The sequence below is a fragment of the Oncorhynchus gorbuscha genome, linkage group LG07 (genome assembly GCF_021184085.1).
Source record: "Oncorhynchus gorbuscha isolate QuinsamMale2020 ecotype Even-year linkage group LG07, OgorEven_v1.0, whole genome shotgun sequence".
In the NCBI taxonomy this organism is placed as follows: Eukaryota; Metazoa; Chordata; class Actinopteri; order Salmoniformes; family Salmonidae; genus Oncorhynchus; species Oncorhynchus gorbuscha.
Window position 1 is genome coordinate 26,473,909 of NC_060179.1, and position 72,089 is coordinate 26,545,997.

At 41.0% G+C, this 72,089-nt stretch overlaps 4 protein-coding genes across 8 annotated transcripts in view; all 4 read right to left on the minus strand.

The window, feature by feature from the left end:
* The window catches only part of zgc:174877 (uncharacterized protein LOC570025 homolog), a 4,930-nt gene extending 3,457 nt beyond the window's left edge, over positions 1 to 1,473 (minus strand). The window contains exons 1-2 of one of the 4 annotated variants that reach the window (XM_046355067.1): positions 1,306 to 1,473; positions 420 to 639 (exon numbers count right to left, since the gene is read on the minus strand). In XM_046355067.1, the coding sequence (XP_046211023.1) occupies positions 420 to 627 (208 nt within the window). In that variant the 5' untranslated portion in view covers positions 628 to 639; positions 1,306 to 1,473. Of the gene's footprint in view, positions 1 to 419; positions 640 to 1,260 lie in introns of all 4 variants that reach the window. The other 3 variants (XM_046355065.1, XM_046355066.1, XM_046355064.1) reach the window with 3 other exon arrangements.
* A 2,729-nt stretch (positions 1,474 to 4,202) lies between these two features.
* On the minus strand, positions 4,203 to 11,380 carry LOC124039713 (annexin A13-like). Of its 2 annotated transcripts, none has more exons than XM_046355977.1 (11): positions 10,917 to 11,380; positions 9,553 to 9,628; positions 9,264 to 9,358; positions 8,943 to 9,116; positions 8,821 to 8,854; positions 6,999 to 7,078; positions 6,647 to 6,715; positions 6,465 to 6,566; positions 6,256 to 6,331; positions 6,000 to 6,112; positions 4,203 to 5,669 (listed from the first exon to the last, which is right to left on the minus strand). In XM_046355977.1, the coding sequence occupies exons 1-11, from the start codon at positions 11,016 to 11,018 to the stop codon at positions 5,550 to 5,552; spliced, it is 1,041 nt and encodes a 346-aa protein (XP_046211933.1). In that variant the 5' UTR covers positions 11,019 to 11,380; the 3' UTR covers positions 4,203 to 5,549. The 2 variants fall into 2 exon arrangements, with proteins under 2 accessions (XP_046211933.1, XP_046211934.1); XM_046355978.1 differs by having other exon boundaries at positions 8,943 to 9,113; positions 10,917 to 11,372.
* A 1,446-nt stretch (positions 11,381 to 12,826) lies between these two features.
* LOC124039714 lies at positions 12,827 to 33,553 on the minus strand. Its single transcript, XM_046355979.1, has 23 exons — positions 33,457 to 33,553; positions 32,751 to 32,908; positions 31,566 to 31,654; positions 31,384 to 31,451; positions 31,239 to 31,284; positions 30,935 to 30,987; positions 30,388 to 30,442; positions 29,881 to 30,015; positions 29,550 to 29,644; positions 29,420 to 29,468; positions 29,218 to 29,318; positions 28,606 to 28,707; positions 28,235 to 28,354; positions 21,232 to 21,307; positions 20,976 to 21,070; positions 20,188 to 20,358; positions 20,035 to 20,068; positions 18,670 to 18,749; positions 18,221 to 18,289; positions 18,040 to 18,141; positions 17,754 to 17,829; positions 17,374 to 17,486; positions 12,827 to 14,494 (listed from the first exon to the last, which is right to left on the minus strand). The coding sequence occupies exons 1-23, from the start codon at positions 33,517 to 33,519 to the stop codon at positions 14,375 to 14,377; spliced, it is 2,070 nt and encodes a 689-aa protein (XP_046211935.1). The 5' UTR covers positions 33,520 to 33,553; the 3' UTR covers positions 12,827 to 14,374.
* A 36,107-nt stretch (positions 33,554 to 69,660) lies between these two features.
* The window catches only part of gpr158a (G protein-coupled receptor 158a), a 112,771-nt gene continuing 110,342 nt past the window's right edge, over positions 69,661 to 72,089 (minus strand). The window contains exon 11 of the mRNA XM_046355982.1: positions 69,661 to 72,089. This exon is cut by the window's right edge and continues 2,588 nt beyond it. The gene's annotated coding sequence lies outside the window, so the exon portion shown is untranslated.

Sequence of the window (72,089 nt, forward strand, 5' to 3'; positions counted from 1 at the left end):
CGACAACATTTTAAAAAACATTTTGCCAAGGCAAAGATGAGTGGCCGACACGAAGATGCGCAACGACAGCAGTGGACGCATACATTCTGGCCTAATGACGCCTGCCTTTTGGTGTTCTGTGTAACAGATATGATTTCATATGGATTCTATATGTAATTCTATGATTAGGCCCATAAAACATTTTTGTTATGTCTACTTTCACCCCTGGGAACATGATACATTAGCAGTGAGAAATAGAAGCTAGCTGCACACTGACGCCATACATGTATTATTAATGAACCAAAGTATTATTATACAGTAGTAATACAGTAGTATTATTGGACATATCAGCCACCAGTGTGTGAATACACACAACCCACTGGAAGATCTAGGACAATACATGGATTATGGGTAATAAAGTCATCTTAAGGCATTCTTACTGGATACAGCACTGCTGGGTGTGTTGTCCTGCTCCACATCGCTAGTTGCCCCAGAGGTCATGCTCTCCCACTTGACAACTTCCAGGTCATGCTCCTGCTTTAGCCAGTGCTGTGAGGAACCCACCCGGGCCTTCCTCCTCACGGTGCTGGAATCGATCTCTACACTGGGGGAGTACACTATCGGCTCCTGTTGCCACACAGAGGACATCGCTAGTCTCTACTTGGGAGGGAGATAGGGAAGAAGAAGGCATGGCCAGTGTTGCAATGCATTGTTTGGTATAACTTTCTAAAATAACACATAAAATGCCCTCTGAGTAATAACTTTAAACCTCCACTAACCTTGACCCCAGGCATGTGTCTGGTGCACACGCACACACACACACACGCGCTTGAGGTTTCCATGGAGATGCCTACCCATACACCTACCTAGAGATTTGTCAAATTTACTCAGATGCTCAAATTCATAAAAGTAGTAAAACCAGTAAAAATATAGGCTTTTACATTACAGTCAGTGAGTCATTATTATTAACTATTCATTAGTTACACAGTTAATTATTACAACTGAAAGTTGCGTACAAAGGACAATGCATTTGATCTTTCAGTAATAATTTACTTACTATAGCAGTATATTCATTACGTAGGCGTGTTTAATATAAACAAATCTGTAAAATTACTATGTTTTAGCACAAAGATATGACTTTAAACCGTTGGTTGTATTGTGTCAACGCATTATAATATGCTACCATTTCTTTATGCGCGATAATTAACCTTTCAAGATGGATGCAAATGACTGCAAACTAGGCAGCAATATAGAGCCACTAATGAGCCTTTGTGACCTTACCGTCTTGAAAAACCTTTTACTTCTAGATATTTTAACACTACAAACCGAGGTTTGGCAGTTTGCAGGTTACTTCTTTCCAAAATAGTAGTTTCGTCATGCAGGTGTCCAATGCATGCGTCTCAGCAGATAAGAGCATCCTTCGTAGTAGCCTAGCCTGAATAGCCGCTTGTGGTCGCTATATAACCGTTTTTTTAACGGATACACTATTGGAGGTGACGCGGGCTGCTGTCTCTTTGTGGTGGTGTCAGAGACAAGGAAAGGGGTATAGTGCTATCCAAGATCCTTGGAGCGTCCCTACCCTGACCTTAATCCCTACCCTTAACCTAACTCTAACCTTAATCATAACCCTTACTTTAACCATTTCAAATGTCCATTTTAATGGGGTTATGGCAGAAAAATGCTATTTGACCTGTGACAATGACAAACATGAGCACCTAGGGAGTTTGAGTGTAAAATTGCCAAGTCTACACTAATGATATGCGTGCTTTTACACCTGCATTGTTTGCTGTTTGGGGTTTTAGGCTGGGTTTCTGTACAGCACTTTGAGATATCAGCTGATGTACGAAGGGCTATATAAATAAATTTGATTTGATTTGATTTGATATACACAGTACCAGTCAAATGTTTGGACACACCTACTAATTCCAGGGGTTTTCTTTATTTGTACTATTTTCTACATTGTAAAATAAGACTATGAAATAACACATATGGAATCATGTAGTAACCAAAAAAGTGTTCATCAAATCAAAATATATTTTATATTTGAGAATCTTTAAAGTAGCCATCCTTTTGCCTTGATGACATCGTTGCATATCAATTGACAGATGCGCCTTGTTAAAAGTTCATTTATGGAATTTCTTTCCTTCTTAATGCGTTTGAACCAATCAGTTGTGTTGTGACAAGGTAGGGGTGGTATACAGAAGATAGATTTATTGTCACGCCCTGACCTTAGAGATCCTTATTTATTCTCTGTTTGGTTAGGTCAGGGTGTGACTCGGGTGGGAAAACCTTTGTTGTTTTTGCCGAGTGTATCGCCATCCAATGGAGCAGATGGAGGCAGCGAAGGCGGAACGGTGACGATACGAAAAGTTACCTCAACAGAAGTGCATCGCCGTCCAAGGGAGCAGATGGAGGCAGCGAGAGTGCAACGGCAACTATACGAAGTTAGCTCAACGACGGAAGCACGGGGAGATTGGCGGAGTTAGGGTTTAGACCTGAGCCAACTCCCCATGCTTATCGTGGGGAGTGTGTGACTGGTCAGGCACCGTGTTTTGCGGTGATGCGCACGGTGTCTCCAGTGAGCGTTTAAAGGCTGTTGCGCTCTGTGCCAGCGCCCCGCATTTGCCGGGTGGAAGTGGGCATCCAGCCAGGACGGGTTGTGCCAGCTCTACGCTCGAGACCTACAGTGCGCCTCCACGGCCCAGTGTTTCTGGTGCCTTCTCCACGCACCAGACTTCTAGTGCATCTCCCCAGTCCAGTGAGAGCTGTTCCGGTACCACGTACCAGGCCTCCAGTATGTCTCACCAGCGTGGTAAGCCCTGTGGCAGCTCCACGAACCAGGCTTCCAGTGCGTCTCCTCAGTCCGGTGAGACCTGTTCCGGCTCCACGTACGAAGACTCTAGCGATGATCCATGTTCCGGAGCCTGTAGTGATGATCGATGGCTCGGGGCCTCCAATGATAATCCATGGCCCGGAACCTCCGGTGATGATCCATGGCCCGGAGCCTGCAGTGAAAATCCAGGGCACGGAGCCTCCAGCGACGGTCCCCAGTCCGGAGCCTCCAGCAACGGTCCCCAGTCAAGAGCTTGCAGCGACGATCTACGGTCCGGAGGTCCCGGCGACGATCCCTGCACCGGAGGCGCCACCGAAGTGGGTACTGTCACGCCCTGACCTTAGAGAGCCTTATTTATTCTCGATGTTTGGTTAGGTCAGGTTGTGACTCGGGTGGGAATATTTGTTTTCTATTTCTTTGTTGTTTTTGCCGAGTGTGATTCCCAATCAGAGGCAGCTGTCTATCATTGTCTCTGATTGGGGATCATATATAAGTTGTGATTTTCCGTTTGGGTTTTGTGGGGTTATTTTCTGTTTAGTGTCTGTGCCCGATGGAACTGTTCGCATTCGTTTTTTGAATTTGTTATTTTTGTTTGAGTGTTTCTTGAAAATAAATATCACAAACACTTTCCACGCTGCGCTTTGGTCCACTCTTCCTTCCAACCGCCGTGTCTTTGTGAGACGCAGAGTAGGTGAACAGATGAGCTCCGCATGTGTGGTTCCCACCGTGAAGCATGAAAGAGGTGTGATGGTACTTTGCTGGTGACATTGTGATTTATTTTGAATTCATAGCACACAACCAGCATGTCTAACACAGCATTCTGTAGCAATACGCCATCCCATCTGGTTTGCACTAAGTAGGACTATCATTTGGCTTTCAGCTGGACAATGATCAAGAAACACACCTCCAGGCTGCATAAGGGCTACTTGACCAAGAAGGACAGTGATGGAGTGATGTGTCAGATGACCTGGCCTCCATAATCACCCGACCTCAACCCAATTGAGATGGTTTGGGATGAGTTGGACCGCAGAGTGAAGAAAAAGCAGCCGACAGGTGCTCAGCATATGGGAACTCCTTCAAGAGTTCATGAAGCTGGTTGAGAGAATGCCAACAATGCGCAAAGCTGTCAAGACAAAGGGTGCCAAGTTTGAAGAATCTAAAATGTTTTATTTGTAACACTTTTTTGGTTACAAATGATTCCATATGTGTTATTTCTGAGTTTTGATGTATTTGCTATTATTCTACAATGTAGAAAATAGTTTTTTTTTTAAATAAAGAAAAACCCTTGAATGAGTAGATGTGTCCAAACTTTTGACTGGTACTATATAAAAAAATTGAAAATGTGATTATATTAGGCTTATGTTCAAAGACAAACACACACACAGAAAAATGTTAATAAACATACATTTTATTCTGTAATTGTCATGTGGTTATTTGTTACCAAACACATTATTTGGCTGATACAAAGGCAAATATTGGTCCCTATTCCATATCTTTCCATAAGGGCAGGTGTGCATGGCCTAAACCTTGTTAACATTTCCTCTCTTGAATTAAATTCACATCAGTAGTCAGCATTATAAATTGCTATAAATACAGGTATCTGAAGTTATTCAGCTGAGATTACAGGACTTTCTAATATGACCAAAAGCCTAATATGTTAATACAGCCGCTGTTACGCAACACACAATTGACAATTCATATTGACAACACATACCTTCTGACATTGCCTCAAATACCTTCCCCAACACCTTTTTTGTGGCTATATCTGTAAACACATTTATTGAATATATGATATTGTCGTCTAAATAAATAAAAAGGTAATATTTTAATACCCTAGCTAACAGTTTATAGACACTCGTTAATACTGGAGATGGAGAGTGGGGTGGAAGTTACTGGCACTGGATCGATCAAATCTATATAGCGTCTCATTAAACATGGACCAAATTTCTTGCTGCCCATTTAAAATGCAAGGGTAAAAATATGAACCATTACATATTTGTACACAAGTTACCAGGTGGGTCAAAAAGATTTGTTTATGACTGCTCTAGGGCAATGGAGTTTAATCAGCAATGAATGTCATGTTGAAATAGAAATTATTTATAAACTGCCACATATCTGTGCACTACAGATCCTATCAAATGTACATGCTGCATTGGACATAGGTCTGATAAGTTCAATTACAATGCTCTACTGTAATCTTCCAGCAACACCCTGTCCCAGTTCCTACAAATGCCTTTTTGTGTGCAGACTGATCTTCCTACCAAGCACTGAACCACCTGATCCTACTGAACTTCACTTAACCAGTTTCACTGCAGCAAAGAGAATGTTGGGAAATTTGATATCTAGAGATAACGTCAAGGACTAGAGCCACTATATGTTCCAATGGTAAAATGCATTGTTGGTCTAAAGTATAGTATGTTAAGTCTCTATACTAGTCCTAGCACCCCTCTAGATCAAAACGAATCATGTCACATGCACACAACTGACTTTAGTATACTCAGGGAACCTAGACATCAATGCAAAAATAAGGAGAACAGAACCAGCTGGATTTGAGCTATCTCCAGTTCCACCCCCTGCCCTATCTGAGAATGTCACATGATTGGGGACAGTAGGACTGATTGTAAGTAGCGTTAGTTTGTCCACGAGTGAGCAGCAGCACCCTCGGCCCCTTTTAGGCACTCTGATCTCTCCTCCCTCTCTATATCTCTCCCTCCCTCCCTCTCACTCCCTCCCTCCCTCAATGGCAGACAGCCAGCAGGAGACGTTTGAAGTCTCCACCACACTCAGATTTAATGGCATCCTTCAGGGACATGTCATACTTCTCCAGGTACATGTCTTTAATGGTCTCCAGGTCGTACTGTTGAACAGAAAACACATCTCAGCTGACCTCTGTCTGCTTTTAGATTAAATCAACCGAGTCCGGTAGTCTAAAAGGGGCATTTTCTTAATGATTTCCCTGAGCCATGTATAATGCATTTGCAATTGCTGCCGAGGTAGTCGGCAAAATTAGCATAGCCTCTTTGGATGACATAGCCCCATTATTTGCATGGTTTACAAATGTGACCATAAAGTAAAGTATTTAATATACATTTTATGAATGTAGTCAGTAGTCACAAACGTTTTTGGTGTCTTTGATAGAACAAAACACGATCCTAAGACTCTGTCAGAGTGCATGTCCATACATTACCTCAGAGCGGCATACAAGGATGCGGATGAGGGTGTCCTCATCAGTGCCTGCTCCTTTCATGGCTTCATTCAGTCGCCGGGCGAAATAAAGCTGAGGGTTCTTAGCAACCCTCACTGAAAATAGAAAATTCCTTAAAACACACTGATTTTCCTCAACCAAAATAAAGATAGCTATTTGTAAGGCACCTGACACATCGTATTCAAGTGAGTAACTTTTTAATCTAGTTGAATGTACTGCTTTTAAGTTGTGTACACACCAAGTGTGATGTAGCAGCCCTTCAGTGTCCCAGAGACCTCATTCTCAATGGCATCCAGGATTTCCGTTCCAGAGAGCTGGTACAAACGAAACAAGGTTAGCATAACACTAAGCATACACAGCAGTACAGAGGATAGATCACATGGAGCCTTCTGTGCGTACAAAAGAAGGAGACTGATAACAGATACAGGCTGCTAACAGTGGACCCACCTGCTCATACACCTTGAAGGTGGCCTGAAGTTGCAGATAGTTTCTTTTGGCCAGGATAAAGTTGAACGTGGATTCATCCGTCCCAAAACATCCCTCACCAGCCTAAATAGTAAATATGATTGAAATAAAACAGGTAAATCTACTTTTTGATATTATGGTTTCTTGAATGCACTTCTCCATACCTCAAACAGGGCGGTGGCATCTGCTTCAGCCAGACCCTCATCCACATCGTAAGTCTCATCTCTGGTGCCCTAGAACAGAAAGCTTTCACTGACTTCTGTGGTGAGATGAAATGTAGCCTTTCTGTCTGGCTCAGGATATTGTATCTGGCCTCCATTTGACTAATGAAAGGACATTGGAAATGCAGGCAGGCAGACAGCCAACGTGTGTGAGAGAGTGAGAGAGTGAGAGAGTGAGAGAGGCATAGGGTTAAGAGAGGAGGCCAGGCAGAGGGAGTTTGATTTCAGTCCAAAGAAGGGAAGGGAATTGTGTTACATGTCAAGAGTCCAAGAGTGAAACCATGGGGCCACTTACCTGTAAAAGAGCAGTGAGCAGGTTTCTCACATCTCCACTAGTGTCCCCATCGATATCTGATTCCAGGTCCCTTTCATGCACTAGAGAAGTCAGAGAAACAAAGAGAGAGAGAACGCCACAGAAAAATTGGGAATATATTGTTAAAGGCTGATGTAACATTGAGAGGCACAGAGGAATAGGTGTTCCCTTGTTGTCATGACAACTCATTATTATTCTATCTAAGCCAAAGGGGAATAGGCATGGTGGAAAACCCACCCATAACAACAAGATATACCTTTTAATCACAATCTCAAATCAGAATAGAAATCAGCAGTGCAGAAAACAACAGGATGAGCAGAATAAGGTGACCAGTGTGGTTAGGATGGCAAGCCTATGGACTTTACGGGTCATGCAAACTATGAACTCTTGCCCTAAACTAGCCAAATGAGTTAGGTTCACTTCATGGCTTCTTCCTGTTAGCCCTTGTCAACTTTAGTAAATATCATATAATGAATAATCATGCAAAAAGACACTTGAAAAAAATAAAATATATATATATATATTCAACACAACCTCTAAGGCAGACAGAGAGAGTTGCCGTAACTGCAGGAAACAGAGATTAGAGAGTGTGTGGCGGATTATGGAGTGTGTTGCCATCTGTTACAGATGTAGGGTTTTAAGTTGGTCACTCTTTTGTTGCAGAGACTTTTCCTGCTCAGCAGGAAATGCTAACGTGTAGTGTATTCAAGGTTTTAAAAGGCTTCAAGTTTTTAATTTCCATTTTAAAATGTCAGACCATGACAAAACAAATGCCATGAATTATAATCCAGGTAATAATTCACATTTCCTGTTGCTGCAGGATTATTTATCCGTTGTATTATACTGGTTCAAATGAAGATCCTACATCTGTAGTTATCAGTCAAACTACTGAAAACTGAAACTAAACTTGAGGGTTAAGTTTAGGCATGAATTCCAAGTGGGTAAGGTTAGGGTTAAGGTGTTGGTCAGGGTTAGAATAAAATTACAATTCAAAAATGAGTGCTTAGCACAGGGATTAAACCCGGAGCTGTATCTTACGGTTTAGCCCATCCTCAACACCCTAGCTTGACGCGAGCCAACTCGATGTTAAGACACTGGCGTTGCCCCTAGTAGACGGTTGGAAATTGACATGGAAATAAAACGACTAGCCATCACGTAACCTCACCATTCTAGTAATGGCTTGACCGGGCGTGTAATCCACTGGAATTTGGGCAGCTCATAATTCATCATCTCCAGCACCACCCCAACATCAACACATGTGAAAACAGTGAGTTTCTCTGTTTTTGCAGTGAAAAAGATGCACACCAGATTTCCACGTCATCTGGTGTGCATCATGTGATTTTAGCCATCTATGAGCGGGAAAAGGTTAATAAAGTAACCTTTGCCTACTCATAGTTGGTTAAAATCACGACATACACCAGATGATGTCAGTGTTTGCGTCTGATGTCATCAGAAACACTTGTCTTTTCACATATGTCGATGTTGGGGGGTGGTGCTGGAGATTATGAATATGAGGTCGTCCCCTCAAAGATGTCATGCCCGGTAGGGGGAAACTGTGCCACTGGCCACCCAACTACAGTTGTTATTGTTTTTGTTCCGGAGCAGCGGAGCATGACTCTTGGTAAAACAAAATGCGCAGTACATATTGTGCTCTTCTATCACACGTGCAATGATGTCCGAAATTTAAAAAATGTGTTATTTGCAGTCATTTCTTTGTTGATGTCATATCTAAATTGGATGTGGCTGTTTCACCATTAAGGATGCCAGCTTTAAGGTGCAGTGTGAGGGCGAAATTGATACTTACCCTGAAAGTAGCATTCTTTTAACATGTCAATATCCTGTTGGGGAAAAAAAAAAGAGAATGAGGGGAAATAAATACGTATTAAGAAGACCGTTTTTCTTCTAATCTTGAAACTGAAACCGTACAGAGTTTGTGGCAGTGCACAGAATCTCCACCAGAGTATCCTCATCAGTGCCTGCTCCCTTCATGGCCCTCCTGAGCTCCTTCACTGCATAGACGACTGGAGGGTCCAGCATGGCCACGACGGCATTCTCAAAGTTCCCCCCCAGCTCACTCTTCAGCACATCCACCAACTCCTTCTCCAGAGAAAGAGAAAGAGATGGGTGTGGTTGGCTGGTTTCCTCAAATTAGCCACACATTTCGGTTATGCAAAACGACATATTTCTTGGTGCGGTATAAGATGTACATTTTTCATTTACTATTAAATTAATTAGTTTAATACTCACATTCTTATACTTGTCAAAATATGCCTGTTTAATTTCCATCCGCTGGGCTGCACAGCGGTTAGTAAGTATGTCAATGATGACCTGTTCATCAGTGCCTGTACAACAAAATACAATCATAAAAAAAAAAATACCACCCGTAGGCCCTATTTGGACTATGGCACAATGTTGTGCCATTAAAATAGCTTGGGCACAGCTATTTGTTCATTGTAAGTAAACACACTCAACTCTCACTCATTGAGCAGAAACATCCCTGGAATGCTATAAATTAACAAAAAATATTGCAACTTACCCAAGCCTTTGCAGGCTTTGCTTAAGGCCGTTATGTCAGCCGCAACATCAAAGTCCTCGCATGGCATGATTGTGGGCTATATTAACAAAGATATTCGTTATGGCATCCTCTACATATGAGCTAATAGCCACATAAAAAAAAACTTAATACAAACGTTTTAGGAGCAGTTTGATGCATGATTTCCCTTATATAGTAGCCTGGTCTAGTGTACCCTCCCTTCCAATCCTAGTAAGAAATAAACTATTTAACATCACATTAGTTTAAAAACATTGAAATCAGTAGGCCTTTTCAGGTATGTATTATGTAATAACACTGTAGCATTAGAAACAACGTAAAATGACATGGGGGAGGGGAGAATATATTGAACTGAAATGGCAAGAAACACACTGGCTCGGGAATTTGGCGGCGGATGTGTGTTAATCAAACAGTAGATGGGCGCAGCGCCACATAGCCGAAACTGAGACATGACGATGGAAACACCCCATAGAAAAATACAGAGGACTCTAGATGGACATAACCGTTTTTAGCACGGACAGTGCCATTGAGGGCTTTCACCATTTTATAATAGTCAACTGGGTGGGGATTCCTATGGGTTGGGAGTGATCAGCCAATGATCACAACATTGCATTATTCTTCAAATTTAGTTGCCTATGGTTAGTAAATGGCTTAAAGCTACCGGTATATCACTGCCACCTAGTGGCAACAACTAAACGCATCAGACTTGGTTCAATCCCCAATATTAGTTTTATGCTTCTTTCAAACACAAAATAAGAATATTGACTACTTTAAAATAGAGTCTCAATGGCGTTGCCCATGTCGCGGACTCCATATTAGCAAAGATAAGTCCTCTATCCATCTCTATGAAACACCCTCATGCTCTGCTCCCACCATAGCCTCCCACCCGTACCCTTCCTCTCTGATTCACTCGTTCATTATTTAGGTTAATCTAAACCGGATTGTGAGGAATTCCGCAGAGGAGTGGCTGCTTCCTCTGCATTTCTCCAGGCCTGTCACATGCGCTGGTTTGTCATTTGTAGGGCACTTGGATTTAATAAATCACGGTGACAGATTTGACACAATGTGTCAATCTGTATAAAAATGGCATAATCTATTATAATTCTACATTCAGTTGTGGTACAAGTGTGGAATGTCGGAAACAAACTCAAAATAGTTCTGATGGCGTTATAACATTATAATCCACTTTACAATGATAATTGACCAACAAATAAAAAACATATTGGCCTACATAGTAGCCTAGATAATATTCACAAATGCATATCATTTCCAATCGACCTGCCCCAGTTTTACTTCATTGTATCACATCTTTGTAAAATTATAAAACAATGGTAAGTTTCGGTACTTACCTGGCAGTTTCCCATTTTTACAGATATTTGTCCCGCTGCGTTGAGATCACTGAGGTATATAGTTGAGATATCCTCGTATTTACCAGATGTGGTAGCGGACATTCATGTAAACTCGCGAGATCAACTACGATTTAGCAAGGCTAAAATCAAAGATGGTGGACAAATAAAGACAGTTCACTCAGGCCGTTTACAATTGAAATAAATGTGTCAGATCCGGTCTACTTAACTGGGTGTGTCTCCCATAGACACCAATGAAATAGCAGCTGGGTCTGGTTTACTTAGTTCAGGGATGTGCAACATTGATGGGGGCTGCAGTGGCTCACAGGTCTACCTACCCACACATGTAGACAGAGCTAGCCATAGCCTTTTGGGGGCCCTAAGTGAAATATGATTTAGTTAATTGACTTTCATTGAACCAGAAAAAACAGCGTGTGGGCTGTCTCACTTCCTCTTCTGTCTCTGGCTAAAACCACATATTTTCTAAACTTATCTTTGGTAAAACTATAAGCCACATGTGTCAAAACTAATTCCACAGAAGGCTGAATGTCTCCTGGTTTTTGATCCTCCCGTGTACTTGATTGATAAATGAAGGTCACTAATTAGTAAGGAACTCCCCCCACCTGATTGTCTAGATCTTAATTGAAAGGAAAAAAGGCAACCCAGCAGACACTAGGCCCTCCATGGAATTAGTTTGACACCCCTGCTCTAAACCCAGACAGAGGAAGAGGCGAAGCATGAGCGTTTACTCCGCCCAAAATCTGTCCACGTTAAGCAGATCATTAATTATAAAGCAAGTGAAACGTTTTGTATGGGGGGGAAACGAGCGAGTGTCAAATTTAGTCAAGATAAAAATGAATTGCTATTTTGATACGTGAGGCTCATTTGATCTAATAGAAGTTTCTTAATGTCGTTTCGAATTTACTGATATAAGTGTGATGCACGTGACTACGCAACATTGAGAAAAAACACTTTATATTAGAGTTGTCCCTGTTGAAATTCGAGACGGCCTATGCATATTCATGAGTATAGCATAGCATCTCACTCTTCATTGAGTACAGGTGGTTGACGTCAACACACATAGAATATTCAAAAAAGTATTCAAATAGATGAGTAGGCAGGAGCTTGACAAGCCCGCCGTTCCGCTCTGTGGACAACGAATCCCATTGTTAGGGCGGAGACATAGATATCTCGTCATTATATCTGGTCCAGGACTTTCATGGTAATTGCACCCAGGGGAGAGCGACTGCCCCCTCTCATTGATGAAGCCCCGGAAGATCAAGGCCGACCGCGATACTCCAGGCACTGTTAGCCGAAAACAGGATCCCCATTATAGTGAATGGAAAAATGGCAATCTTTGTGGTCAGTCTTCGCATACATAAATACAAAGTTGAAGAAAATCATGGTAACAATAATTACTTCTAATACACAAGATGTATGTCCTTGAACCGATTATATTAAAATCGCACCCAGAAGAATAGATATGCATAATGTAGTTGCAAATTGCAGTCTGCAGTACCCAATTCAGCCTTCAATTTGAGTTACTCAATGAGGGGGCAGCACTGAGCTTGCCTGCAACGTCACTTCCTAGAATATCTTAAACTGAGCATTTTATGTCTCCATGAAACACAGAACGGTCGATGGGGTGGCATGTAACCATTGGTTGATGCATGTAACATCTAAGGAGGGGAACACGACCAAAGACTCATCACAGAGAGCATGAAACAAACTGTATTCGAAGGACAGGTTGAATATTAAGGTCGTCTTCCCTGTACAGTCTATAAATCACATCATTTCCCCTTTTACACTGATATTTATGTATCCCTATATCTAGGCCAATAAACATTGAATAGGTACAGTAAAATATGATTCCATAAACAGACCCATGTTCACAAAAAAAAAAAACACTAAAATAATTTTAGATCAATTTTATTCTGTAATTTGCATGTAATATTTTGCTGATACAGAGGCAAATATTGGTCCCTATTCCATATATTTTCATAAGGGCAGGTGTGCACGGTCTGAAACCTGTTGACATTATCCTCTCTTGCATGGAATTCATAGTAGCCTAGCCAGCATTATAAAATGTTACAAATATCTCAAGTTATTCAGCTGAGATTACTTTCTAATATGACCTAATTCCTAATATAGGAATATGTTAAAAATACTGCTGCCATTATGGGACACAGAAGTGACAGTGGTCGTAACATTTTAGACCATGCTATTCAAAGAGTTTAGATACTTCATAGGTACAAGTCTAAATCTTTTCTCAAATACCTTCCAAGACCTTTTCAAATACCTTCTTGTGTATACAGTAAATCTTTAAACACATTTGAATGATATATAATACTGCAGTCTTAATGTAGTTAATAGTTTTAGTCTTGCAATACAAACATTTTATGAGGTGTTTGAAGATTTGTCACAGCAGTTTCCCTTGCAACATATTGAAGCATGAAGTCAATACATAGTTATTTAATTTAAACTAACTGTTTTTGACTGACACGTGAAGATTAATCAGACAGTAGAATTACAATGTACTTATCTTTGGAGTGGTAGTGTTGATTATTTTAAAATAATATCAATATTATATATGCATTGATTCATGTCATATAAAATACAATTGCTTCATAAGGACACTTTCATTTCTCCTTCATTTAAGTTATAACTTCAAGGTAGATGGACAGATTGCACATAACTAGCTAGCTAACAGTTTATAAACACTTGTTAATACTGAAGATGGAGTTTGGGGTGGAAGGTACTGGCACTGGATAGATCAAATCCAAATTGGTGTCTCACTAAGCATGGACGAAATGTTTGCTGATCATTTTAAATGCAAGCTCAAAAATATGATCACTGCTCAATGGAATAGGTCTCATCTGTATAAGACAGATACATCCAATACAATGCATAACCATAATCTTCCAGCAACACCCTGTCCCAGTTCCTACAAATGCCCTTGTGTGCAGACTGACCTTCCTACCAAGCACTGAACCACCTGATCCTACTGAACTTCAATTTAACTGCAGAAAAGAGAATTTAGGAATTTGAGATCTTGTGACACAACTGTACATAGTAAACAGAATTTCAAGGACTAGGGCTACTAAGTTTCACTGGTAATGTGGAGCGCTGGTCTAAGGTAAGTCTCTAGTCCTAGCACTCCTCTCGATCAAAACCAATCACACCACACGGTATGTTCTGAGCATCCAACTGCCTTTAGATAAGTAGATCAAATATAGTAGCCACATATTGATAACACTTTCGTAGGGAACCAAGACAACAATGCCAAATCAGGAGAACAGAACCAGCTGGATTTGAGCTATCTCCAGTTCCACCCCCTGCCCTATCCGAGAATGTTGCATGTTTGAGGACAGTAGGACCGATTGTAAGTAGTGTTAGTTTGTCCAGGAGTGAGCAGCAGCACCCTCGGTCCCTTTCAGGCACTCTGCTCTCTCGCCGCTCTCTCAATGGCAGATAGCCAGCAGGAGACGTTTGAAGTCTCCACCACACTCAGATTTGATGGCTTCCTTCAGGGACATGTCATACTTCTCCAGGTACATGTCTTTAATGGTCTCCAGGTCGTACTGTTGAACAGAAAACACATACCTCTTTAGCTGACATTTGTCTGCTTTTAGATACCAAGTCAAGTAGTCTAAAAGGGGCATTTTCTTATATGATTACACAATTCCCTGAGCCGTGTAAACTCAGCAAAAAAATAAAACGTCCCTTTTTCAGGACGCTGTCTTTCAAAGACAATTCGTAAAAATCGAAATAACTTCACAGATCTTCATTTTAAAGAGTTTAAACACTTTCCCATGCTTGTTCAATGAAAAACAATTAATGAACATGCATCTGTGGAACGGTCGTTAAGACACTAACAGCTTACAGACGGTAGACAATTAAGGTCACAGTTATGAAAACTTACGACACTAAAGAAGCCTTTCTACTGACTCTGAAAAACACCAAAAGAAAGATGCCCAGGGTCCCTGCTCATCTGGGTGAACGTGCCTTAGGCATGCTGCAAGGAGGCATGAGGACTGCAGATGTGGCCATGGCAATACATTGCAATGTCCGTAGTGTGAGACGCCTAAGACAGCGCTACAGGGAGACAGAACGGACAGCTGATCATCCTTGCAGTGGCAGACCATGTGTAACAACACCTGCACAGGATCAGTACATTCGAACATCACACCTGCGGGACAGGTACAGGATGGTAACAACAACTACCTGAGTTACACCAGGAATGCACAATCCCTCCATCAGTGCTCAGACTGTCCGCAATAGGCTGAGAGAGGCTAGACTGAGGGCTTGTATGCCTGTTGTAAGGCAGGTCCTCACCAGACAACACCGGCATCAGCGTCGCCTATGGGCACAAACCCACCGTCGTCGGACCAGACAGGCCTGGCAAAAAGTGCTCTTCTCTAACGAGTCACGGTTGTGTCTCACCTAGTGTGATGGTCGGATTTGCGTTTATCGTCAAAGGAATGAGCGTTACACAGAGGCCTGTACTCTGGAGCGGGATCGATTTGGAGGTGGAGAGTCCGTCATGGTCTGGGGTGGTGTGTCACATCATCGGACTGAGCTTGTTGTCATTGCAGGCAAACTCAATGCTGTGCGTTACAGGGATGACATCCTCCTTCCGATTGTGGTGGCCTTCCTGCAGGCTCATCCTGACATGACCCTCCAGCATGACAATGCCACCAGCCATACTGCTCGTGCTGTGCGGGATTTCCTGCAAGACAGGAATGTCAGTGTTCTGCCATGGCCAGCGAAGAGCCCGGATCTCAATCCCATTGAGCATGTCTGGGACCTGTTGGATCAGAGGGTAAGGGCTAGGGCCATTCCCCCCAGAAATGTCTGGGAACTTGCAGGTGCCTTAGTGGAAGAGTGGGGTAACATCTCACAGCAAGAAGTGGCAAATCTGGTGGTCCATGAGGAGGAGAGGCACTGCTGTACTTAACCTCTTCAACCTACGGGGGCGCTATTTCATTATTGGATTAAAAAACGTGCCCATTTTAAGCGCAATATTTTGTCACGAAAAGATGCTCGACTATGCATAGAATTGACAGCTTTGGAAAGAAAACTCTGACGTTTCCAAAACTACAAAGATATTATCTGTGAGTGCCCCAGAACTGATGCTACAGGCAAAACCAAGATGAAACTTCAAACAGGAAATGAGCAGGATTTTTGAGGCTCTGTTTTTCATTGTCTCCTTATATGGCTGTGAAAGCGCCAGGAATGAGCCTGCCCTTTCTATCGTTTCTCCAAGTTGTCTGCCGCATTGTGACGTATTTGTAGGCATATCATTGGAAGATTGGCCATAAGAGACTACATTTACCAGGTGTCCGCCCGGTGTCCTTTGTTGAAATTGCTGCGTAATCTCCAAGCTGCTCGCATTCATCCATGTGATTGAGACAGAGGAGAATTCCAGGAACGATATATCATGAAGAGATATGTGAAAAACACCTTGAGGATTGATTCTAAACAACGTTTACCATGTTTCAGTCAATATTATGGAGTTAATGTGGAAAAAAGTTTGCCGTTTTGATGAATGAATTTGTTTTTTTTTGGTAGCCAAACATGACGCAGAAAACGGACCGATTTCTCCTGCACAAATAATCTTTCAGGAAAAACTGAACATTTGCCATCTAACTGAGTCTCCTCATTGAAAACATCAGAAGTTCTTCAAAGGTAAATGATTTTATTTGAATGGTTTTCTGGTTTTTGTGAAAATGTTGCCTGCTGAATGCTAATGCTAAATGCTAACGCTAGCTATCAATACTGTTACACAAATGCTTGTTTTGCTATGGTTGAGAAGCATATTTTTGAAAATCTGAGATGACAGTGTTGTTAACAAAAGGCTAAGCTTGAGAGCTAGCATATTTATTTCATTTAATTTGCGATTTTCATGAATAGTTAACGTTGCGTTATGGTAATGAGCTTGAGGCTGTATTCACGATCCCGGATCCAGGATGGCTCGACGCAAGAAGTTAATGCAGCTGGTGGCCACACCAAATACTGACTGTTACTTTTGATTTTGACCCCCCTCCTCTGTTCAGGGACCCATTTCTGTTAGTCACATGTCTGTGGAACTTGTTCAGTTTGTGTCTCAGTTGTTGAATCTTGTTATGTTCATACAAATATTTACACATGTTAGTTTGCAGAAAATAAACGCAGTTGACAGTGAGAGGACGTTTCTTTTTTTGCTGAGTTTATAATGCCTTCAAGTGTTGCCATGGTAGTCCACAAAGTTAGTAATGCCTTGCTTGATAGCATAGCCTCCCCCGGTTTTATAAATGTGCTATGGAGAAATGATCGCGTGTCCATAACAGAAACTATTCAAAAATCACTTAAATGCATGCAATCACAATGCAGTCAGTGGTCACAAATCATTTGGTGTCTGATAGACCCAAGAACCATGCTAAGGTTCTGTCAGAGAGTTTGGATCCATAGGTTACCGTACCTCAGAGCGGCATACAAGGATGCGGATGAGGGTGTCCTCATCAGTGCCTGCTCCTTTCATGGCTTCATTCAGTCGCCGGGCGAAATACAGCTGAGGGTTTTTAGCAACCCTCACTGAAAATAGAAAATCAAAAAGGCATTCAAATATAGTGTCAGTTACTTCTAATTCGTTACTGGTTTATAGGCCTGTATTGTAAAACACCATTTGACATTTTGAACAAACGCCGGCTAGCTAGAGGAAATTCTGAACAGCCACCCACACAACCAACTAAATACTGAGTAATACCCACTTTACTCAAGTCACATGCATCCCTTCGGTGTCTCTGGCCTCAGATCTCTGCACCCACACACAAACACACATACGCCAACTTGTATACATACCAAGTGTGATGTAACAGTCCTTCAGTGTCCCAGAGACCTCATTATCAATGGCATCCAGAATTTCTGTTCCAGAGAGCTGGGGAAAGCCGGGAGGGAACGAATATAAGCATAAACACTGGTACAGAGGATAGCTACAGCAAAAGGAGCCCGATGTGCTTCCAATTAAATAGACTTACCACAGGTTCTAAATAAAATACATTGAAGTATAACCATTTATATCTATAAATATTCAAGGCACTCGTTTCAGCTTGTGTGAATATACATAGGCTGCTAATAGCAGACCCACCTGCTCATACACCTTGAAGGTGGCCTGTAGCTGAAGGTAGTTTCGGTTGGCCAGGACGAAGCTGAAAGTGGATTCATCCGTCCCAAAACATCCCTCACCAGCCTAAATAGTAAATATGATTTAAAGAAACAGGTAAATCCACTTCTTGATATTGTGGTTTCTTGAATGCACTTCTCCATACCTCAAACAGGGCGGTGGCATCTGCTTCAGCCAGACCCTCATCCACATCGTAAGTCTCATCTCTGGTGCCCTAGAACAGAAAGCTTTCACTGACTTCTGTGGTGAGATGAAATGTAGCCTTTCTGTCTGGCTCAGGATATTGTATCTGGCCTCCATTTTACTAATGAAAGGACATTGGAAAAGCAGGCAGGCAGCCAATGTGTGTGTGTGTGTGTGTGTGTGTGTGTGTGTGTGTGTGTGTGTGTGTGTGTGTGTGTGTGTGTGTGTGTGTGTGTGTGTGTGTGTGTGTGTGTGTGTGTGTGTGTGTGTGTGAAAGAGCGAGAGAGAGACCGAGGGAGAGAGACTTAGGGTTAAGAGAGAGGTCAGGCAGAGGGAGCTCGATTTCAGTCCAAAGAAATCTAATTGTGTTACATGGAAAGAATCCAAGAGTGAAACCATGGAGCCACTTACCTGTAAAAGAGCAGTGAGCAGGTTTCTCACATCTCCACTAGTGTCCCCGTCGACATCTGATTCCAGGTCCCTTTCATGCACTAGAGAAGTCACAGACAGAGATAATATGAGATTAAGGGCAGAGGAATGAGAGTTCCCTTGTTATTTATATAACTGCTGATGCCATTCTATTTGAGTCATTGTGGAAAGTGGGTGTCATTCTGTTAAGATTCTTCCCAACCTGTTGTGGTTTTCTGTACTGCTGATTAACTTCTGATTCAGGATTGTGGGTGTTATTTTTTTTATAAGGTGTGTATAAGGTCTTATTTATTTATATATATATATATATTTTTTTTTTAAATCACAACCCTAATCAAAAGTGAATCAGCAGCACAGAAAACAACAGGATGGGCAGGATGGAAGCAGAATGGCCCTGATTCAGTTAGAACGTATCCAAACCCAAAAACCTGGCTAGATGGCAGAGTTTGCAAATGCTGTTTATGGACTACGGCTCAGCCTCCAACACCATAGTGCCCTCAAAGCTCATCACTAAGCTTGGTACCCTGGGACTGAAACTCTCCCTGTGCAACTAGGTTCTGGACTTCCTGATGGGCCGACCCAAAGTGGTTAAGGTAAGCAACAACACCTCTGCCACGCTGATCCTCAACACGGGGACCCCACACGGGTTCGTGCTCAGCCCACTCCTGTACTCCCATGACTGTGTGGCTACGCACGTCTCCAACTCAATCATCAAAATTTGCTGACAACACAACAGTGGTAGGCCTGATTACCAACAATGAAGAGACTGCCTACAAGGAGGTGGGGAGAGTCCTAACCGGAGTGGTGCCAGGACAATGACTTCTCCCTCAACGTCAACAAAAACAAAGGAGCTGCTCGTGGACTACTGGAGACAAAAGTGAGAGCACGCCCCCATCCACGTAGACGTGGCCACAGTAGAGGTTCAAAAGCTTCAAGTTCCTCGGTGTGCACGCCACTGGCAACCTAAAAGGGTCCATTCACACGGACAGCTTGGCCTCACAAACGTCTACAGACGCAGCATTGAGAGCACCCTGTCAGGCTGTATCACCGCCTAGTACAGCAGGTACCGCCTGCTTTAGAACTTTAGTCACTGTTCTAGATTTTGATCATGTGACCTGTATGCTACAAAGCTTTACGGGTCTCTCAGGTTATGCCAACTATTAACTGGAGCCCAATGAGTGTCCTCCTGCGTTCACAACCCTGGTAAGTATTCTGTTAGAAATAATTACGTAAAAAGACAACTTGATTGAGTGAGGGGTAGCATTGGTACTTGCTGGATGTGGCTGTTTCACCATTAATAAGGATGCCAGCTTTAAGGTGCAGCGTGAGGATGAAATTGATACTTACCCTGAAAGTAGCATTCTTTGAACATGTGAATATCCTGTTGGAAAAGAGCGAAAAATCAATCTTAAGCAGACCGTTATGTTTTTAAATCTTGAACAGCATTTTCTATTTCCCATGACTTATAGGATTCTATTCAGAATGAAACTGAAACCGTACAGCGTTTGTGGCAGTGCACAGAATCTCCACCAGAGTATCCTCATCAGTGCCTGCTCCCTTCATGGCCCTCCTGAGCTCCTTCACTGCATAGACGACTGGAGGGTCCAGCATGGCTAGGACGGCATTCTCAAAGTTCCCCCCCAGCTCACTCTTCAGCACATCCACCAACTCCTTCTCCAGAGAAAGAGAGAAAACAAAAGAGAGATTGTAGAACACATTGGGAGGGGGGTGGGGGTCTCTGACCATTCTTTCATACAGAATCTTTCCAGATCCTTAATATCCTTCATCTGTGTTCATGGACTGCCCTCTTCAATTCAAACCACACGTTTTCAGTGGGGTTCAAGACCAAGTCCAAGATTTTGTGATCAATTAACAATTTCTTTGTGGATTTTGATGCGTGTTTGGGGTGGTTGTCTTGCTGGAAGATCCACTTGCAGCAAAGTTTCAGCCTCCTGGTAGAGGCGACCAGGTTTTGGGCTAAAATGTCCTTGTACTTAAAAATGTCTTTGACCTTAACATAAGTGCATCAGCACAAGTGGAAGCAAAGTAGCCTCATAACATCAGAGATCCACCACCATATTTTACAGTAGGTATGAGACTCTTTTCTGCACATGCATCGCTTTTTCAACACCAAACTCACGACTGGTATGTGTGACCAAAGACCTCTATTTTCATGTCATCTGACCATTGCACCGCCTGGAGTTTGCTAAACGGCATTGGCACTTGGATTGGAACCGGTGCAATGCTCAGATTCTTCTACTTTTAATAAAAATGTGTTTGATACTCACATCGTCATATTTATCAAAATAGGCCTGTTTAATTTCCATCCGCTGGGCTGCACAGCGGTTAGCCAGTATGTCAATGATGGCTTGTTCATCAGTGCCTGCACAACAGGACACAATCAATCAATAAAACTGGTGCCACACTGTACCTTTCAAAAAGCATTTGCACAGATATGTTACTTATAAGTAATCTCTCACTCACGGAGTAGAAGCATCCCTGGAATGTCATAATTATAAATTAACTAAAAAGATCACAACTTACCCAAGCCTTTACAGGCTTTGCGTATGGCCTTTATATCAGCCATAACATCAAACTCCTCATATGGCACGATAGTGGGCTGAAATTAACCATTTGTTTTTGTTATGACATAAACAAGACAATAACATGCTAATATCAACACAACCGTCACCATTGTATCTCAATGTTGTGTTGTTTTAAACACACACTTAGTAGGCCTAATCTATTGTCATTTCTGCTTTCCCTTAGCCTAGTTCTTCATATGAGTCATCATGTCTGCCACCCCTCAAATCAACAAAAGATTGGACATCCGAATAGCTTTAGAAAAATTTTGAATCAATTGTTCACATATGTAATAAAATTGCCGTAAACCTATTAGAATGTAACATGACATGGGAGGAGGAGAACGCAATGGCAAGAAATGCACTGGCTCAGGAATTTGGCCGCTGCCGTGTTTTAACCAAACAAAGTGGAAGGGCGTAGCGCCCCATAGGCGAAATTGAGAGGACAATGGAAACACACTCACCGCCCTAATCCCACCCATAGCCTTCCACTCGGATTCACTCATTGTTTAGGCCTACATTAATGTAACGGGATTGTGACGAATTCCGCAGTGGCGATTTCCTCTGCGTTTCCCCTGCCTCACTGTCACATGAGTCGCATGTGTGACATGTCAAGGGCTATGTGGATTGTTTAAACATTTTAAATCAACCTCAGAAAGTGATCCATAACCCCGCATTCAATTGTGGTAGTGTGTAAATCTCCCGTGGCCACATTCTGCAAGCAGTTGACCAAATTACGCGAGATTTGTATTTGAGATTAGTGTGGAATGTCGTTTGGATAATCGTTTTGATGAAGATGTCCACATCCCTTACAATTAAACATTTACACAGCAATGGTAAAAATGTATTCAACGTATTTTTAGGCCTATACTTTTCAATAGATATGCGTTATTTTACTAGGTTTTTTCTCCACATCTTCGAGATGTTTTTTTTCTGACCATAGAGTAGGGCCTTAATTTTAACATTTCATTCGCATTTCTAGCCGCAATTTCAGTATGCGCATAGGCCTACGTTTGGTGCGTAAAAAAACAAGCATGGTACTCACTTGACAGTTGCCCATTTTCGAAAGGTTTGTCTCGCTGTTGTGAGTCTTGGGCTGCTGACGAGAGTCGGATTCTTTACCGAAGTTGTGGAAGGACTGGCGAGTTAAACGAATGTGCAACGTCATCGCGCAGAAATATAACGGAATTGAAAGCACCTCCTTCAGTTAACCATTTACTTACGTCGGAGATAGCGACTCGAAAGGCGAACATCTAAGATCGTCATCCTTAAATTGTAAATGTTATGAACACAAAACTACATTTACGATTACTATGGGGATATTATTAAACAGATTATTATTCTCCAAACTATCTTATACTCAAAGATGATTCCAAGAGACTACATTGATACATATGCTACTCAGAATAATAAAGATATTAACTTTGTGCTCAAATTGTCTATACTAGTAAATATGGATTTATCAATAATTACTAAAAATATACCCAAGTAAATCAAGTAGCCTAAGAGCTATGAACGCAAATCGAATTGGCGCTAGACCTGCTAAAAAAACATTCCAAAGAAAATGCCGATCGAATCAAATTCAACCAGCTGACATTATTGTTGTCTGTGCGTGCCCACTGTCCACCCACATTACCGAAAAGAACAGTAAGATCCGGATTTATGTCCAGGATATCACAGTGACAACTAGACACCTTTTCAGGCAGGCTGCTGTTCATTGAAATTACAAACCTGGTAGCTTACAGTTTAATCACAACTTCTTCCCTGCACTTTAGAATTGTCTCTATGTTAATTAGCCACCCACTGGAGGAAAATAATGCTGTCCCTACTGAAATTATACCCAGTTGGCCTAAAAAACCCTGGGACAATTAAATATCCCAATGCCACTGCAACAGAACAGTGCAATTAGAGAGTGACTCACCCTCTTGGATTTTAATGTGCAAGCCAACCTGACAGCACCAACAGTTACCTTAATTAATTACCCTTACAGGAAGTTTGCAGATGACAATAAGGCATTAGAACATACATTTAATATGTATTAGATAATGGTCAATCAGCTATATTGTATACAGATAAAATACCTATAATCACATATTATGTCAACATTGTAGTTGTTTCTACTTAACCCCGCCTGCTAATATATCACTAGCCACTTTAAACAATGCTACCTTATATAATGTTACTTACCCTACATTATTCATCTCATATACATATGTATATACTGTACTTTACAACATCGACTGCATCCTTATGTAACACATGTATCACTAGCCACTTTAACTATGCCACTTTGTTTACTTTGTCTACATACTCATCTCATATGTATATACTGTACTCGATACCATCTACTGTATGCTGCTCTGTACCATCACTCATTCATATATCCTTATGTACATGTTCCTTATCCCCTTACACTGTGTATAAGACAGTAGTTTTGGAATTGTTAGTTAGATTACTTGTTGGTTATCACTGCATTGTCGGAACTAGAAGCACAAGCATTTCGCTACACTCGCATTAACATCTGCTAACCATGTGTATGTGACAAATAAAATTTGATTTTGATGTTTGTTTTTTTTAAACTTTAAACGCTGTCTCCCGTGTGCTAGCGTAGTAATGACTACGCCGCGGCTTCCCTGCTCCATCTATTGCTGTTCACTGTACCATATGATCACTTGGCTACATAGCTGATGCCTGCTGGACTGTTCATTTATCACAGTACTCCATTTTTTGTAATTTTTTTTATCTGTTGGCCCTAGCCCCGAACTCAGGCCCTGTGTGTAGCCCATTCATCACCATTTTACCTGTTGTTGTCTTAGTTGATTAGTGTCCCCAGGCACTCTCATTTGTTGAATTCTGTAATCGAAAAAGCCTCATGCATGTTAACATCAGAAGCCTACTCCCTAAGTTTGTTTTACACACTGCTTTAGCACACTCCGCCAACCCTGATGTCCATGCCGTGTCTGAATCCTGGTTCAGGAAGGCCACCAAAAATGCTGAGATTTTATATCATACCAAACTACAACATTTTCTGTCAAGATAGAACTGCCAAAGGGTGAGGAGTTGCAATATACTGCAGAGACAGCTTGCAAAGTTCTGGCATACCAGGTCTATGCCCAAACAGTTTGAACGTCTCATTTGAGCGGCTAAATGGATTGTATTGATGTATTATATTAAGTAAAAATAAGTGTTCATTCAGTATTGTTGTAATTGTCATTATTACAAATGAATAAATCAAATTAAAATTGGCCGCTTAATCGGTATCGGCTTTAAAAAAAATGTTTTTTTATATTACCCCTTTTTCTCCCCAATATAGTGGTATCCAATTGTTTTAGTAGCTACTATTTTGTTTCATCGCTACAACTCCCGTACGGGCTCGGGAGAGACGAAGGTTGAAAGTCATGCGTCCTCCAATACACAACACCATGCACCTGGCAACCTTGGTTAGCGCGCACTGCGCCTGGCCCGCCACAGGAGTCGCTGGTGCCCTACCGGCCAAGCCCTCCCTAACCCGCACAACGCAAGGCCAATTGTCGCCCCACGGACCTCCCGGTGGCGGCCATTTAAGACAGAGCCTGGGCGCGAACCCAGGGTCTCTGGTGGCACAGCTGGCACTGCAGTACAGCGCCCTTAACCACTGCATCACCCGGGAGGCCCGGTATTGGCTTTTTTGGTCCTCCAATAATCGCTATCAGGGGTTGAAAAATCATAATCGGTCGACTTCTACTACGTACCTCATCCCCATATTGTTTTTATTTACTTTTCTGCTCTTTTGCACACCAGTGTCTCTACTTGCACATCATCATCTGCTTATTTATCACTCCAGAGTTAATCTGCTAAAATGTAATTATTTCACTACTATGGCCTATTTATCTCCTCACGCCATTTGCACACACTGTATATAGACATTCTTTTTTTCTATTGTGTTATTGACATGTACGCTTGTTTATTCCATGTGTAACTCTGTGTTGTTGTTTGTGTCGCACTGCTTTGCTTTATCTTGGCCAGGTTGCAGTTGTAAAAGAGAACTTGTTCTCAACTAGTTTACCTGGTTAAATAAAGGTGAAATAAAAAATAAATAAAAAACATTGTATATACAAATGTTAGTGGCCACCTGAAGAGAATCTTACTGTATCAGTGCTTGTTTGTGCATCGCTCCTAATGTTGAAAAGCTTTTTTGTAAACACTATAGTTACACTACCCATTGTTTCTTTGTGAATCATTCAACCCAAATATCAGGTCAATATCAGAGGATAGATTTCCACATCACTTCACCTGCAAAGCATTGACATTAAGACTTTCTCAATTCTTTCCACCCACTCTCGTTATCTGACAGGAGGGTTTTATTTCACTACAACTCTGGCTTCAATATATATACAAAATTACTCATAAAACGGTTAAAAATATGATGAAAAAAAGAATAATTTTTTGACTGTAGGCAGACAGTCAGTATCTTTTCGCTTTCACGACCAGCTTTTTTTGTGTACAATCTTATATTTAGTGAGCCACTGTTTATATTCATTATCTCACCATGCTATTGATCTGTCAATTACCACTGTAGCATTTATATGTGTGTGTATATATATATATATATATATATATATATATATATATATATATATATATATATATAACTGTTTATGTGCATCCCTACCATCAAAACTGATTTGAACACCATCAGAATGTGTGGATCCAGAATTGTTTTGAGTGTGGTTATGCACATATGGGAGTTTAAAACAGTAAATTAATCAATGGATATAAGTGCCAATGAGTGCTGAAATCCAGCTAATTGATGACTTATCTATCACCTATGGGACAAAAGTCAGCAGAGCGCAGAGTTTGGTCTACTACTGCGTTAGTTTAATGGGTTTATCAGTTGTCTGAGCTGAGCATCAATCGTCTGGGCTGGGGGGGGACCATAAAATGGCCATCATTTGACATGCAGATGAAAAGGGATCCCGCTGAAGCCTTTACAGCGGAGCTGAGGAGAGAACAAAGACAGCATTCAGAGGTCCAGCTATCCACCAAAACAGGGTTTAATGGGCACCATGAATCAGCATCCAGACTATGTTATGACCTCAAACAACGTGCTATTCAAAGTGCTCTGAACAAATTAAGGGAATCGTTCACAAACATTGGCACATTCTAAGATCTGATGACAGTATCTGTAATGTGTTTTTTTCGGACCCTCCCTTGGTTGTATTCTCAGAGCTCAATTGGTAAACACTGATTTAACACCCCAAAATGCCTCTACCCGATGGAAACTACAAGTGTAATGGCTCTTACAAATGCAGATCCTTTAAACACCCTCAAACAGGGAAACAGATCCCAATCAAAGGCGTTATCATGTACTGAACTCCACTAAGGCATTTCTTTATCTTGTAACTTGTCCTTGTGGTAAAAAATTATGTGGGTAAAACGAAGCGTGAATTATAAGTAAGAATCTCAAAAGCACCACTAGGTGCAAAAACTCTACATACCCAGTTGCGGCCCACTTTTTGGAAGCAAACCTCTATTTTGTCCGTTTGTTATATCGGCATCGAACAAGTCCCCTTCCCTAGGAGAGGGGGTGACCTTGAAAATGTATTGTTAAAACGAGAGGCTGCCTGGATCTTTAATCTAAAGACCCTTGTTCCCGTCGGTCTCAACGTAAACTTTGATCTGAAGCCATTCTTGTGATTTTGCTATTAATTGTAAATGTTTGTAGGCTTATGTAGCCAAATTGTATCTATGATCGTATGTTATCCGTTCATGCTTTTTAAATGTTCTATTTATAGCTGTAAATTAACCAATAAAATCAAGCCACACCCAGCCATGATTACAGACACCTGTGTGTCCCTTGAAACTATATAAACTAGTGACCTGCAGTGCTTGTCATTATACCCTGATGACAACAGCTTGTCTGTCGAAACAGTGGTTATTAAATTATTGCATCTGAGCTCCTAGAGTATTGCGGTTCTTTTTCAAATGACCTCAAACAAGACTTGCTTTAAGTCTGGGTAACTCCTGGTGCTATATCATCTATAATCAAAGTGTCACGTTTCACTGGCTTCTTTAAATCTCTCAAATATTTAAGGAGGAGGGGGGGGGGGGTTGTGGAATTGTTTTGAGGTGGTGATTTAAAATGAGTTTGTAGCTCAAATGGTTCGGACACGACAGACAGAAGTTGGCACATCAGCGTTACCAACTTCAGGTGAGTGACCATCGTGTTCGTGATTGTCTCCCTTTTCCATAGAATAGAAAGGTCAAACCGTAGGCCATAACCGTTTCATGAGAAGACTGATTTTCGGGATGTCTCATGGTCTGACTAACACCGCTGTAGCTCGGCAACCTTCCACCACAGATGCGGAAGGCCGACAGGCGGATGCTGCTTAAATTGACAGATTCTTTACAAGGCACAGTTGTACAGTGCATTCAGAAGGTTTTCAGTTTTGTATTTGTAATACATTTGCAAAAAAATAATCACAACCTGTTTTTTGCTTTGTCATTATGGGTTTTGTGTCAAACCGTATTGATGAGGGGAATTCTTTTTAAAATTCATTTCAGAATAAGGAATAATATGGGCCCTGTTAACAAATGTTTACCTGCTTCTATGTAGTGAATGGTAGTGGGTTAGACCGGGGAACAAAGTAAGACTGGCACAAAGTAACTAAATAACTCAAATTAGAAATAACTTAGACAGCTGTTATTCAATGTGTAAATGTTTGGTTATTGTAGCTACAGTACCTGCCTTGGAAATGTTGCTTAAATCCATAAATAATTGTTTATTTATAGTTGATGACAATAACTATTAAGACTCAGATTAGAGTTGTAATGGGGGTTATTTGTAACATTTGTTACAATTAAATCGTTACCTAAAATTCTAATCCTAACCCTAACCCATATTTTCATACTAAGCAAAAGCCTAAAACTTTTACTTTGTTCCCTGGTCTCCTCTACTAAACATAAACGTCATGTTGATATGTTACCTGTTCCTGGGGTATCATTTCTGTGGAACTGAACTTGTTCCTTCTCACAGAGTCCAGGTGGTAGTTTGGGGCTCCGCTCCCTGGCATCCCCCAGGTGAAGAACTGCATTGTCTCATTGTGCTGCCAATGACAAGGCGATTGAAGTGCAATCTGTCAATGTCAGTCCTTCCAATTGAGTCAATCACTATCAGTGACCATTGTTGTGTATAATTATTCCAAACAATCATGAAGATAATGGTTTAGGATCCATTGGACGACTTTGAGGTAGGGTATAATGAGGATCACGTGACTGAAAAAGGTGACAGGTTCCTGTCCGATCTCTATACAGAAGGTATGGGTAACATAGAATAATTATGCTTGCGATGACTCACAGTTTGTTCGGCGGTGGTAATCCTTCTCCTCTCCCTCGCTTTTTGTTGTCTCTTCTCCTCCACCTGCTGACACAGGTCTTTGTAGTAGTGCCTCTTTCTTTCCTATAAGTTACAGCGTATTGGTCATGGAGTATGGTTCAACTTTTTTTTTTTTTTACGGCAAAATTGGCATGATCTGCTCTTTTAACACGGACAAAAGCTTATTTTGGGGGGCACAACAGTTTATAAAGTGATTGCCTCTCTGATGATGTCAGAATGGTTCCTGGTTACTACTGGTGGGATCCTGGTGTCAGGTCCTGGCTGAGAGGAGGTTGATGGTTTACCCTAGATTAAAGATGTCAATATATTTTGTTATGGCAGAGCCTATCCTATGTGCTCGACATATGAATAAGGTGAGCGTGTTGGATGATTTGAGTCAAATGTAGAGCAACACTGGCCTCCTGTGTTTAATTGAAGCTAGTACATGTACCACTACTGGCTCATTATCAATGATGTCAGTAAAAAAAAGCCAACGGCTATATAAATGTTGCTTAGTTTATTCAGGACTATAAAACGTTAATGACATACTTACTATATCAATACCAACATAATATCAATAAAGGGTTCTGATACCTTTGTGAGTCTGGGTGAATAAGCAAATGAATCCGTGTTGCTGCTTCCATCACTGTTGGTTAGACTTGCATTGCCTTTCAGCATTAGTAAAGGCCTACCGACTAAAGTGGGAAGAAGAACACAAAAGTTACAGTTTACAATTGGGTATGTCCAGTGTGTTTCTTTGTACATTAAAACAGAGGGAATTAGTATAGGATCTTACCATGATCTTTTCTGATCACCGTCACCTGATCAATTGATTGTTCCCTTCTCTGAAAAATAAGGTAAATACAGGTTACCACTGTACCATTGTGTGTGTGTGAACATCATCTCAGTTACAGTATATTACTCACCTGGCTGTACCTAGATGTGGATACATTGAAGCCTTTCCGTACTGGAAGGTCTGGTCTAACACATTGGTTTAGATTGGAACCACACCTTGAAACATCTGAAATGTGGCATCATTTGATTAATTTAATCTCTAGTACAAAGCATGTGAAATAAAAAAATATCATACTGCTATACTTATATACAAATATATTTTCTGGTTTTAATCCTGAACGCGTGTGACCGATTATGACTGAATAGGGCCCCAGGCCTTTCCAATAGATGCTATCCTATCTGTCTCTTTGTTGTAGCGTTCAATACATTTTATTTCCAAGTCCCACTATCAGGCTGACTCACCAGGCTTTTTGTCTTTCATGTCATTGACTGTGTAGTCAAACACATGCTTGGTTTTCCTGTACAGTATGTCCCCCAGGCTTTCCGTAGGGGAGAACAGCGAGAAAGGAGGTCCTGATCTTCTGCAGAGCCTTCGCACTGCAAAACACAGGAAGTGACAGAGGTCCATGAGACAAACCAGGTGGCTTCACAGAGGAAACCTCCATTAAGACACTCCATCATCTTGATAGTACCAAAACACAGACATCATGGGATGACTCAATGGGAGGCAGATATTTCATAAAAATGATCTGATTATTTGTAATTAAACTGATTAAACGACACCAGCCGGGGGACGATCCATCTTCAACCTCCCTTAGTGTCATTTATCATTATCAATGTTTGAGTCTCAGATCTCTTGAAACTTAGTTATGTCATCAATGTGATTTATGATAACGCATACCTCCATTTGTAACAGTAATGTTTAAATTACTTATAATAATAATAATAATAATGACTGAATGATCTCACTTCTGTCCCTGAGGAATGCAGCCTCATATCCCTCACTGAAAGGCTTTAGTGGTAACTGAAAGCAGATGGCGTAAACACAGTGAACCACAGCGGCCCCAACAGCAAGGGCTTTCAGTAGGTTTTGAGAAATCTCAACTGCAGTACTTGGCTAGCGCCTATCTAAATCAAGCAAGAACATGAAACAGAAAGTATGGCATAACCTTAGGTAACGAGCAAGTTTTTTCAAACGTATTATAACGTACAACATTCATGCTGAAATTTCAGAGAAAATACAAGGGAAAAGAGTGTATAATGACGTACGGGTGGGAATTATGGGCACTTGTCCTTGATTCAGACAGTACGTTGCAGAGGAGGCTGGAGGGAGGAGCTACACGAGGACGGCTCATTGAAATGGCTGCAATGGAGAAAAAACGGAACGTATCAAACACATTAAACATATGTAAGTCACATGTTTGACTCTGTTCCATTCACTCCATTCCAGTCATTACAATAAGCCAGTCCTCCTATAGCTCCTACCACCAGCCTCCTCTGGTACGTTGTGACTCACCAGTATCTTGGCCTGATCTTTCATCCGTGTCTGTGTTTCTGGTACACTCATCCCTTATAAAATAAAATGTCATGCTTTTTCAAATGCCAACATTTACAGTATACTGTATGAGAGCAGTTTTAATTGTAAAAGTTATAGGCCAAGTACTGCAGACTAACATTCTGAGGACATAAGCTAGTTCTTTCTTTGACTGACAACAAAACAAGAGTCAGTCTGCTTAGGTAGTTCTTAGTTGGCATGAGAGATTATAGGTAGTTGTTGATTTCACAGAACATCATGATTATGTCTACAGTGTACACTGTACCTTTATCCCTTTGGAGCTGAATATATTCTTTTGGAGACTCACATTTCTGAAATTCAAATCAATTCTATTTATGTATATGTTTGAATTGTTCAATTAATTCTAGATTTCCGTGTCTGCGTCATGGGAGGTCCTTGTTCTTGTTTACCGTTCTTGAGGTCTCCTTTTTATGAACTGGTAACTCTGGGAGTTTTGCCCCCATGACTGTCGTCCATTCTAAACACAGAAGCAAACAGACTGTAATTGAGAGAAGTGTCAATAACTGATACATTATTTCCACTGCCTATTATCTGTTATGCTAGTTGTATTATTGAGTGAAATAATGAGTACCTTCTGTGACTTCTGGTTTTGTTGTATGTTCAGCGATTCCCTCTGTATCATCATAGTCATCACCATCATTATAATCCAAGGTCACAGTCCTGAAAGAAGAGTCTTGATTCGTAATGCCGTGTTCATAACAACTGGGAACTCGGAATTCTCCAACTTCCAACGTCATGATATGACATCGTTTCTCCCGAGTTCCCAGTTGTCTTGAATGCACCAGTACATGGCCTATGCTGACCAATCACTATAAGTACTAACATGAGAAGGGGATAGCTGCAGCCCGATATGGCGGCCAGAGACTAGGTGTGTCGAAAGAAAGTAGGCGTATCGAAAGAGCACATGTATTGGTCTGACTTTCTGTCAGCGAGTGCAGAGATTTTTGGAAAAATGACTGTGTATGACTGCGCATCGAAATTAATTTGAGGACGTTTGGGAAACTCAATGGTGGTGTCGTGAAATAACTCAGGCAGTGGAAAAGCGTTGCATGTGAACATTTGACATGTATCCCATTTCATTGCAATTGTATAGGCTAGTATACGCAATGCCATTATTAACCTTGTCGATGCCCCATTTCTAAACACAAGGGCAGACATGAGTTGATGACCAATTGACGAAGTGAGCTTCCCGGGAAAATTGCCTACACTGACACCGGTCTGATACTACGCGCACGTTACAAAATCAGGAGATTACAATTAGGTTAACCTGAAGGCAGGTGTTCCATGTTTCGTCACGATTGCTTTAATGCAAGTTAGAGGTGTGTATGTGAAAAGCATTAAGATTGAACAATACTGTTCATGGCACTTAGTACAACGGTAACAATTTGCCATGTTTTCTGTAGTGTCTTAACACTTACTACTTATTTATGTAATAAGACTGAATACAAACAATTGAACTGGAGCTTCACATTTACTCAAACTAGTTAGTACCAGAATAACATAGAACAATACTGCGCATGACCAAGGGCATTCCATCCTTAAAGGGGACATCAGTAATTAACAGAACATAACATTTGCTTTCATCAAAGTTTGAGTTGTACGTGATTAAAAATGCTTTAGCATCCTCCATGCACTTCCAGAAAGCGACTGAACAAAATAGGCATTTTTTCCCCATTTCTTTCGACACGCCTACTACTCTGGGACGCTGCTATCTAACCTTAATTAACTAGCATGCCAATAAACGGGAAGTACTCACCTGCGCAGCACAGATTCACTCCCTTTGCAGTGTCCAGGAGTGTGGCTGCTTCTCATACTGGCTCCACGTGTTGACACACTCACCCTCCCTCGGTCTGTCTCATCAGTGAGACAGAAGAACTCCTTCGCGACACGTTTCATCTCCACACTTCGCCTGCCCTTCATCCAGTGCACATACAACATTTTAATGGTCAATCAGCACAAAAAAACAACAAGAGAGCACAAATGTCATGTAAGTCATCATGTGCATTCACAGATGAATTAGTTGCTATAGAGAATCTAACCAAAATGCACTCGCATGTAGGCTGTAGGATCAGGCTATGAGTCACAAACGAAATTGCAAAATCAAGTCGGTTTCTAAACAAGGAAATGGTTATGGGTGTGGCTAGGGAATGACCAGGGTGGACCCCACAGCTATACCAACCATGGAACCTTGTGGTTTACAACATTAACATTATACGTTTATTGTCAACCAAATTCAAGTCATAGATTTGACTATCGAAAAAACTCATTTCCTGAAATGAATTCTGACGGTCTATTCTTTCTTACAGAACTTTATTTAGTCTTTATGTAGGATGATCACTGATTTAACATGGGCAATGGCATAAGCATCACTCCATGTGGTTTCCTACAGTATGAATGAGGGAAGCATAGCAAGGACATTGCCTGCCCTACAGTACGCAATCCCATGCATGTGGAATACACACCACAGTTGATGGACACTGCATTTCCTGAGTAGGGTTGAACTGGTCACTTTCCGGAGTCTCCATAACTTCCCTTGATGGTAGATCTGACGTAGGCCAACTTTTGAAACAAACCAAGTCATGAGAAGTAATTCAGTAGCCTACAGCATTAATCAAGGTGATGTATCATTGATTTATGAGAATAAATCAAAATGCAGGCAGTCTGCTTAACTATAGCGGTCATAATAAACATATTTGAGAGCTTCTTCATGAGAGAAAACACCTCAAATAAAGTAACTTAAATTCATACAGTCAATACTTACAAGAACTGATCTTATATAACACTCGCACATAAAATAATAATTTTGGACCTCAGACGATAGAACCCGATCAGAAATGGGAATTTGGGAGAAAGCGACAACGATGGTGTCGCGAATGGCGCTAAATTGATATAGAACATTGCGATCTACTTTATCATTACGTCATAAATGCCGAATGCCATGACAACGCGCGTCTCTGATTTCTTCATCAAGTAGGCCTAAACTGCGCAGTGCTTTCATTCATGTTTTCCTCGTTTCTGTGACAGTAGCCTACCGGTTGTATCCACGAGGGGTCAGTGCACAACCACTGATTTCCCTCAGGTTGAGGACCCGTTCTAGCAAAGTTTATGTACGAAAATGTAATAGTATACAAAACAACGCGCTTGAAGCGAGGATGCAAGTGTAATAGATGAGAAAATAGCCAACTGTGGCTTAAAGGCTACAGACATTCACATCCTTTACTACAGCACGAAACAGATCGCCTATTGGTATTGATTGCAAAGGGTCCTAAGCTCCTCACGATTCAAGTCCAAACTACTAACAATAAAGGCTTACGTCAAATAATCATCACTTTATAACCCTAATAGAAGCCATTTCAATCTAATAGCAATAAAAAGACAACTGACTGTAAGCCAAATGCCCCCCTCTCTCTCATAAAACCGTCACACACACACACACACACACACACACACACACACACACACACACACACACACACACACTATAGACTTACCCTACACAATATTATAAAACTGGTGCGGGTGGAGAAGGTGTGGGTGTGCTTCCAACGAGCAGACAGTATTTTCTGGCAGGCGCACACAGATATTTCTCACAGAAATGGTCTTCTCTCCACACAAGACAAGAGGCTGCTGAAAGGAGCTTTTAATTGGGGGAAGGTGCCACAGGGGCATGCAGTTAATCATAGCAAAGTGAAGGAGAAAGACAAGACAGAAGAAAGATGATTTGGGAAATAGTCACCATTCAATGAGGAGTGCAGAGACTTTTGAGATTGGCCCGAGGAATTCATGACCCAGCATGTTCTGTTCATGTTCTAATTGGAGTCTATAGACTACTATGTGTTCAGTTCATTGACTTGTGTATGTCAATCTAACCTCTAAGCTTCCTCAATTCCTGAATCAATGCTATATGTGTTCATTTGCTTATTTGAACACGACAATCCCTCAATGACCTCCCAAACAGTATAGATAAAAAACAATAGTCTTACATTTTTATTGGTCAGACACTGACCCCCCCCCCCCCCATATAAATCTATTGCATGTTTAAAACAGATTTTGATAATGACAGTAAGTAAGTCTATAATCATATTTAATCTCGACAATAGCTCACGTATTATATTCATTGTTATTGAAACTGCTAAATTAATTTGGTAGATTGCACCTGTTGCCTCTTGAACACAGAGATAGACATGGTACTTTTTGTGGAAATTACATTCAGCAAAAGTCCTCCATTATCACCAGAGAATGGACATAAATAAAGATGTCTGATTGTATATCTCAGCTCACATAATAACTTATTATCATGCACAAAATACAATGTCTCACAACTTTTAAATGGGGGGTTATTGATGACAAGTGAAAGTGGTTGGCTGAAAAGGTGCTACCAACCATGTTTTATAACTTACCATTCAAGCATAATAAGCTGGTCTCAAAATCCCAATGAATATGCATTAAGCTATTCATTTCAACAAGTCTTGGTCCTCATTTTGTTGATTTGATGTGCAGTATTGCAAAGGTGTGCTATAGTGTTTACAATATGAGGCCAGATAGTACTAAGTAGGGTAATAGCCTATGTCCTGTCGTGTTACATGATAGGCCTATATCATTTGCTATGTCATATCATCACTGCCAATCACGATTATTGATTCATTTCTGTAAACCACACATCCATATCATTATTATGGCCTCACAGTTAAGGACATCCAGAAGATTGAAGCATCCAATGCAGATAAATGTATTATTTTAATGACGTGTGAAGCCTACAGATGACTAGGGCCCAAAGACACACGTGTTGCTTGATGATTTTGTTTCCCTTGCAGCGTGACACAGGCTAAACACCTACATGTGCGTAATAGGAGGTCAACATGACATTAACCAAAGCATCTGATTTCCAGCAGTTCGTCTCAATTTAACACAATCAATCGGGCCAAACCTTGTCATGGAGAAATAATGGGCAAATAGATTACACATGCATTACTTTAACAACGGCGCTGTCTAGTCGCGGGCGGAGGACGGGGGTGCTCAACAATGGAGCGTGGTGAGTCATGGAACCCCTACGCAACACGGGGGGACCCTCTAGTAGTGATGACAGCGGTGCTGAAAAAGCTGTGTAGGTGTCCGGGCCAGAATTGGGATTTGTTGAGGATAAAATGAAGAGCTACAGATCTCTGTGGGTGGCGGTCTACCCACTGGCAGTGCTGGTTACGTTAATACTATACGGATTTGATTATTTGAATTATATTACTCTGAGATGTTAGAATCCTATTTATTGAATATATAATCCAATGGACTATGAGATTTACCCATAAATGATTCCAATTGCCAAGAAAATCCCCAAAGAAAAAAATATGTTATAAAAACACAAGCAGTTAATCAGAAAAGCATGATCACCTTGAGCCCTGTAGGCGTATCGTTCCAAACAATTAACGGGCACCGGAAATGTATGGTTCAATCACTTTCAGAATAATTTCCTATTATTTAAAATTCTCAACGTTTGGGTTGAAAAATGTAAGATAGCTGCAGCAGGCTAGCTGTACTAAGCTTGAGATTCGCCGAGTGTGGACGGGTTGCAACAGACGGCCACTGTCCACTATTTTGTGGTACTGAATGCCATAATTTTGTGCTGAATCTCATATCGCTGCTATAAGCCATATATCTTGTTTGTTTAATCAACACCAGATCCAGATGTTTTACTTCTGTAACAAACCCACTGGGCACAAACGGGTTGAATCAGCATTGTTTCCACATTATTTCAACCCAAAACATGATTCATCCGGACACACCATTCATCTTTCTGATATCGCTGAATCGACGTGGAAAACTGATTGGATTAGCAAAAAGTCATCAACTTCACGGCATTTTGTATTTTATTTCCACACAACTTTTAACGTAAATCAAATGACATGGGGATATTTTGTTAATTTCGTGTTGAATTCATGTTAGTTGAAAACGCAACCAAGTATAAATTAAAACTAAACTGACATCTGTGCTCAGTGGGAAGTCACCTTTAGCACAGTCCAGCTTCAGTGTCATAACAGACATTGTTAGACTGTTAGGATTGGAAGTCTACAGTCCACTGACTGTAGCCACTTGCCTCCTGCTGATGTCATGTTTAGCCTCCAGCAGAAAAGTGTTGCATCTGATTAGAGGATGCAAAAGTTGGCCTCTGTTTGCAGAAGGGGAGGGACTTTCTCCAACTATTTGCTTGGCAGACAGCTATTATTCAGGACTAAAACCTCCCTCAAGCCAGTGTGTGGGCTACATGCATAGAGTGTAGGGGTGTTATAGTAATGTCACGTGTGCGTGTGTGTGCCATCCTGCTGCCCCTGCCATGCATGCACTGAGCCAAGGCGTGTGAGTCATGAGCCAGCCACGAGAAGTGATGACCTCATTGACCCTGGCTCCCTCCCTCGTTCCCCAGCCTTCACCACCATCGCAAAAAAGAAAGATGAGTCAGTGACACAGCCTGGCCTGGGCCTAGCGATCAGATTTCACCCATCTCCTGTCCTGCACCCTCTCTCCTTCTCCCCCCACCCACGCACCCCACCACAAAGGGTATATGATTCATCCGGACACACCAATCATCGTCTGAGGTTTAAAAATAAATCCTGCCATTCAGGATGATGTTTCCCCATAAAGACAACACGCAGAGACACAACATCCCATCAGTCTGGCCAATTGAACCGCTGTGTTCACATGCAGCACACACGAGCAACAGGAGAGGAAGAGTGGGAGGCCTGTGATGCAGAGAGGAGGAGTGGGGCTCAGCACAGGCGAATTCCCTCAAGACATTGCACTCTAGGTGGGAGAGAAATCAAGATGAAGAGAGGCCCGAGGAGAGAGATCCACGTGTAGCGTGTTATAAGATGAGACCAGGGGGCCTCAGAGACATAAAGACTAATCAGATCACCACTCGCTGTCTCAATCATATGGATGAGCAGGTTGCTCATGGGAATTTTACTTACTCAAACATATTCTCAGAGAATAAAGGATTATGATTGGTTGTGTCAGGCAACCAACGAAAATGGAGAGGTGACGGGAATACCAAACAGAGTGGTGGGGGGAGGGGGTGTTCAATATAGCTAGCATGTTGTTCATTTTGCACATCAATGTCCTGTTTCCAGCTAGTCTAAATAATTGATTAAATATTAAATGTGATTCAAGCTGGGGTTAGTTAGCTAAAATGTGTTTTTCGAGCTAATGTCGTTAGCTAGCCAACTGTTAGGCTAACTAGCTAGCTTGGTAACTAAGGCTAAACTGTTATAGTTTATCCGTAGTTACCAAGCTAGCAATCTAGCTAGCTCAACCGTTTTAGCCTTAGGTCATTAATTTAAGCATGCAGGCTAGCTAGCCAGATAAATATGTTGCTGTTATAGTATAAGCATGAATGAACAGGGAGCACTGCTGCTCTTGGAGCAGAACTGTGTCAACCACAGTATATATTGCTTCTCTGAGACCAGTTTGAGCCAACAGGGTCTTCTGCTACTCTAAGAGAATAATTGTACTGTGTCATCTTTTATGTTGCTGTTCTGGGAGCAGCATTAGTATACTGGTAATACTGTTGCTCTTTGAACAGAACTGTGTCAACAACATTTACCTGAAATATATATACAACATGTAAAGTGTTGGTCCCATGTTTCATGAACTGAAATAAGAGATCCCAGACATTTTCCACATGAACAAAAAGCTTATTTCTCACAAAGTTTGCATAAATTTGTTTACATCCCTGTTAGTGAGCATTTCTCCTTTGACAAGATAATCCAACCACCTGACAGGTGTGGCATATCAAGAAGCTGATGAAACATCATGATCATTACACAGGTGCACCTTGTGCTGGGGGACAATAAAAGGACACTCTAAAATGTGCACAACACAATGCCTCAGATGTGTCAAGTTTTGAGGGAGGGTGCAATTGGCATGCTGACTGCAGGAATGTCCACCAGAGATCTTGCAAGAGAATTGAATGTTAATTTCTCTACCATAAGCCACCTCCAACGTCTTTTTAGAGAATTTGGCAGGACATCCAACTGGCCTCACAACCGCAAACCATGTGTATGGCGCTGTGTGGGCGAGTGGTTTTCTCAACGTTCTGAACAGTGTCCCATGGTGGCGGTTGGGTTATGGTATGGGCAAGCATAAGATATGGACACTGAACAAACTTGCATTTTATCAATGGCAATTTGAATGTACAGAGATACCATGCCATTTATTAGCTGCCATGACCTCATGTTTCAGCATGATAATGCACGGCCCCATGTCACAAGGATCTATACACAATTCCTGGAAGCTAAAAATGTCCCAGTTCTTCCATGGCTTGCATACTCACCAGACATGTCACACATTGAGCATGTTTGGGATGCTCTGTATCAACGTGTACGACAGCATGTTCCAGTTCCCACCAACATCCAGCAACTTCATACAGGAGATGTGTGCATGAGGCAAATATTGGTCACACCAGATACTAACTGGTTTTCAGATTTTAAAAAATGTCAAGGTACTGTGCATTCGGAAAGTATTCAGTCACCTTCACTGACCCCATACTGACAAAGCGAAAACAAGTTTTTATGAATTTTTCCAAATGTATTAAACATAAGATGTGTAGATTGAAAAGTGGAAAAATAATTTTATCAATTTTAGAATAATGATGTAACGTAACAAAATGTGGAAAAAGTCAAGGGGTCTGAAAACATTCCGAATGCGCTGTATATGAAGAAGCAAAGAGCCAGCATCCTGGAGTCACCTCTTCACTGTTGACATTGAGACTGGTGTTTTGCGGGTACTATATAATGAAGCTGCAAGTTGAGGAATTGTGAGCCATCTGGTTCTCAAACTAGACACTCTAATGTACTTGTCCTCTTGCTCATTTGTGCACCGGGGCCTCCCACTCCTTTTTCTATTCTGGTTAGGGCCAGTTTGCGCTGTTCTGTGAAGGGAGTAGTACACAGCATTGTACAAGATCCTCAGTGTCATGACAATTTCTCGCATGGTATAGCCTTCCTTTCTCAGAACAAGAATAGACTGACGAGTTTCAGAAGACAGTCTTTGTTTCTAGCCATTTTGAGCCTGTAATCGAACCCACAAATGCTGATGCTCCAGATACTCAACGAGTCGAAAGAAGGCCAGTTCTATTGCTTCTTTAATCAGAGCAACAGTTTTCAGCTGTGCTAACATAATTGCAAAAGGGTTTTCTAATGATCAATTAGCCTTTTAAAATTATAAACTTGGATTAGCTAACACAACGTGCCATTGGAACACAGGAGTGATGGTTGCTGATAATGGGCCTCTGTACGCCAATGTTGATATTCCATTTAAAACAATCTGCTGTTTTCAGCTACAATAGTAATTTACAACATTAACAATGTCTACACAGTATTTCTGATCAATTTGATGTTATTTTAATCGACAAAAAATGTGCTTTTCTTTCAAAAACAAGGACATTTCTAAGTGACGCCAAACTTTTGAACGGTAGTGTATATACAGTGGGGCAAAAAGTATTTAGTCAGCCACCAATTGTGCAAGTTCTCCCACTTAAAAAGATGAGAGAGGCCTGTCATTTTCATCATAGGTACACTTCAACTATGACAGACAAAATTAGAAAAAAATCCAGAAAATCACATTGTAGGATTTTTTATGAATTTATTTGCAAATTATGGTGGAAAATAAGTATTTAAAGTATTTAAAGGCAATGCTACCAAATACTAATTGAGTGTATGTAAACTTCTGACCCACTGGAAATGTGAGGAAAAAAATAAAAGCTGAAATAGATCATTCTCTCTACTATTATTCTGACATTTCACATTTTTAAAATAAAGTGGTGATCCTATCTGACCTAAAACAGGGATTTTCTGGCTACATGGAACCCAAACCGGTTGCGAGCATGCGCCATTGTGCGCCATCGTGCATACATTTATTTTGACCCCTACACCAAACGAGATCACGACACGCATGTTAAAATATCAAAACAAACTCTGAACCAATTACATTAATTTGGGAACATGTTGAAAAGCATTAAACATTTATGGCAATTTAGCTAGTTAGCTTGCACTTGCTAGCTAATTTGTCCTGGGATATAAACATTCAGTTGTTATTTTACCTGAAATGCACAAGGTCCTGCTTCTATAAACCAATGAAGAGATGGGAGAGGCAGGACTTGCAGCGCCATCTGTGTCCAAAATAGAAAGGAGTTCTATTTTAGCCCTTGGCAACGCAGACGCTCGTTGATGCACGCGAGCAGTATGGATGCAATAATGGAATAACATTGATTTTTTTTAATTAAAAAATATTTTGCAACACTCGCACACGTGACACGAGTGGTGTGGTCAGCCTATTAGGTATATGTAAACTTCAGACTTCAATATATATATATATATATATACCAGTCAGAAGTTTGGACACAACTACTCATTCATGGTATGTGAGTGCTTTGCTGTCTCTCTCTCTCTCCTTCTCTCTTTCTCTCTCATCCTCTTTGTCGCTGTTTCTTTATCTCTCTCTCACTCTTTCTCATCCTCTTTGTTGCTGTCTCCTTATCTCTGCATCTCTATCTCTTAATCTCTCTCTTTCTCTCTCATCCTCTTTGTCTCTGTCTCTCTCTCTCTCTCTCTCTCTCTCTCTGTCTCTCTCTCTCTCTCTCTCTCTCTCTCTCTCTCTCTCTCTCTCTCTCTCTGTCTCTCTCTCTCTCTCTCTCTCTCTCTCTGTCTCTCTCTCTCTCTCTCTCTCTCTCTCTCTCTCTCTCTGTCTCTCTCTCTGTCTCTCTCTCAGCCATCATGACCTAGGATGTGTGAGGGGATGTACTGTATATGACCAAGTACAGTTAATATTGACGGTGGTGTGTGCTTTGTGGACCACAGAAAAAAGGTTGTAGAGGAAGTGGTGGAGGAGGAGGTGGTTCACAGGGAGAACGACTGGGGTAAGCTAGATGGATATTGTCTCAATGTACTGTCCATAGTAAGTCCTCATGTCAAAGTAACATTACTACTGACCTATGTTGTTTCTCTGAGCTGGTGTAGGAGGAGGTGACTGATGAGGAGCTCCAGGCAGCCACAGGCCCCATCCCCAGCCTCCCGGAGGGCATCACTGTGGCCTACACCATCCCAGAGAAGGTCAGTACCAAACAAACCTTTTAAGAATACTGTAGTATCTGTATGGTGAGTACAGAAAAACAAAGTCACCATGTATCAGTGGAGGCTGGTGAGGGCCCGGGGAAGTTGGCTCATAGTAATGGCTGGAAAGCATACTCAATTACCGAAAATGAAACGCTAGTACTGGCACTCGGACATGATCCATGTAGAACACTAGTACGGGTATTCAGACACGATCCATGACAAATTCTTCCTCACCATGTTGTTCCTCTGTTCCCAGAAGACAGAGGATGAGGATGAGATTCCAGAGGAGAGGAGCTCATGACTCAGATGAGGACGATGTTGCCGGGAAGTAGATAGACACATTTGCTTTCAGGCAACCATCATTGTCTATGTCCCAAATTAAACTCTATTCCCTATATAGTGCACTACTTTATGGGTCTGTTAAAATGTAGTGCACTATGAAGGGAATAGGGTGCCATTTGGGATGCATCCATTATCATCGCCATGCATCGCTTATTTCAGTAACATTGTACACCTACCACCTTTTAATAAAGAAACATTGACACCGCAAGCTTCATTGCAGAGAGCATGCTGTATTTTACTGTATCTCCGCATTATAAAATAAAGCAAGCTTTTTCTTTACCACTAACCGTACTACAGTAGCAATAATGATTGCAAGTATCTCTGCTCAAAGGGAAGGCAATGCATGGTTAATGAGCTTAAAGTGCTGCTGTTGATGATCTTCATATTCCCCAAGGGTAGGAATTTACTAACGGTAAGAATTTACTAGTGTAAGCCTGTTCAGTGTGGAAGCGTATAGCTGTACATTTTAATTTCAGCATCAGAGAGCATAAACTGGAAGTTACAATACCCTAACATTAGCCTACTACCTGCCCCTAAATCGCATGTAGTTCTCTTAAATGGATCAAGTACATACAGATGTAAGCTGTACATTTAATCATGCTTATGTGTCACATGTTGACAGTGAGGAAAGATTGTTGTAACACTCTGAATTGAATAAGTTATCAATCATTGCAGTTATGGATGCAGCCTCTGACCAATAATTACTACTGTAATGCATTTTCCCTTCCTAAAACATTTTGAATGACGGTGAATGAGGCCCAACATTTCTCTGCAGGACAAACCTGCCTTTACTTCATCTGGTCCATGTCTAGCTCTGGTCCAGGGTCTTAAGTGTGGTTTTAGCCTTAAATGTTAAAGGATCTGGACCAGAGCTACTCCATGTCATACTGTCAGCTGTTTAAAATTATATGCCTGTAACTGAAACTTTTTCTTCTGAAACTGTATGGATTGACTCTCTGTGCACACTTTGTTTCAATAAAGTATTTATTAGCCAGAATATGTTTGCAGAATATGTTTGCCCACAGTATGACAATGCACTTGGAATATGATCTGTTTGGCACATATAAAATGGCAGGGTTTTGGTACCTCTAATGAACTTATCCTCTGCAGCAGAGGTAACTCTGGGTCTCCCTTTCCTGTGGTGGTCCTCATGAGAGCCAGTTTCACCATAGCGCTTGATGGTTTTTGCGAATGCACTTAAAGAAACTTTCAAAGTTCTTGACATTTTCTGGATTGACTGACCTTCATGTCATAAAGTAATGATGGACTGTCGTTTCTCTTCACTTATTTAAACCATTCTTGCCATAATATGGACTTGGTCTTTTACCAAATAGGTCTATCTTCTGTATACCAACCCTACCTTGTCACAACACAACTGATTGGCTCAAACACATTAAGAAGGAAATAAATGATACAAATGAACTTTTAACTAAACAATCATGTTAAGTGAAATACATTCCATGTGACTACCTCATGAAGCTGGTTGAGAGAATGCCAAGAGTGTGCAAAGCTGTCATCAAATCAAAGGTTAGCTACTTTGAAGAATCTGAAATATATTTAGATTTGTTTAACACTTTATTGGTTACTACATTTACATTTAAGTCATTTAGCAGACGCTCTTAATTCCATAAGTGTTATTTCATAGTTTTGATGTCTTCACTATTATTCTACAATGTAGAAAATAGTACAATTAAATAAAAACCCTTGAATGAGTATGTGTGTCCAAACTTTTTACTGGGACTGTATATAGTTGAAGTCGGAAGTTTACATGCACCTTAGCCTAATACATTTAAACTCAGTATTTCACAATTCCTGACAAGTAATACTAGTAAAACTTCCCTGTCTTAGGTCAGTAAGGGTCATCCACTTTATTTTAAGAATGTGAAATGTTAGAATAATAGCAGAGAGAATTATTTATTTCAGCTCTGATTTCTTTCATCACATTCCCAGTGGGTCAGAAGTTTACATACACTCAATTAGTATTTGGTAGCATTGCCTTTACATTGTTGAACTTGGGTCAAGACTTCCACAAGCTTCCCACCATATGTTGGGTAACTTTTGGTCCATTCCTCCTGACAGAGCATGTGTAACTGCGTCAGGTTTGTAAGCCTCCTTGCTCGCACACGCTTTTTCAGTTCTGCCCACAAATTTTCTACAGGAGGTCAGGGCTTTGTGATGGCTAAGCCAATACCTTGCCTTTGTTGTCCTTAAGCCATTTTGCCACAAGTTTGGAAGTAAGCTTGGGGTCATTGTCCATTTGGAAGACCCAATTGCGACCAAGCTTTAACTACCTGACTGATGTCTTGAGATGTTGCTTCAATATATCCACATCATTTTCCTTCCTTATGAGGACATTTCTCCAAAAAGTACGATCCTTGTCACCATGTGCAGTTGCAAACCGTAGTCTGGCTTTTATTATGGCGGTTTTGGAGCAGTGGCTTCTTCCTTTCTGAGTGGCCTGTCAGGTTATGTCGATATAGGACTCGTTTTACTGTGGATATAGATACTTTTGTACTTGTTTCCTCCAGCATCTTCACGAGGTCCTTTGCTGTTGTTCTAGGATTGATTTTCACTTTTTGCACCAAGGTACATTAATCTCTAGGAGACAGAACGTGTCTCCTTCCTGAGCGGTATGACGGATGCGTGGTCCCATGGTGTTTATACTTGCAAACTATTGTTTGTACAGATGAATGTGGTACCTTCAGGCTTTTGGATATGGATATAGGCCTTGAAATACATCCACAGGTACACCTCCAATTGACTCAAATGATGTCAGTCCATCAGAAGCTCCTAAAGTCATGACATCATTTTCTGGAGTTTTCCAAGCTGTTTAAAAGCACAGTCAACTTAGTGTATGTGCACTTCTGATCCACTGGAATTGTGATACAGTGAATTATAAGCTAAATAATCTGTCTATAAGCTATTTTTGGTAAAAACTTGCCAAAACTATTGTTCGTGAACAAGAAATTTGTGGAGTGGTTGACAAAAAAATATATATATATGTATACATATTATTTTCAACTAAACCTACCACCCCTGCTCTAATTGGGGTAAACTATTGAACAACATCACTTACATGCTGACCACACCGCCCGCTTCACTTGCACGAGAGTTGCATTTTTTTAACATATACAATGGCAAGAAAAAGTATGTGAACCCTTTGGAAATACCTGGATTTCTGCATAAATTGGTCATCAAATTTAATCTGATCTTCATCTAGGTCACAACAATAGACAAACCCAGTCTCCTGAAACTAATAACACACAAACAATTATACGTTTTCCTGTCTGTATTGAACATACCATGTAAACATTCACAGTGTAGGGTGGGAAAAGTATGTGAACCCTTGGATTTAATAACTGGTTGACCCTCCTTTGGCAGCAATAACCTCAACCAAACATTTTCTGTAGTTGCGGATCAGACTTGCACAATGGTCAGGAGGAATTTTTGACCATTCCTCTTTACAAAACTGTTTCAGTTCAGCAATATTCTTGGGGGGTCTGGTGAGGACTGCTTTTTTGAGGTCATGCCACAGCATCTCAATCGGGTTGAGGTCAGGACTCTGACTGGGCCACTCCAGAAGGCATATTTTCTTCTGTTGAAGCCATCCTGTTATTGATTTACTTCTGTGTTTTGGGTCGTTGTCCTGTTGCATTACCCAACTTCTGTTGAGTTTCAATTGGAGGACGGATAGCCTAACATTCTCCTGCAAAAGGTCTTGATAACCTTGGGAAATCATTTTTCCGTCGATAATAGCAAGCTGTCCAGGCTCTGAGGCTGCAAAGCAACCGCAAACCATGATGTTCCCTCCACCATACTTTACAGTTGGAATGAGGTTTTGATGTTGGTGTGCTGTGTCTTTTTTTCTCCACACATAGTGTTGTGTGTTCCTTCCAAACAACTCAACTTCCACAACTCAACTGTATTTAATCTGTCCACAGAATATTTTGCCAGTAGCGCTGTGGAACATCCAGGTGTACTTCTGCAAACTTCAGACATGCAGCATTGTGTTTTTTTGGACAGCAGTGGCTTCTTCTGTGGTGTCCTCCCATCAACACCATTCTTGTTTAGTGTTTTATGTATCGTAGATTCATCAACAGAGATGCTATCATGTTCCAGAGATTTTTTTGGGGCATTCTGCGCTGTGCTCTTGCAGTCATCTTTGCAGGACGGCTACTTCTAGGGGGATTAGCAACAGTGCTGAACTTTCTCCATTTATAGACAATTTGTCTTACTATGGACTGATAAACATCAGGGCTTTATGCAAGTCAACAATTCTTAATCTTAGGTATTTTGAGATCTCTTTTGTTTGAGGCATGGTTCACATCAGGCATTGCTTTTTGTGAATAGCAAACTCGAATTTTGTGAGTGTTTTTTATAGGGCAAGGCAGCTCTTACCAACATCTCCAATCTCATCTCATTGATTGGACTCCAGGTTAGCTGACTCCTTACTCCAATTAGCTTTTAGAGAAGTCATTAGCCTAGTGGTTCACAAACGTTTTCCAACCTAAACTGGGAATGTTTAAATGATGTATTCAATATAGACAAGAAACATACAATAATTTGTGTGTTATTAGTTTAAGCACACTATGTTTGTGTGACTTAGATGAAGATCAGATCAAATTTGATGACCAATTTATAATTCCAAAGGGATCCCATACATTTTCTTGCCACTGTACATGATATTCAATCATTGCACCCACACTGCTCGCAAGCGGCAACAAGTGTCTGCGCAGCCAGGCGCTAAAATAGAACTTGGTTCTATTTGTGTCACTTGATGTGCTGCAACTCCTATCTCCTCATTGGTTTTTAGGAGCATATACCCACATGGGTGATTGAAAGATGAACTGAGGTCCACACTCCAGTCCAGTTGATGGTGGTAACGCACCTTAAAGTTGGTTGCCAACCGCCATATAAAGTACTTATTTTCCACCATAATTTACAAATAAATTCATGAAAAATCCTACAATGTGATTTTCTGGATTTTTTTATCCATTTTGTCTGTCATAGTTGAAGTGTACCTATGCTGAAAATTACACACCTACGTGTGTCTGGGAATCACAGCGAGACCATTCAATTCCTGCTCATCAAGTCCCCCCAGATTCCAGTGGTTTTGGGATTCTCCTGGCTCCAGCGACACAATCCCCTCAACAACTGGTCTACGGGTGCTATCATGGTCTGGAGTCGAGTCCGTTCTGCCACGCTTATTGTCTGAAGTCGGTGCAACCTGCCCCGGGATGACCTCCGGGAGGTGTTCAGCAAGTCTCGGGCCACTTCCCTTCTGCCGCACCGCCCCTATGACTGCGGGATTGACCTTCTCCATAGCACCATGCCACCCCGGGGACATCTGTACTCTCTGTCAGGACCAGAGACAAAGAGGCTATGGAGACCTACATTGGGGACTCCCTAGCTACAGGCTTTATCCATCCCTCTTCCTCGCCCACTGGCACAGGTTTCTTCTTCGTGGAGAAAAAGGACAAGTCCCTGTGCCTTTGCACTGACTATCGGGGACTCAAGGACATTACTGTGAAGAACCGTTATCCGCTACCACTCATTTCCTCGGCCTTCGAGCCGCTCCAGGGTGCCACTGTTTTCTCCAATCTGGATCTACAAAACACCTACCACCTGGTGCGGATACGAGAGGTGGACGAGTGGAAGACCACCTTCAACATGGCCAGCGGCCTCTACGAATATCTGGTCATGCCCTTTGGCCTCACCAACGCCCCTGCCGTGTTCCAGGCTCTGGTGAAGGATGTTCTCCGCGACATGCTGAACCGGTTCGTCTTCATCTACATTGATGACATCCTCGTCTTCTCCCACTCCCCCCAAGAACATGTGCTCCATATCCGACAGGGTCTCCAGCGCCTTCTGGAGAACCAGTTGTTTGTTAAGGTGGAAAAGTATGAGTTCCATCACTCCACCATTCCCTTTCTGGGCTACATCATCTTTGCTGGGAGTGTCCAGATGGATCCCGAGAAGGTGAGAGCGGTGGTGGATTGGCCTCAGCCTACATCCAGGGTGCAGCTGCAATGCTTCCCGGGGTTTGCCAACTTTTATCTCCGCTTTATCTGGGGTTACAGCAACCTTGCACCCCCTGTCTGCACTCACCTGTACCAAGGTTCTGTTCACGTGGTCCTCTGCCACTGACCTGGTCTTCCAGGACCTTAAACGCCACTTCATCACTGCTCCTATCTTGGTTCATCCTGACCCTTCCCGTCAGATCGTGGTGGAGGCAGATGCTTCAGATGTCGGAGTGGGGGCTGTTCTGTCCCAATGTTCTGCTCTGGACCTTAGGCTGCAACCCTGCACCGTATTCTCCCACCGCCTCAATGCCACGGAGAAGAACATCTTCCAGCACGTCTTCCGGATCCAAGGACTCCCCGTGGACATGGTCTCAGACCGGGGTAGGCAGTTCTCATCCCGGTTCTGGAAGGCTTTCCGCACGCCCATTGGATCATCGGACAGCCTGTCCTCCGGATTCCACCCCCAGTCCAATGGCAAATCGGAGCGAGCCAACCAGGACTTAAAGATGACTCTTTGTTGCCTAGTCTCCGGCAACCCTACCACCTGGAGTCAGCAACTGGTATGGTTTAAGTATGCTCACAACACCCTTCCTTGCTCTAACATGGGTCTCTCGCCCTAATGCAAGAGGAGGTGGTCAGCAATCCCTCTGCCCAGATGTTCATCCGCCGCTGTTGCCGTACCTGGAAGAGAGCCCGAGACGCTTTGTTGAAGACCACTTCCAGGTATAGGCGACAAGCGGATCACCACCGGACCCCTACTCTATGCTATTGGCTCAGGCAGAGGGTTTTTTTCTTTTTTTTCTTTCACCTTTATTTAACCAGGTGGGCTAGTTGAGAACAAGTTCTCATTTACAACTGCGACCTGGCCAAGATAAAGCATAGCAGTGTGAACAGACAACACAGAGTTACACATGGAGTAAACAATAAACAAGTCAATAACACAGTAGAAGAAAAGAAAAAAAGAAGAAAAAAAGAAAATAGTCTATATACATTGTGTGCAAAAGGCAGGAGGAGGTAGGCGAATAATTACAATTTAGCAAATTAACATTGGAGTGATAAATGATCAGATGGTCATGTGCAGGAAGATATACTAGTGTGCAAAAGAGCAGAAAAGTAAATAAATAAAAACAGTATGGGGATGAGGTAGGTAAATTGGGTGGGCTATTTACCGATAGACTATGTACAGCTGCAGCGATCGGTTAGCTGCTCAGATAGCAGATGTTTAAAGTTGGTGAGGGAGATAAAAGTCTCTAACTTCAGCGATTTTTGCAATTCGTTCCAGTCACAGGCAGCGGAGAACTGGAAGGAAAGGCGGCCAAATGAGGTGTTGGCTTTAGGGATGATCAGTGAGATACACCTGCTGGAGCGCGTGCTACGGGTGGGTGTTGCCATCGTGACCAGTGAACTGAGATAAGGCGGAGCTTTACCTAGCATGGACTTGTAGATGACCTGGAGCCAGTGGGTCTGGCGACGAATATGTAGCGAGGACCAGCCGACTAGAGCATACAGGTCGCAGTGGTGGGTGGTATAAGGTGCTTTAGTAACAAAACGGATGGCCCTGTGATAAACTGCATCCAGTTTGCTGAGTAGAGTATTGGAAGCTATTTTGTAGATGACATCGCCGAAGTCGAGGATCGGTAGGATAGTCAGTTTTACTAGGGTAAGTTTGGCGGCGTGAGTGAAGGAGGCTTTGTTGCGGAATAGAAAGCCGACTCTAGATTTGATTTTAGATTGGAGATGTTTGATATGAGTCTGGAAGGAGAGTTTGGCTCTCCACCCGGGACCTGCTCCTCCAGGTGGAGTCCCATAAACTTTCCCCCCATTTCATCGGCCCGTTTCCCATCTCCAGAGTCATTAGCCCCACTGCCGTTTGTCTTTTGTTACCCCGTGCCCTTCGTATTCACCCTACTTTCCATGTGTCTAGGATTAAGCCCGTGTCTCACAGCCATTTGTCTTCTATTTCCAGGCCCACCCATCCTCCCTGTGTCATCGATGGCCATCCAGGGTACACAGTGAGACGCCTCCTGAGTGTTCGACCATGGGGCAGGGATTTCCAGTACCTGGTTGACTGGGAGGGTTATGGCCCGGATGAGAGGTGCTGTCTCCACCCCCCTCCAGTTGTCGCTCATCTTCCCCATTATCCCCTGTGTATTTATACCTGTGTTCTCTGTTTGTCTGTTGCTAGTTCATCTTGCTCGTCAAGTCAACCAGCATTTTTCTGTCTCAGTTCTTGCTTTTCCCAGTCTCCCTTTTTTATTGTCCTCCTGGTTTTGACTCTTGCCTGCCTGACTCTGAGCCCACCTGCCTGACCACTCTGCCTGTCCCTGACTTTGAGCCTGCCTGCCAACCTGTACCTTTGCCCCATCTCTGGATTATTGACCTCTGCCTACCCTGAACCTGAGCCTGTCTGCTGTCTGGTACCATTGCCTCACCTCTGCTTTACTGAACCCTGCCTGCCTTGACCTGTCTATTGCCTGCCCCTGTTGGATTATTAAACCATTGTTAATTCGACGATGTCTGCATCTGGATTTTACCTTCATACCTGATAATTATCTTTTAGTTTAACCTCTCTGGGATATGCCAAGGAAAATGCAGAGTGCCAAATTCAAATAAATTACTATAAAAATCTAACTTTCATTAAATCACACATGCAAATTAAAGCAAATTAAAGCTACACTTGTTTTGAATCCAGCCAACATGTCAGATTTCAAAAAGGCTTTTTGGCAAAAGCAAACAATGCTATTATCTGAGGATAGCACCTCCGTAAACAAAGAGAGGAAACCATATTTCAATCCAGCAGAAATAAAAATATAATTTATGCCTTACCTTTGACGAGCTTCTTTTTTTGGCACTCCAATATGTCCCATAAACATCACAAATGGTCCTTTTGTTCGATTAATTCCATCGATATATATCCAAAATATCCATTTATTTGGCTTGTTTGATCCAGAAAAACACCGGTTCCAACTTGCTCAACGTGACTTCAAAATATCTCAAAAGTTACCTGTAAACTTTGCCAAAACATATCAAACTACTTTTGTAATACAACTTTAGGTATTTTTAAAAGTGAATAATCAATAACATTGAAGATGGGATCATCTATGTTCAATACAGGAAGAAAACAAACTGAAGCTTGCTTTCTGGCCCTCGTTCAAGATGGCCGTACTTCTTCATTACACAAAGGAATAACCTCAACCAATTTCTAAAGACTGTTGACATTCAGTGGAAGCGATAGGAACTGCAAGAAGGTCCCTTATAAATCTGGATTCCCAATTAAAAACCATTGAAAAGAGAGTGACTTCAAAAAAGAAAAATCTGAATGGTTTGTCCTCAGGGTTTTGCCTGCGAAATACGTTTTGTTATACTCACAGATATGATTCAAACGGTTTTAGAAACTTCAGAGTGTTCTCTATCCAAATCTACTAATAATATGCATATCTTATCTTCTGGGGATGAGTAGCAGGCAGTTGAATTTGGGCATGCATTTCATACAGATGTGAAAATACTGCCCCCTGTTACCAAGAAGTTAACCGTAATATTTGTGATGTCTTTTCTGGTGGATTGAACTGAAATTGCAACCAATTTTCTATGACTTGTTTTAAAAATAGCGATATTTTGGAGATTATTTCATTTTCAAATAACTGAAAGTCAGAGGTTATAATCTGAATAAAGGGGAAAAGGCCATTCTTGAACATGGGGTGAGATGTTCTTACTATTCTGTTAGAGAACAAGATAGGATTTAAGTATAACTTTTGTATGACTGAAGCCTTTAGTAAGATGTCTAATGCTTTAATATTTAATAATTCTTTGCCCTGTGAATTCATATTCATTTTATAAAAACGGCTGTTTAATTTTGTCTGGCTTGCCGCTTTTTGCTCATATCGTTTAAAAATAATGTCTCTAAGTGTAGGCAAGACCATAAACAAATATGTAAACTGGGATATGACTAAAGAGTTAATCAGAGTGATTTTTCCACAAATAGAAAGGTATTTTCCTTCCATGGTAGCAAGATCTTATCTATTTTTGCTAACTTTGTATTAAAATGTATTGTAGTGAGAACATTTCTTTCTTTCGTGATATGTATAAGTAGTATGTCCACATCTCTGTCAAACCATTTTATTGGTAAACTACACGGTAATGTAAAAGTTGTATTTTTCTATGATCCAATACGTAATATATTACACATTATTTGGTTGTAATCCAGAGAGGTTAGAAAAAGTATCTAGATCCTCTATAAGGCTGTGGAGGTATCCACATTGTGGATTTAAAAGAAAACATGAATCAGTGTACAATGACACCTTTGTTTTTAAGCCCTGGATTGCTAGGTCTGATTTTAAAAGCTAACATTTTGATGGCCATAATAAATAGATATGCCGATAGTGGACAACCTTGTTCTACTCCTCTTGACAGTATAATAATTTCTGAGAAGTAGCCATTATTCACTATTTCACACCTAGGGTTACTATACATAACTTTAACCCATTTTATAAGAGAATCTCCAAAATCTAAATATTCCAGGCATTTATATATAAATTCCAGTCGTATTTTATCAAAAGCCTTTTCAAAGTCAGCTATGAATACCAGGCCTGGTTTCTCAGATTTTTCATAGTTTTCTATTTCTTCCTTGTCTTATATTATCTCCAATGTATCGTCCATGTAAAAAAGTCTGATTAGGAAGAATAATATCCGACAATACCTATTGAATTCTATGCACTATGCATTTTGCTAGATTTTTTTCCATTACAACAATGAAGTGTAAGGGGTCTCCAACTTTTTAAATGGACTGGATCTTTTTATTTACAACTTGGATCCTGTTTCAGTAATTGTAACATCTGTCGTCGGGAGAAGGAGAAGAGGACCAAGGTGCAGCGTGGTAAGTATTCATAATGCTTTAATAAATACGAACACTTGAACAAAAACAACAAATGAACAGTTCTGCAAGGTGCAATACACAAAACAGAAAACATTACCCAAAACCCATAGTGGGAAAACAGGCTGCCTAAGTATGGTTCTCAATCAGATACAACGATTGACAGCTGCTTCTGATTGGGAACCATACCAGGCCAAACACCTAGAAATATAACACACAGAACAAAACACGCCCTGACCAAACTAAAATAGAGACATAAAAAAGGAACTAAGGTCAGGACTTGACAGTAATAATGAAATCAGACCTTCTTGTTGAGTATCTGATAATCTACCATTTTTATAGGAGTGGTTAAAACATGCTAATAACGGTCCTCTTAGTATGTCAAAAAAGGTTTGGTATACCTCCACTGGTATGCCATCCAGCCCTGGAGTTTTCCTGGACTTAACTGCGTTAATTACATCAAGTTCCTCCTCTGTAAATTGGCCTTCACATGAGTCTTTCCATACAGTCAGGTAAATACTGATCGTCTTTTCTTATTATCTGCTAAGCCATTACAATTATAACTGGCTATAGTTATTTCACCATTTACCATAATGAGATACAAGTTTAAATTCTATTTATTATAATATATATTGGTAAATGTACCATTAAAAAGTATCATAGCGATTGAGTGTCCATATAGATGTACCATGATATTTGCATTGCTACCAAGTAAACCCCCAAATGCTCTCCACTATTCCACCCACTAAACCCCCATCCCAAATTGTCATCCCAGTGACTGGCAGACCACCCCATACCCCCGGATCCCAGGGCCCCCAGAGATCTCAATATCCTTTATCAATACAGATCTGATTCATTGTATTATATTGAACTGCATTGTTGGTTAAGGGCTTGTAAGTAAGCATTTCACGGTAAGGTCTACTACACCTGTTGTATTCTGTGTATGTGACAAATACAATTTGATTTGATTTGATATGATCACACATCCAATAGGTATGGAAGAATATACTGTTGGTGTCAAATTACATTAACATTTTGGTCATTTACCAGACACTCTTATACAGAAAGACTTACAGTCAGTCGGTGGTGATATTGGTGATATAGTTATCATTATCCAATTCAAATAGAATTTTCACAGCTATATGCTTCCATAGATAGTAACAGAGAGCCATGTTAATATGGAAATGTTTGTGAATATGGAATAAAAAACCTTCATAATCTGAGTTTGAGGCCCTGAAAAGGTTGGTGTTTATGTCATTTCACATTATTTTATTAGAATAATAATAGATGATTACATGAATAATATGTATTTAATTTTACTGGCTAAACATGTCCCCACTGGACGAGTGTCAAGACAGGGCCTTCCCACACACCAGAGATGGATCTGCCTCTTTGATCTCCATGGCTCACTCTGGGAAAGGTAAATGGGCTACCTAGTCAGTTGCACAACGGAATAAATTCAACCTGAATTGTGTCTTCTGCATTTAACCCAACCCCTTTGAATCAGAGCTCTGCTGCTATCTCATAGCTGGGGGGAAAGACAGGGAGAAGGGAGGAGAGCAGGGACGGCGTTATGGGTGGTCCTTAGGGGGCCTGGCCCGCGCTACCGTACCTCCATGCCCGTCCAAATAAAATGTTCAAATATTGAGAATTTATTTGACCGAGATGCGTGCTAGCAGAAAGATGTGTCAATCTCAGATAAAGCATCTGAGCGAGCGAAGTAGCGCCCCTCTGTCTCAGTATGTGTAGCCCATGTATCTGATGCCGAATGGCATGTCATACTATTTTTTTCCAAACAGCATCAGATAAGTGGGCTACATATAATAAGACAGAGGGGCGCTGTTTCACTCGCACGGATGCTTTCCCGAGGGAAATAGTTTCAGCCATGTGAATTGAAGGAAAGTTGGCGGGTGCACGGTGTACTGTTCAGATGATGGAATTATTTTGAACGAACATGCTAAGGTAACCTTAGCACGGTAACCTTAACCTTATCCTTAGCAGGTAACCACGTTGTATAAGCTTAACGTAAATTTAAATACATTTGCTAAAATTATATACAGTATATACACAATATTTTGTCCTGTCTGTACATAAATAAATAAAATAATTCAAAATACAAAACACCAGAAAGCATGACTTAGCCACAGAGGATCATTAGCTTCTTTAAAAAAATAGCTGTGGATTGTGCATAGGCCTATGCCTATTTGTGAATCGTTTCAGGAAACTAGGCGTATGTCGAGCGTCACTACTTCACAGGAGAGCCATTTGAACGTGAACCATCTTCTGGAACGTGAAATTTTATGTGCCTTAATAACAAACGTGTATGTCATCTGTAAATAAAAATAAAACTGTTAAATTACGAGCTTAGTTAGTTTAGCCACGGAAAAAGTCAGCAACCTTCCCGCTAGCCATGATTGGCTGAGATAATGAGTGGGCTGGACATGCCGAGAGATCATTTTGTATTTGGTCTGACATGTAGCATGCTTCTGTCTATAACATGAACTGGTCAGTATGTGTAGGTAATCCTTTCTAATGTGGCTTTCTTAAATATATGACGTAGTAGGACTGCATAGGTGTTGCGCTCCACTTTCTGAATGACCGAGTTTTGAAATCAGTGGTATTAGAGTATGATAGTTAAGGAGATAATTCTGGCATTTGATTGCAAATATGCAGACGGAGTCGAAAAGAGAACACACACAAAGCTCTTGTATAAAACACCTATCTCCAGACACACACACACACACGCACGCACGCACGCACGCACGCACGCACGCACGCACGCACGCACGCACGCACGCACGCACGCACGCACGCACGCACGCACACACACACACACACACACACACACACACACACACACACACACACACACACACACACACACACACACACACACACACACACACATAATCATCCTTTATGCTGCTGCTACATTGCTTATCATATTTTCTGAAGCCTAGTCACCTTATCTTACCCCTATACATGTCTACCTCTATCACTCCAGTATGACTGCACATTGTAAATATGGTATTGGAACTGCCCCTGTATATAGCTTCTTACTTTCTCCCGTTCTTCTTATTTTTATTTCTCGGTGTTTTTGTTCTACCTTATGTTATTTTTAGTGCTACATTGATATTGATTACTGTGTTGATGGGTTTGGAGCTTGCAAGAAAGGCATTCCACTGTACTTGTGCACGGGACATTAATACAACTTGAAACTTGACATACTCCTTTAGGCTTTGGTTAAAGACATGGCAAATAGGGGTGGCAATAGAATCAGCTAACATTCTCAATAGTTTCTCATCAGGTTATCTATACCTGGTGGCTCCTCATTATTGATGGATAACAATCGTTGTTCTATCTCTTCCACACAAACTCGACCAAATTCAAAACAGCAATCCTGCTCTTTCATTATTAGATCTTCAATACACAAATATGATGGTTCACCATTCAATGTTGTCATTTCACTTATAAGTTTGTCAACCTTACCAGTGAAATAGTCATTGAAGTGATTAGCTATATCCAAACGTTTTGTTGTAAACGTGGAAATGAATTGGGTTTTCTGCCCATAATATCATTTAATAAGGTGCTCCAAAGTTTTTAAATGTAATTTATCTTGTTTTGGTAATATAATTTATTATTTTTTTTACTTTGGCTTTCCTTTTTATTGTCACAATGTTATGGTCACTGCAGCCAATGGGAACTGATATTGCTTTGGAGCAAAGCTCTGCAGCCTTAGTGACGATATGACCAATACAAGTGGATGTCACAGATCCAACACTATTGGTTTACACGACACCATAGTTGGTTGTGTGATAACATTGGTCATGTTACAGGCGCTAGTCACAGTAGGAAGCTTCCTCTTGACAGGACAACTAGATAATAGCAAGTCAATGTTCAGGATACCAAGAAAATATATTTATCTGTTAACATCCAAGACTTTAACTAACAATACACACATATTATCTGGATACTGACAGTGCATGCTGACGTGCTGTACTGTCAGCATGCGGAGGTATTAGGCTGAGATATTACAGTTTTTTAAAATATTTTTACAATCGCTAGGACACATTTCTCAATGCTTAGGTCACTTTTTCAAAACTCTTCACACAGCTCTCCTAATCAACTTTCAGCTTGGCACAGCAGTTAATTTCAGGTCCAAAATGCACTAAAACTACCAAAACACTTCATACATGTCTCAAATCAACTCATTCTTCCATGACACTAGCAAAGGTTGTCACCCAACAAGCACACTTTGTCACTCATAAAACAATGACCTAAAAAGACACTAACAGGTAGCATTACACTATATTTTATGTCATTTATTTGGCATTGAGTGATTCCAAAATACAATAATTTGTATATACACCATCTACCGATACAGATACAGTAGCAATGCTAGTCAACCCTGTATTCTGCATTTGGCCACAGGTTCTCAGCCACATCACATCTTATGTCATCTTGGGCAACACACCTAGGAAAGAATATTTTGACAGGCCTGGTCCATCCCTGGCAATCTTCTGCAGATATGTCCAGGAATCCAACATTCATTACGTCCAGGAGGGACATTTTATCATGTGGATGGTGGGCATAAACCTTCCACCTCCATGAGGAAAATAATTCCTCTATGGGGTTGAGGAATGGAGAGTAAGGTGGGAGGAAAAGTGACACCATCTTGGGATGGGTTACAAACCACTCTGTGACTGCACGGGAGTGTTGAAATGTCACATTGTCCCATACATTTACAAACGTTGGCCGATTTCGCCTCACTGCAACACTTTCCTCACCTGGCACAACCTTCCACAGAGGTCATCCAGGAATATAATGAGACACTCGGTGTTGTACGGCCCAATTAGCGGTTTGTGTAACAGAAATCCATCAGAGGATATTGCTGCACACATTGTGATGTTGGCACCTCTCTGGGCCGGGACATCCATTGTGGCTCTTTTCCCAATCACATTTCTTCCTCGCCGTCGTGTTTTGGCCAAGTTGAAACCAGCCTCATCCACAAAGATAAATATGTGGGGTGTTTGCCCGACTTCAATCTCCATGAATCTCTCAAATAAATCCACAAGACAACATAAGAGTTAGGCTATTACGGTAGTTTACATTATACCTAAAGACATGCCATTGTGTGCCTCTGCCCTGTTCGGTTTTGTTCAAAACCAGTTCTGTATTTTATAGTCATCTTACTTGAACATATTGGTTCCTGAGTTGCTTGACTCGTTCAGAGTACCTCTCGAAGGGACCAGTGTACAACTGCTTCATCCTGACTTGATGTTGTTTCAGGACTCTAGAAATAGTTGTTATGCTTACGTTGTGAATATTTCCAAATGTGATGTTGTCTGCCAACACTCTGTCCCGAATCTCTGTCAGTTTTATGCCATTGTTTCTGATGACCATATCAACGATTGCAGTGTCCTGCACAGCAGTGAAAATCCTACCTCTCCCGCCTGTGGGAGGTGAGCGTTGGGTCCTAATCAAAAATACAAAAACAATTACACACAAGTGGGTTTGGAGGCATTGCTCAATTTACTTCTGTAATGTGCAGTTCAGTCAGATGTCCTTGCAGAATGTACATCTTACTTGTTGTTTTGCCAGAAATTTCTCTCAATAGATGCCACTGTTGAGCGTTGCAGATTTGGTTGCACTCTCAGACCAGCCTCTCTCATTGATAGACCACGATTTATTACATGATCAATTATAGTAGCCCTAATCTCATCTGAGACTACAGCTCTTGAGCTTCCTCTCAGTCTTCCTCTTCTACACATACTTACCCCTCTCCCTTTCCCAGACACCCTTCTTCCTCTGTCAGCCACGTCTCTATCTCTAGCTGGGTCCATGTTGACATTACAGTACAGCGTTATTCCTACAATGTCCCCTTTTGTACAGAAGGTAATGAAATTGAAAGTCTAACACCTGGGTAGGTGTTCAGCTACAATGGGAATCAGCTATGGTTGGTCTATTGTTTTGATATATAATTTTTTTGATTTTGAATATTATTTCAAAATTGTGTTACTGTAGAAATGTAGCAAATTGCTGTTTTATTCCATTTTTTGTTATGTTAGGTTTTGAACTTAAGTTTAACTGTTTTAAAAAGAGTATGTAAACATGTGCAAATTGGCCTGTAGGTACATAGAGGTTTGGTGGTGGTTGTGTCTGAGTGAGAAAATAATTCATGAAATTTGAAAGATGTAGTCATTGAATGCATTTTGTGCCAAAGCAATGAAAAATGATCCACAGTTTAGGCTACATAGACTGCTGTTGTGCTCACTGTGTGAAGAGTTTTGAAAAAGTGACCTAAGCATTGAGAAATGGTTCCTAGCGCTTGTAAAAAAAAAACTGTAAGTGCGGGCCAATGGAGTGGAGAGATGAGCTCTCTGGGTGTGAGACTGTGGTGTTCTTATTTGCTGGCTTCCCATAGGCTGGATACTCCTGGTCTTTCTTCCCATATTGACCATGTACTTTAGCACCCGTGCAAAGATTTTTACACCCCACCTGTTTAGGTGGATGTGGTCTTGCATGTGGTGAGGGTGGATGTCTTTGTGGTGTGCCAAAAATACATTAGGCCTTAGTGCATATTTTAGTGTGAGCTCTGCATTGTTTTCAAAAATATTATTGAATGGCACATTGCAGCGCGGGAGAAGAGATTAAGTTATTATTCTTGCAGATGGGTATTTTGTCTGCGGCCATAAAAGCTTCTTCTTCCATAGCTGGGGCCACACACCCTCATGTTCTTTAGGTCGTTCTTTCCAGTGTGGATTATTATTTTCTTCTCTCCTATTGAATGGCACTCTGGGTCGTAGGCCACAATGTTTTTCTCACCTCCATGCCAGGTAGTAGTTCTCTTTCCCGTAGATCAGGGGTAGGCAACCCTGTTCCTGGAGTGCCACAGGTGCTGCAGGATTGGTGCTGCAGGATTGGTGCTGCAGGATTTTGTTCCAACTAGGCACCACACCTGCCCAACTGAGCTAATTGATCAGTTCAGTGAAACTGAATTCAAAACACCTGATCTTCCAGGTAGGTTAAATCAAAAACATGAAGTGCCTGTGGCACTCCAGGACCATGTTCGCCTACCACTGACGTAGATGTTTGCCATTGGAGTCACAGATAATGACTACAACCCCATGTTGTTTTTGGAGCTGAGCTGAGCTGAGGTGAGCTGAGGTGGGAGTGTTGGGTGAGCTAGCAGAGGTGGTAGGGAGGTGGCTGTTTGTTGGAGAAGGATCTGATGTCTTCTGCTACTCTAAGAACAGAACTGTACTGCGTTGTCTTGTGCTGCTGTTTTAGGAGCGGCACAAGTCCTTTGTTAAGAACAATGCCTCGACGGCATCATGAATTTGACAAAGTATCAGGACATTTTAACCAAAAACCTGTTTGTCTCTGCCAGGAGGCTGAAAATTGGCCGCAAGATCTTCCAGCAAGACAATAATCAAAATCCACAGCACACATCAAAATCCACAAATAAATGGTTAATTGGCCACAAGATCAACATTTTGCAATGGCCATCTGTCTCCGGACTTGAAACCCATTGAAAACCTGTTTGAATTGAAGAGCACAGTCCATAAACACAGACGAAGGAAATCAAGGATCTGGAAGGATTCTGTGTGGAAGAATGGTCAAATATCCCTCTTAATATGTTCAAAACTAACATTTGAAATTGTTTTACGATGGTCATACCATGTATCATTTAGCTATTTAATTGAGAATTTTATGACCTTTTTGGTATAATTTATTTTTGTATTTTTTATGATTTGATAAAATATTGAATTTGGTCTTCACTACTATAGCCCATAGAAACACATGGAATAACACATACATACAGTGCATTCGGAAAGTATTCAGACACCTTGACTTTTTCCACATTACAGCCTTATTCTAAAATGGATGAAATTAAAAACGTTCCTCATCAATCTACACACAACACCCCATAATGACAAAGTGAAAACAGGTTTAGAAATGTTTGCAAATGTATTACAAATAAAAAACAGAAATGCCTTATTTACATAAAAATGTATATTTCGCAGTTGTTTAGGTATATCGATTCTCTACACAATGACTGCTTGTTTTGGCACATAAACTGAAATGTATGCATTTTGGCTACCAGGAAATGGCAGAGCAATTTGTGCATAGAGCATCATTAAACTGATGGATTTTGATGGGGATTTTTTAAAATGTTACTTAGCTTGTGTATGTTGATACATGAACTACTATTCGACATGATCAAACCTGGGATTTGAACAGTATTTCGATCATTGTGTTACGCCAACACATCTGTGTCAGTAGCTGATTTCCCCTGTATTCTTATACTTTGAAATTCAAAAGGAATCTCAGCTTTGTTAAAAATAAACCCAAGAAAAACTATTATATATTCAGGAGTCACATTGAAACAGAATGATATGCCCCATTAACATTAGACAACAATACAGATAACCCTTAAATTGGTGAAATATGTACGTAGACACTCTTTCAAATGAGTTGATTTCAGCCATACCCATTGCTGACAAGTGTATAAAATGGAGTGCACAGCAATGCAATCTCAATCGACGAACATTGGCAGTAGAATGGCCAGTACTGAAGAGCTCAGTGACATTCAACGTGACACTGCCATAGGATGACACCTTTCCAACGAGTCAGTTGGTCAAATTGTTTGCCCTGCTAGAGCTGCCCCGGTCAACTCTAAGTGCTGTCTTGTGAAGTGGAAACGTCTAGGAGCAACAACCCGCAAAGTGGTAGGCGACACAAGCTCACAGAACGACACCGCTGAGTGTTGAAGCACAGAAGCGAGTAAAAATTGTCTGTCGTCGGTTGCAACACTCACTACCAAGTTCCAAACGGCCTCTGGAAGCAAAGTCAGCACAAGAACTGTTCGTCGGGAGTTTCATGAAATGGGTTTCCATGAGAGCAGGCACACAAAAACCTAAGATCACCATGCGCGATGCCAAGTGTTGGCTGGAGTGGTGTAAAGCTCGCTGCCATTGGACTCCGGAGCAGTGGAAACACGTTCTCTGGAGTTATCGAGTTTCACCATCTGGCAGTCCAACGGACAAATCTGAGTTTGGTGGATGCCAGGAAAATGCCAGGAGAAGGAATAATGGTCTGGGGATCTTTTTCATGGTTCTGGTCCCTTGGTTCCAGTGAAGGGAAATCTTAAAGCTACAGCATGCTTCCAATTTTGAGGCAACAATTTGGGGAAGGCACTTTCCTGTTTCAGCGAGGCCCATACAGATATTGTTTGTTGAGATCAGTGTGAAAGAACCTGACTGGCCTATACAGAGCCCTGACCTCAACCACATCGAACACCTTTGGGATGAATTGGAACGCCGACTGCGAGCCAGGCCTAATCACCCAAAATCAGTGCCCGACCACACTAATGCTCCAGTACCTGAATGGAAGCAAATCCGCGCAGCAATGTTCCAACATCTAGTGGAAAGCCTTCACAGAAGAGTGTTAGCTGTTATAGGAGCAAAGGGGGGACCAATTCCATATTAATGCCCATGATTTTGGAATGAGGTGTTCGTCAAGCAGGCGTCCACATACTTTTGATCATGTAGTGTATTTGGTTTTTTTTGCATCTCAATCCATCACATCTGCCAGTGTCACACTTCCACATCTGTGATGAATGGTGACAGAGCTAAACGCATGTTTGTCAGACCGTGAGAGACCCTGAAAATCGACCTTCTCACCAAAAGTCTGTAGCATCCAAACGATTTGACCCACAAACTACTACAACCACTCTATGGAAGGAGAACATTCTCACGGCCATGATGGTGTTCGTTAGAACCCCCACGTCTGAAGATAACCTGTTTAAATGGAAGTAATGGTTGAAGGTAGTTTTGTGCCCAGCCAAAAAAAGGGATTCAATATGTGTACACACAAAACAAAATATTTCCTAAATTATTTTATATCGCCTAAATATAGGACAGACACTTCAAAACCTTGTTTCTGTTGATTTATTTTTTGACCGTCCTTTTTGCCATTTATGACCAAAATCAATATTTTATTTTAAAAAATGTAATATATTTCTTGTACTTAAAGAGTCCTAAAATTATCCATAGTATGATATGATTTCACATGTGAAATTTCACAAGTGAAATAGTGATTTTCCATGTAAAGTCATGTGGATTTTCCACATGGGGGGACACCAGCTATCTGAATTAGGTCTGTGGCCATGACAGAGATAGACCACAGATTTATTGGCAAGAAGACATTTCTGCACTGCTAAAATTTGCACAGAATCAAATTGATAATTGTGTGATTATCTGACCACACCAACTAAAAAGTAGAAGTTCTCAGGGACACTTGATATTAATGCTCTTGGGATTTTTAACTTGCAACCGTTTGGTCTGGAGTTCATTAATGCCTCAGCAGTGCCACCAGATATATATCCTCACACTCTTGAAATTAAGAGTATGGTTACGGTACAATGTTGTTCCCTGGTTTACAAAAAGGGCAAAGGTACACATAAGGTACCTTCAGAGGTACAAATAGGAATTCACACAGTACTGGTCGGTACCTTTTAGGGTACATGTGCAGATAACCTAGTATAATTGTACATTTTTCTACACAATTATTCAATATTCAGTATTCAATATAAGTTACAATCATGACTGCACTTTGAAATGTAGGTGTGGATAATGTGATGTCTCAGGGACATTAGCATATTTGGGGGCATGGTGTAAGATACTCTGTTGTATTTGTGCCAAAGGGTCAGTGGAAATGTTGTACGAGTTTAAGTGGTTTATTGTTATGTTGCTGAAAGTTGAGCACGTCTTTTGACACGGTCAGTTCTGCAAACATTGTAAGAACGTGTGACACTCAAGAGCTACACTGTGAAGAGGTTACCGTGCATTTTCCAGTAGCTTAAGGGCAGCTGGTTCACAGAAAGATAAAGTTACATTTTCAAAAACGTATTGTCAACTAGCTGCAAGTTGGTTGTTGTACATTCCACAGTGCTGTAACCACTGTCCACTGCAGTTGCGGAAGGATGACATAGTGGATTGACACGCAGCCCATGCAAAAACCTGATATCTGTAGCTTAAACAGAGATTTTAATGGTGATTTTTTTTTTTTTGTTATGTTTAATCAGATTGACACATGTGCATCAATTGACTCTTAAGAATGAATGAAATGTTGTATGGCCCTTCAGTATCACATGCACTGATGTCTGCCTTTAACGATGCTGGAGAACTGACGTTGCACAAGCTTAGTGTTTATGAGCAGAATACAACAGACCACATTAACTGGGATAACGTCCCCTCTCATTGGAGACCAATAAGAGCTATCTGAAAGCCAAGCCTCCAATAAGCCACGGCTGTAATGTTCTACCGCAGCTACAGTATGCTGCCAAGTAGCACGTAATGTTACATGTTGTCAACAGAAGAGTCAGTGAAGGCACAGTAGGTTACTAGAATGTTTTGCTAGTTCCAGCCAGTTGCATGTAAGTTGTTGTGAATTTTACAATAGCGTACTGACAAATGGTTTCCAATTAAGAAAATACAAATTCACAGCAACAAGTTGCCATTATATTACTGGAAAATGCACAATAAACTCTTTACAGCTGAATTTTCAATTTAATACCAGAGTGCTGAGGCATGCGTTGAAATCGCTAAGCTGTTTATTTCGAAGCAGTGTGCCGATGCTTGTATTGCTTTATCAGAAGCAGGTGAACAATGACGTCCAAAGCTTGGTTTCTTTGAACAACCACCTGATTGGTTTGGTATTGGTAGAAAACAAGAAAGCTACACTCTGTGCGTGCGCTACGGCGTGTGCAATATCATCTGTAGTAATTTGCTGTTCTAAATTCTTCTGACCAGCACTTGAGTAATTAACATATTTTCAACACAATTGGCTGGAAATGCTCAATGCCTCTGTAAGCTTTGTTTCTCCATCCCTCTTACAACATTTGCAGTACAAACAGTGTCAAAGGAGGTGCTCTACTTGAATTGGCATAACCGGCAAACACTTAAACTGCTACAACACTTCCACTGACGGTTGGCACAAATCCACATGTATTTGTACCATGTCCCCAAATATGCTAATGAGCCCCACCAGTACATTGCCCCCATTTATCAAAGTGCAGTGATGATCGTACCTCATATTCAATATTATAATATTGCGTAGAAAAATGTCCCATTATACCTACAATGTACCAAATTGTACCATGTGAGTTCATATACTGTATATACCTCTGAAGTGTACCTTCGACTTTTGTAATCACAGGGAACAACACTGTACCCTAACCATACCTTTACTTTTTAGTGCATTAGTACACATTCCAAGCAATAAGTATGAATCTGGTGGTACTGCAGAAACATTGATGCATTCAACCAAAAGGTTGCAAGTTCAAATCCCCAAAGCATTCATGTATACTCTATGTCCAGTGTGCTTGAGTACTGCTAGTCTTACGCTGATGTAATGTTTGTGGTGATAATTATTTACTTGATACTGGGTAACTTTTAGCAAAGTGCAGGAATGCACCTGGTGGTGTAGTAGGACATTTCAAGTTGCTAGCAACCAAGCGGTTTGGGATTCAAATCCCAGTTGAGTTCCAAGTGTGGTTAGAGTACACTAATTTTCACACTATTACATTCATGAAAATGGTTCGCTCCTACAGACAGTGAGTCACGTGGCCGTGGATGGCTATATAAAGCAGGCAGAAAGGCATTGAGGCATATAGTTACTGTTTAATTGAACATTAGAATGGGCAAGACGAGAGACCTAAGCGACTTTGAGTGTGGTATGACCGATGGTGCAAAGCGCGCTGGTTTCAGTATCTCAGAAACGTCTGGCCTCCTGAGTTTTTCATACACGAAAGTGTGTAGAGATTATCGAGGTGCGACAAGCAAAAAAATCCAGTCAGCTGTAGTCCTGTGGATGAAAGCAGCTCGTTGACGAGAGGTTGAAGGAGAATGACAAGAGTCGTGCAAGCTAACATTCGGACCACAAACAGGCAAATAATGAAGCAGCACATCAGTGGTGTGCAGAACCACATCTCGGAACGTACAACTTGTCAGTCCTTGTCACAGATGGTCTATTTCAGCAGACGACCACACCGGTTTGCACTGCTATCAGCTAAAAACAAGAATGAGCTGCTCCAGTGGGCACGAGATCACCACAACTGGAGGACTGGAAAAACATCGCCTGGTCCAACGAATCCCACTTCCTGTTGCGTCATGCTGATGGCAGAGTCAGGATGTAAGCAGCATGATTCAATGGCCCCATCCTGCTAGGTGTCAACAGTACAGGCTGGTGGTGTAATGGCGTAGGGATTTTTTTCCTGGCACACGTTAGGTCCCTTGATACCAATTGAGCAATGTTCCAATGCCCCAAAGAATTACGACTGTTCTGGAGGCAAAGAGGTCCGACCCAGTACTGGATGGGTGTACCTAATAAACTGTCCACTGAGTGTATAGTCAATCTGCATTATGTCCACATAACTGGTGGCGCAGCAGGCACTTCAGCTACCTAGCAACCAAGAGATTGTAAGTTTAAATCCCAAGTAAGGTTCAATCCCAAGTTATCCAGGGGATATTGACACAATGTTCTGAAAACATTCTAGGGGATTAACTGGGAACTTGATAAAAACTTGCAAGGAACCATCTGTTTAAGTTGAAGTAATATCAATGATGCATTTTAAAGTAAAATATTCTCAATGACATTCGACATTTGGGTTTTCACGTGCTCAAATGTTGTCACGTGTAGTTTCATCGTACCATGTTCAAATTTTACACACGCAAACATGAACACACATACTAGACAGGCATAATCACGTCACAAACAGTTGCCTAAGAACTGTTGTCGTGCAGTATAAGGTTTACTGTAGTAAGCAATATTGATGAATTTCATTGGGAAAAGATTCAACATAATATCATTAGTATAATATACAAACCTGCTTATATACAGATTATGATGCATCTCAGATTCATCCAGCAGATTGATTCAACCTACTCAAACAGTATAATTTAATGCTGTTGAATTGAATGTGAATTGCATGACATTTACTACTATTGACCTTTTTCGGATCCTTCTTTATAGGCCTAATCATTTGCAATAACACTTTGCCATTCCGTCACAGAAACACAACACTGAACATTCATTTTGTTCACAACATACAGTAGGATGAATAACCTCGAAGACGACCTATAAGATATTGATAAGAGAAAATCAATAACGTCTACTAGTCATAGGTCATTTCTCATAGTTTACTATTTCTTCAACCAATATTTCAACATTTGAGATCCCTGTAGCCGAGTAGTAAAACCTCTTCATTGGACAGGCAGGCACACATAGTGCTCTTGAAAACAGAAAATCAATCCTAAAATGGTTTCTTTATATTCTTTCAGGGTGCGTTTAGGTTACATTATAGCTCATCATATTTTCAGATTGACAGGGAGGGGAAGCGCAACTAGGTCTTTAGTCTCTTAATACTCTGGTGCTAAAACGCCAGCATACTGATTGATGCTATGAACCTACGGTGAATGGTTCTCAGGAACCTGGACATTTAAATCGAGGCCTTGGGATTCTGTTTAGAGCTCTAGTCAATCTATTGTTGGGTTTGACTTTTTATTTATATATATATAAATATATATATATTTTTAAGGGGTTTGACTTGATGGGTTTGCATTGATCGGCTCTAGACAATCCATTGAGGGGGTTTTGACTGATGTTTGGCTATTTTTCTCCTTAATTGTTAAAAGAGAAAAGCATAGTGGCTTGATAGTGAAGCGATTGCTTTCATTTCGGTCAGTACAAAGTCATTTGAAATACACACATTCGAGATTGGGAATTCAAATGGCTGTTAGCCTGGGCATTGGGCAATAGTATACATGATTCAATAGATTTCAAGCTACTGTAAGAGGTATAATCCAGCCAGAATGTGATGTCATCTTATCCTGCGCTCTCTTTCTGCAGGGGAACTATTGATCTCGGTATAAAGCCCTGTTTATACATGGTCCTAACATGTGTCCTTTGTCCTGATCTTGCATACATTCTTATTGTGCCCACATTTTTAGACAGGTGTAGGTATTCAAAAGACACATTTTGATTTGATTCTGATCAGATCTTCCTGCCCACAACTAAAGGTAGTCAGGCACACAAGTGTGGACGGATCTGGACAGTGAAACCATTTAAATCATCATTATTCCAGCCTGTAAAATCCTTGACAGTTTGCACCATTGTTCATTAATTATGTGTGAAATAATTTACTTGTGGCATCAATATGTGTGATAATAAATATGATTTTGAAAGAATATATGTCAAATAACTTGCATACAGGGAGGGACCAGCAAATCTGGTCACATTGAGGAGACATCAGACATATAAGAAACACATTTTAATATAATGTGTAGACATGTCTGAAAATGTGTGCACAATCAGAATCTGGACACATAATAGAACCAGGTATAAATAAGGCTTAAAAGACCACAACCTCCCATAAAAGCATTGCAGGAAAGCAGCCAGGACATGCATACGAATATCCTAAAGTGGTTATGGTGCACAATGCTTTTAAAGGGATGCATTTCTCAAAGTCAGGATTCAGAGACAGTAAAGTAACCTGAGACAGGGAGGGAAAATTACTGGCCCGGCACAATGCGCCCTGGGAGTGTCCCGTGTCCATCTTAGACTGGAGCCACTGCTAGTGTATTGTATGCACACAATGGTGGTGGGAGGAAAAAGGCTGAGATACTGTAATTATCAAATCCCAGTGTGGCTTCATCATCATACTGTGTGGGGATTTAGCTGAAATAGGTTCTGTGGATGCTTTGAAGATGGAGCACCTGTTGAAATATTTTGAGAGCTGTTGAGAATGTGCGTATAAACTCAAGAATTTGCTTATATTCATCTCTAACATTTAAATTATGGCAGCCACCTGTTCAGTCTTGAGAATTAAGCATGTTTCACTCACATTATACAGTTGACAAGTAGGCTATGCCTAACTAGGATCTCCACTCAATTTCTCTAACACAGGTTAAATGCATAATTACATTAACTCAGTATAAAATGGCAGGACATAAGGAACTCTTGGCTAGTTTCTTTTCACCCCAGAGACTCCCAATTGGAGATTTTGAATGTCAGTTATTTCACTTCTACACCTTGTTTTCTTTGACAGGATTTTGTCATTCGAGATAGGCAAAGGACACACTGAGGGCAAAACAAATTGTTTGAAAAATGTACTTGTTTAGTCGAGAAATACCTTGACGTTTTCTTTTCAGTCTCCTATTATTCCATCAGAAAATATGGCTTTAGCCTAAGTAAGCTATCAACAGATACACGTATAGCCTACGATATCCGACCACTCTTACCTGTAAAACACCAATCACACAGTTGAGTTTCATATAAATATTTATTGCAGAGGAGGTATTTTTTTATGTACATGCTATCACAATAACACAATATAAATCTACCAAATATTCCCATATACGGATGCTATACGCTTGTCATAGAGCAGTAAGTATAACAAGCACATAATACAGTGGGTAATGGTACAGTATCACTCACTAAACAACTTGTAACAGTCCATAAAAGATACCGTTTTTTTTTGTTCTATCAAGGGCAGTGAAACATTGGTCCTACGAATTTCTTGATATCATGCAGAAGCCACGAGAGCAATAGTTACAACGTTACAGCACTGAGTAGTAGTAGTAGTAGTATTTCCCAATCAGTGACTTGGTTTGGTCACAAGAGAAGTCAGGTTAAATCAAACAAGCTTACGAACGGAAATCGTCCATGGTTAAAAAGTAAAATCATGAGATCGAAGAAAAGAACAGGTAACAATGGGTCTTTAGTCATCATTATGTTGAAGAAGCGAAGTATGTAGGACGTACTATACATACAATGACCATTTCCAGAGAGACTGACAAAATAGACACAGATTGAAACACTTTGTTACAAATCCATGAGCTGATTCGACTGCCACAAGGTACTGATACACATATCATTGAAGGTTATGTGTATCTAATGTGACTGTTAAGACCTGTGTGATGTTAATTTTTGTTATTGGTACCTAACAGCACTTTCACGCCATTTGAGAGGTATGAAGACACCCAATTATGAATGGTATAAAACATAACTTTTTTAGCTTCGAGAGTTGTTTGTAGTGATCTTACAGTGGCTGAAATGACCAGGTATCATATGCTCAAGAGCCAATGGGTTCATCTTATCAGTGTTTGAGGGGATACTGTTGGCTAGGGGCAGGCTAAGTCCCTGGGATTGTCTGAAGTTGACATTTAAGAGCAGATATCACAATGTATGTGATGGTTGATACGTCTAGTTCATAAATATCATCGAGGTCCATCAAACCATTACAATCAAACTTGGCAGGGTGACATTTCCTTTCAGACACTATTCCAGCTGCCCATTAAGCAAAGCCTGTGACAAATCTCAATCTCATGCTCTAAGGCTGATAGTCTGGGTTTGACATATTTCAGACATGGCCCCATGAGGTCAATGGTAGATATAATTCTCTGTAGAGGGAGACAGAAATAAGACGTAACATCTAAATCATGTTTTATAGAGTCTGGATGTGGAGTGGCTATATTAAGATATACTGTACCTGTTTGGTTGTTAAACAAGATCAAGTGAAATATTATAAAGAGATAATAAAAGCATAAAAAATATTGTTTGAGAATTATTTTGCTTTTGAAAACAAGTTAAATCTACTTGTTCAAGTGTTAAGTTACTGAGCAAAAATAAGATAATGTAATAATTTGAATGAAGCCGAAATTTGATTACCTAATCACATGTACAGGCATCATACCCTACAGTAATCCATGCCAACTGTAACAAACAACTATGATAGCTGTACAGGAATCATTACCAATGACAACATTCAACTCAGTCCAAAATAACATCTAATTTATGAGTACACTGTTACATTATTGTTATATTGATATATTATTTCCATTACATTACCTTTCATCAGATGTCGCTAAGAACCAGAATGGTTAATAAACTACAATAAATTATTATTGTGATGTAGCTATTTTGTAACTCAGATATTCCTCTAAACGTTCATCTTTAATTGATGCTTGAAAGCAAAATGATTTTTTTGCTTACTCAAAGAACTGAAGCTTTTGTAAACGTTAGACATAAAGTGTGAATAAGGAATAATACTTTTGAATATGAATAATGAAAACCTGGTGTGAATTTATGCGGCCAAGAATTTGTAGAGACAGTGTTAAGCAAAAGTCCTACGACAATAAAACGAGCATTATACTTCAAACACTAGAAATATACTGTATGTATAAAAATGCTAAAACGATCACAAACACAGGTATATGTTCTATCCAGAAAGAGGAACAATTCGACACACATTGATGCCATAATGCCTCTCCCCATTGTATCATTTCAACTCTCAATGTGCTTTTGGGAAATGCAAAAGCTTAAAAGGATGAGCTAATGCTTTTCTAAAAGTGAAAGAAAAAAAAACATGCTGAAGTATTAATAACACAAATGAATGATTATTTGCTTCAGTTGACAAACCGTTTGGATCCCACCCCTCTCGTTACCTCACTGTGCATGCTGTTTATATAATACACCTTCGCAGAATGCTGAAGAACAATCCCTGTTCCACTCAGGACTTTACACAGACTGAAAGAAGACAGTTCTATTTAGTTAGGCACATACAGTAAAACATTTCTGCAGACTTGGAAGCATTAGACATTGCTGAGAACTAAAGGAAATCATGTGGTGACTTGCTAGAACCATGAGGCTGAATAAAGTATGTGATGAAAAACATTTTCCCTAAGGTTTTCGCCTAA

Coding starts and splice junctions, on each gene's coding strand:
- LOC124039713 (XM_046355977.1), bottom strand. CDS start 11,018: ATGTCCGCTACCACATCTGGTAAATACGAGGATATCTCAACTATATAC. Junction 9,117..9,263: donor ATTTTGACAAGTATAAGAAT/GTGAGTATTAAA, acceptor CTTTCTCTGGAG/AAGGAGTTGGTGGATGTGCT. Junction 8,855..8,942: donor TGTGCACTGCCACAAACTCT/GTACGGTTTCAG, acceptor TTTCCCCAACAG/GATATTGACATGTTAAAAGA.
- LOC124039714 (XM_046355979.1), bottom strand. CDS start 33,519: ATGGAGACTCCGGAAAGTGACCAGTTCAACCCTACTCAGGAAATGCAG. Junction 28,708..29,217: donor ATTCACCCAGACTCACAAAG/GTATCAGAACCC, acceptor TGTAACTTATAG/GAAAGAAAGAGGCACTACTA. Junction 20,069..20,187: donor TGTGCACTGCCACAAACGCT/GTACGGTTTCAG, acceptor CTTTTCCAACAG/GATATTCACATGTTCAAAGA.